This window comes from Nerophis lumbriciformis, linkage group LG35, assembly GCF_033978685.3.
Source record: "Nerophis lumbriciformis linkage group LG35, RoL_Nlum_v2.1, whole genome shotgun sequence".
Classification (NCBI taxonomy): Eukaryota; Metazoa; Chordata; class Actinopteri; order Syngnathiformes; family Syngnathidae; genus Nerophis; species Nerophis lumbriciformis.
Genome location: NC_084582.2, coordinates 22117144 through 22189232, shown reverse-complemented (window position 1 = coordinate 22189232; position 72089 = coordinate 22117144). Strand labels below are relative to the sequence as shown.

The 72089-nt window shown below is 42.6% G+C and overlaps 3 protein-coding genes across 3 annotated transcripts in view; 2 read left to right on the top strand and 1 right to left on the bottom strand.

The window, feature by feature from the left end:
• LOC133575083 (aminopeptidase N-like) overlaps nt 1-9552 on the top strand; it is a 57220-nt gene extending 47668 nt beyond the window's left edge. The window contains exons 19-20 of the mRNA XM_061927544.1: nt 3765-3828; nt 8573-9552. Coding sequence (XP_061783528.1) covers nt 3765-3828; nt 8573-8719 — 211 coding nt within the window. The 3' untranslated portion in view covers nt 8720-9552. The remainder of the gene's footprint in view (nt 1-3764; nt 3829-8572) is intronic.
• Nucleotides 9553-15058: 5506 nt separating this feature from the next.
• arpin (actin related protein 2/3 complex inhibitor) lies at nt 15059-32340 on the bottom strand. Its single transcript, XM_061927942.1, has 6 exons — nt 32203-32340; nt 28610-28685; nt 22197-22329; nt 19097-19303; nt 16447-16610; nt 15059-15330 (listed from the first exon to the last, which is right to left on the bottom strand). Exons 1-6 carry the CDS (start codon nt 32292-32294, stop codon nt 15322-15324), a joined length of 681 nt encoding a protein of 226 aa, XP_061783926.1. The 5' UTR covers nt 32295-32340; the 3' UTR covers nt 15059-15321.
• Nucleotides 32341-57508: 25168 nt separating this feature from the next.
• ldhd (lactate dehydrogenase D) overlaps nt 57509-72089 on the top strand; it is a 44244-nt gene continuing 29663 nt past the window's right edge. Inside the window, exons 1-6 of the mRNA XM_061927840.1 lie at nt 57509-57604; nt 63045-63157; nt 69624-69765; nt 69918-70059; nt 71784-71943; nt 72051-72089. The exon at nt 72051-72089 is cut by the window's right edge and continues 161 nt beyond it. Of these exons, the coding sequence (XP_061783824.1) occupies nt 57530-57604; nt 63045-63157; nt 69624-69765; nt 69918-70059; nt 71784-71943; nt 72051-72089 (671 nt within the window). The 5' untranslated portion in view covers nt 57509-57529. The remainder of the gene's footprint in view (nt 57605-63044; nt 63158-69623; nt 69766-69917; nt 70060-71783; nt 71944-72050) is intronic.

Below are 72089 nucleotides of genomic sequence, written 5' to 3'. Positions count from 1 at the left end.
GTTTCTGGGTGTTGTTGATAAATGGCTTTGGCTTTGCATAGTAGAGTTTTAACTTGCACTTACAGATGTAGCGACCAACTGTAGTTACTGACAGTGGTTTTCTGAAGTGTTCCTGAGCCCATGTGGTGATATCCTTTACACACCGATGTCGCTTTTGGATGCAGTACCGCCTGAGGGATCGAATGTCCGTAATATCATCGCTTACGTGCAGTGATTTCTCCAGAAACTGTTGGACAATTTGCTCACGCAATTTGTTGACAAAGTGGTGACCCTCGCCCCATCCTTGTTTGTGAATGACTGAGCATTTCATGGAAGCTGCTTTAATACCCAATCATGGCACCCACCTGTTCCCAATTAGCCTGTTCACCTGTGGGATGTTCCAAATAAGTGTTTGATGAGCATTCCTCATCTTTTTCAGTCTTTTTTGACTTTGAGTGAGTTCTCCAGATTCTCTGAACATTTTGATGATATAACGGACCGTAGATGGTGAAATCCAAACAAAAAAATGGATTTAAAATAAAAAAAATATCTTTCCAGACAAAAAAAACTTTGGTTCCAAATCCTTTTTTGGTTACAACTCAACTTCAATTTTGTGGTGTGGCCTTCTCTGGACAATATGTTGGAAGCCTTCTTATTGGTCAGTGTGGGATGATGGTGCGACCATATATGAGCTGCCTGCTGACTACTCCCTTAACACATTTTGGGGGTAAATACCAAATACTAGAGGTGGGCGATATTGACCAATAAGAAGGCTTCTAACTAATGTTCAGAGGAGGCCTCACTCACAAGATTGAAGTTGAGCCTTAACCAAAAAATGTATTTGGAGCCAAATAAAAAATATTATTTGAAACCCAAAAAACTATTAACCCCTCCAGAAAATATTTGCAACCTAAATTTTTTTTTTTAAACACTCTTTTTTTTAATTTTTGTCCACTAGTCCTGAGTCATGTGAGTGCGTGGTAACATGAGGAGCGGCTCTAATAGGATAAAAGGTTTTTACCAGGCTGTTGTCGTTCACTGCAGCTTAATTAAACATGCAGCGTGTCATTCAGTCCGAAGTTCATCAAGTTTAATCAGCACTTATCTTTTTTCCTCATAATAAACATCTCAATGTTTGCTGCGTTACCAGGAAGTATGTTTTGTTAGCATAAGGTGCGTTTGTTTTAATCACAAACAGGTAGGTGTGAGCTTGACCCGAAAGAAGCCGCAAGATTTTGAATGTTGTTCAAAGCTGATCTTAATGTTCATGCAATGAATTCATAGAAAATAAACTAGAAAAATATCCATGAAAGTTGTCATCGAAAGTAATTTATGTACAGCTTAAGTTGTTCAACAGTCCGGGGGTCTCCGTTGTCGTATTTTACCCTTCATATTGCGCCACACATTTTCAGTGGGAGACTGGTCTGGACTACAGGCAGGCCAGTCTAGTACCCGCACTCTTTTACTATGAAGCCACGCTGTTGTAACACATTGGCTTGGCATTGTCTTGCTGAAATAAGCAGGGGCGTCCATGATACAATTGCTTGGATGGCAACATATGTATGTATCTTGTATCATCATCACAGATGCTGGCTTTTAAACTTTGCGCCTATAACAATCCGGATGGTTCTTTTCCTCTTTGTTTCGGAGGACACAACACTCACAGTTTCCAAAAACAATTTAAAATTCGGACTCGTCAAACCACAGAACGCTTTTCCGCTTTGCATCAGTCCATTTTAGATGACCTTGGGCCCAGCGAAGCCGGTGGCGTTTCTGGGTGTTGTTGATAAATGGCTTTCGCTTTGCATAGTAGAGTTTTAACTTGCACTTACAGATGTAGCGACCAACTGTAGTTACTGACAGTGGTTTTCTGAAGTGTTCCTGAGCAAATGTGGTGATATCCTTTACACACTGATGTCGCTTTTTGATACAGTACCGCCTGAGGGATGGAAGGTCCGTAATATTATCGCTTACATGTGGTGATATAATTTACACACTGATGTCGCTTTTTGATACAGTACCGCCTGAGGGATGGAAGGTCCGTAATATCATCGCTTACGTGCAGTGATTTCTCCAGAAACTGTTGGACAATTTGCTCATGCAATTTGTTCACAAAGTGGTGACCCTCGCCCCATCCTTGTTTGTAAATGACTAACTGAGCATTTCATGGAAGCTGCTTTCATACCCAATCATGGCACCCAGCTGTTCCCAATTAGCCTGTTCACCTGTGGAATGTTCCAAATAAGTGTTTGATGAGCATTCCTCATCTTTTTCAGTCTTTTTTGCCACTTTTTGCCGCTTTTTTTAAACATGTTTCAAAATTTTAAATGAGATAATATTTGGAAAAAGTTCAATTTTCCAGTTTGAACGTTAAGTATCTTGTCTTTGCAGTCTATTCAATTGAATATAAGTTGAAAAGGATTTGCAAATTCTGTTTTTATTTACTATTTACACAACGTGCCAACTTCACTGGTTTGGGTTTTCTATATGAAGGGTACCAAATTCGCTTCTTTTATCAGTGCGCCTTATAAACCGGTGCGCCTAATGTACGGAACATTTTTGGTCGTGCTTACCGACCTCGAAGCTATTTTATTTGATACATGGTGAAATGTTAAGTGTGACCAGTAGATGGCAGTCACACATAAGAGATACGTGCAGACTGCAATATGACTCAAGTAAACAACACCAACATTTTATATGTTCCATTGAAAATATACAACATTACACACGGCGCTCAAAAATCTATCAAAATGTTTTAGTATAGCTAAACCGGGGGCGGTATAGCTCGGTTGGTAGAGCGGCCGTGTCAGCAACTTGAGGGTTGCAGGTTCGATCCCCGCTTCCGCCATCCTAGTCACTGCCGTTGTGTCCTTGGGCAAGACACTTTTCCCACATGCTCCCAGTGCCACCCACACTGGTTTAAATGTAACTTAGATATTGGGTTTCACTATGTAAAGCGCTTTGAGTCACTAGAGAAAAGCGCTCTATAAATATAATTCACTTCACTAGTACGACTTTGGTAAGCTATGAAGCCGCACCGCTTGATGGATTGTACTGTGCTTCAACATACGAGTATTATTATGGTGTGTTTATAAGGTAAAACATATTATCTGGCATTTTGTTTCGCAATATTATGCAACAGCAACTTTTCTTACCTTCTGGTACCTGCTGATCTGTATTTGGGATCTGCATAAGTCCTGAAAATTTGCGCGCATCCGCCTTTGTAGTCGATAAGCTTTTTCTTTTTCTCTATCTCCTTGTAATGGGACATTCATCCTCCGCTGTTGCCATTTCTAATATAAAGTAGTGTAAAGTTCTTACTTATATCTGTCAGTAAACTCGCCATGAAAGCGCTAAAACATACCGGTGTAGTGAGTTTACATTATTCACCCAAGGAACTATAGTTATTAGAGAGTTCCGGTCAGACGGTTTTTCACGTGACATATATTTCCACATGAACACGCAGAAAATTTTGGAAAATTGGTCAGTTGAGGTCCGGTACCGTATCAGTTCAAATGTGAAAGGTATCCATCCCTACAACTAAGGAATATTTTATCCATTTTCTATTGCTTAGCCCTAAAGGGTCCGCGGGGGAGGTGGTGGTACAAATCGCCACCTCATCGCAGTGAACAACAAATTATTAGTATTTTAATGTTTCTCTGTAGGAGTGCCACCAAATGTTTACTTTGAAACAATTCTTAAGGGTTAATAAAGTTTGACTCAAACTCATATTAGTGCAGATGTTTGAAACATTACCAACATGTTTTCCAACATTTTGTCTTCAGAGACGGAGCCAAGCTGATTGACCGCGTGACCAGGAGGTTCGCCACAGCGTTTGAACTTGAGGAGGTAATCTGTTGTGAGCGGTAAAGTGATGGGCAAAGTCCTGTGTGATTCTTACGATATCACCGGTGTTGGCTTGTAGGAATGAAATATTAACTATGGAACAAAATAATAGATTACAGTGGGATCGCTTTGTTGTCATGGTCGTGGTCGGCAACAATATTAAGGGCCGTCCATCAGTGCAGGACAAATAAAAACAAAACAAGTCAAGTAACAATAGTCATGAGAAAAACAGTCACACAAATTGGGGTTCTAAACCATCACAAATTATTTTTCACAATTTTTTATGTTAGAACATTTTTCATACCTTTTTAATCAAACTTGAATTTACAGTGAGACAGTTAAAGTTAAAGTACCACTGACAGTCACACACACTAGTTGTGGGGAAATTACTCTCTGCATTTGACCCATCCCCTTGTTCCGCCCCCTGGGAGGTGAGGGGAGCAGTGAGCGGCAGCGGTGGCCACGCTCGGGAATCATTTTGGTGATTTAACCTCCAATTCCAACCCTTGAGTGGGGGCCCATTTTTATAGTGACAGTTAAGGGGAACGTTTTTGTGACGGAGCAGGAAGGCACTAGTTAACAATACTTCAAAGCAATATAATAGAGTAGTCCTAGGCAAAATACGGCCCGCAGGCCACATGCGGCCCATTAAGATTTTCAATCCGGCCCACCGGACGTTCTACATACTTTTTTTAGACCTTAAACATCAAAACTGTCGCCGCCATTATGATGTGCAGTGCTGCTTTTAAATGACCGTAAGTCTTGAACTATACAAAGTATTTCAATGGTTGAAATCTGCACTTTTGGGTGTTTTACGAGTTATTACGATAATCTACGTCACAGCAGCTCAGACCAGGAACAAGCCAGAGTGGGCGGGGTTTGTTTTCAGAGCAGCCAGCCAGAAAAGGCTGTGTCAGAAACCGATGCGGAAGCAGATTTTTTACAACAAATGTCTGCATAAAAGTGATAATATATAATATTGTAGGTGTTTATTACACTTTGCATTGTACATATTTTGGATGTGTTTTGCTTGATTGTAAAAGATGTCTATGGAGGAGCTGGTCTGAGTAGTAAAAAAGGAACGATGTTCATATGTTGTTAATATTCAGTGTTTTATCGTTCATAGTTAATATTGTAAATCCCACTTTCTTTATTTTAATGTGCATTTTGGGTGTCCCACTCAGTAAAAAACTGTAAAGTTCCATTCCGTTTTGTTTGAGGCGGTCTGTTTTTCGAATTCTATCGGACATTGTGACTTTTGGTGTTAGTGTTCCTGAAAAAAATGGACCCAAACACACACATCTAAATGTTTACGTATAATTTATACACACATACACCTTGGCCCCCCAGACACATTTTCTTCTCTCAATCTGGCCCCCGAGTCAAAATATCTGCCCAGCTCTGACATAAAAGGTAGACAAATCAAATTGATTGTGACCTTGTCGTGCCTATAGAATGTAAAAACAATGGAACTGACCATGCTGGTATCCGCAAGCTCATTCATTGACTTTTTTAATGCGCTTCTTCACACAAAACTGGGACACTCTGCAGATCGCGGGGCCCGACACAAAGCGAGGGCCGCCCCCGCATACACACGGACCCTCCCTCACATTCAAAGATATTGCACGTATTGCATGGATTTGTCATTTCAAGAGTCAGTATTGCACGGGAAAAGACATATTTGGCAGTGTTATGTTTCAAAATTGCACAGAATTTTTTTAATGGAAGTTGGCAGAATTTAAGCGGTTCACAGCGGAAGGAAAAGTATTTGGTTCTGTTTTGGCGCCACGGCGTGTTGCCTTGTCAAAGACTCCAGTTCTGTTATGAAGTCGTGCCGAGTAGCCTTACCGGATTCTTTCTGCACGCTCTGCCGACTATCCTTATCGGAGTCTTTGGTTTAGTCATGGAGCCTCGCCAAGTCGCTTACCAGAGTCTATGGTTCTGTGGTGATGCCATGTCTAGTAAATGATAAATGATAAATGGGTTATACTTGTATAGCGCTTTTCTACCTTCAAGGTACTCAAAGCGCTTTGACAGTATTTCCACATTTACCCATTCACACACACATTCACACACTGATGGCGGGAGCTGCCATGCAAGGCGCTAACCAGCAGCCATCAGGAGCAAGGGGTGAAGTGTCTTGCCCAAGGACACAACGGACGTGACTAGGATGGTAGAAGGTGGGGATTGAACCCCAGTAACCAGCAACCCTCCGATTGCTGGCACAGCCACTCTACCAACTTCGCCACGCCGTCCCCAAAGTCTTTGGTTCTGCCGAGTAGCCTTCCAGCTGAATAGCAGAGTCTGTAATAAATGGATAAAGCTAGTGATGTGTATTTCTGGTCTTGTCATCCTCGTCCGGGCAGAAGGGCGACACTATCAGTTTTATATTCCTTCTTCCTGTCTCTGTGTGTGTGCTAAGTCAGTGTCTGGAAACAACTGCTTTAAGTCATAACTTAAATGTTGGCATTGAGCTAAACAGGTAGTCTCTTCTCAAGGTTAGGGCTATCACTTTTGCATTCTGAAGTCCCAATTAGGGCCTCTTTTCCTATGAGAAGTGATCCAATCCACCTGCGAATGTCAAACTAAGGGGCCTTATGTGCTCAAACTGAAATACCACTGTTTACTTAAACTTGGTGGTTTGCTTTCTCCAAGATAAATATGAACATTCACTATATGCAAAACATAATATGAGTTCATTAATTCGCTTCACTAGGTTTCTATCTTTTGTGGCGTTTGTAGCAATCTGAAGTCTCACCTTATTCATTTTGAGAAGCGATGGTTTATTGTGTAACGTCCAACAGAACAAAAACTTACAAGTAGCTACAATGCTCATTGGAAAATATATCAGAGTTAACGTGAATTAATCGTAAAATACAGATTTGAACCAACGACCCTGGCTCCACTTTTCGTATGATTCAGTTTTCAACAGATCCTTTGGAATGAACAAGATGAGGCAAATCCTGAAGGAATTGTGTGCGAATGCTCCAATGCTAAAGTTGAACTGAATTTTTTTCAGAATTGTTGAAGTAGAGCACACAGGCTGAATATTTTGAAGTTGGAAGAGTTTGAATCAGATGAAAAATGTGGGAGTTGTGGAACTTTGAAGAATGTCCCATTCATTTCAATGGGAATTTCCCCAAAATTTGGGAATTTAGGGAAAAGCGGGAATTTTTTTTTAAAAATGGTAAAAAACTTGAAAGGTCTGAATGAGTTGAAATGGTTGGTGTTGGAATTTTTCAAATCGGTCGAGAAATGTTGAAGTAATAACATGTTGAATTGAGAAATGGTATTGCGTAATTCCTGGAATTTTGTGAAAACCGGGAAATTTTCCAGTTCAAATAAACAACTTTGTTTTTTGTCCTGATTAAGAGGAATGTTTTGACAGTGGAATGGTTGAAATGCGTTTAAAAATGTGTAAGGAGTAGTCGCCAGAAAAGAGGGTGGAAATAGGGCTTTGGAAAAAGGTATTTTAAATTTCCAGGATGGTGGAATGTGTTGACGGTGGAATGGTTTGGATCGGTTGAAAAATGTGGAAATGGTGGAAGTTTATAAAATGGCCAATTAATTTTGAATGGGAAAGCCAGCGTTTCCTAAATAGGCTGAACAGTTTGAAGTTGGAAAGGTTTGAATCGGGTGAAAAATGTGGGAGGTAGAGTGCGCCAAAATCTGGAGAAGAAGAATAATAATTTCAAGTTGATGGACGGGACCGACTTTGACGGCACATCAAATCCAAACTGGAGCAGTAATTAAAACCCTTTGGTCAACTTTTAATCAGAAGGGTTCAATCTCTCTCCTGTGCTAGTTTGAGGCCGACACGACAAACGCGCTCAGAGGAGATAATGTTTGAAAAAAGGTGACCGGTTTTTACAAAACTTTTGTTTTGAAGGGGAAATTGCAAACTTCCTGTTGATTTTTGCTGGGAGTCGTCAATATATGAAATGTAGGTCTAAGTGAGACCTACATAGAGGTTTTTGTTTCATGTCTCTAAGACATTCCTACTGGAAGTTACAGGCAGTTTTGTCTTTGAGTTTTCTTCCTAGGAGCAGTTATGTCTGTGTTTTCTTCCTAGGGGGCGCTAGAGCGCAATTTTGAGTTTTGGGGTTGGATTTTTTTATTAGCTCGCAATTTTTGCCAGTCCAGTTTGGTGAGTTTTGAAGCATGTTAAGGGGGTCAAATTACAGCTCAAAGAGGCAAAAGTGACTGTTTTTAGTAAACTTTTGTTTTGAAGGGTGAATTGCCAACTTCCTGTTGATTTTTGCTGAAGGATGTCAATGTATGAAATCTAGGTCTAAGTCAGATCTACATAGAGGTTTTTGTTTCATGTCTCTACGACATTCCTACTGGAAGTTACAAGCAGTTTTGTCTGTTTTTTCCTAGGGGGCGCTAGAGCGCAATTTTTTTTTTATTTTTTATTTTTTTTTATTAGATGGCAATTTTGTGTCAAATATGGTGAGTTTTGAAGCATGTTAAGGGGGTCAAATTACAGCTCAATGAGGCGGCGGAATAATAATAATAAAACCTTACAATTACAATAGGGTCTTCTGTCCCAAAGGGACATTGCGGTCCCTAATAATAAAAAATAAATGAATTTTGGAGCATTCACACAATTAGTAAGTAAACCAAGGTAGCTTCGTGTATTAAACCTTGTAAAATGACAATGATGTGAAAAAGAAATGGTGCGTCTAAAAATGGTTCAAATGAAGAAAAGGTCTAACAATTGTACGTGTGTTTGGTGTGTGGACAGTTGGAGAACTTTGCCACCAACTACGATCTGGGTTCTTCTTCCCGGGCGGTGGACCAGGCCATTGAGAGGACCAAAGTCAACATCCAGTGGGTGGCTGACAACAAGGCCACCATAGGGGACTGGTTTCGAAGCAGATCCGACTCATAGACAAACAACTGTGGTTTGACTCCGTCAAACACAAAGTTCTTCTGAATCCAGAATATGGAGAATAATTTCTGGACCGGAAGACGAATCAAATGGCTGAAGCACTTTTTCAAACAGTTTTCTCAAATGATTTCGGAGATGTGGATGAATATCAGGAATTAATGCATTGTTGATGTATTTTTTTGTACTGCAGCTGAAAGACTTTGATGATGCTAGAACAGATTTAAAATAGCCAAAGAACACAATATTTTTAAATTAATCATGTGTTGCTAGCATGTTTTATAAGACAAGAATGTTTGTTGTAGTCCAATTATTTGCGTGTGTAGCTGACATGACGCAGGACAGGATTCGAACCCAGATTATTACCCGGTTCATTCACGTCACGATGGGCAGCACCTGAATCATATTTATGCTTCTTGTTATTTTATCAGGTAATATCTTCACAGATTGATGGAAAAGGTGTACAGTCAGTATGTATTTATTTGCAAAATAAAATAAAATGTTTTTTTTTTTATTCTTTTGGACCTTTTTGCTGCATAGACTCAGCAATCCCACCAAATCTGACCATGCATTAGTGTCAATGTGCTCATTTTCTTTGTATGGTCTAAAACTGTCTCTCTCAACCACCCAAAAAATGTCTGTTTCTCAGCTGTGGTCCGTATGGGACTCAGTTGTAATACACCGTTCACCATTTGTGGCAGTAATAAGCCAGTCAGTTAACTGACAAAAATATAAAATAGGATAGACCAGGGGTGTCAAACGTACGGTGAATTACAGCTTTTATCCGGCCCGCGGGATGAGTTTAAGTATAAAAATGAGCCGAAATTTTAAATGAAATAAACCGCTGTTCTAAATGTGTCCACTGGATGTCGCAATAGCAATTCTTTGTATCTTTGTAGATCAGGGGTCACCAACGCGGTGCCCGCGGGCACCAGGTCGCCCGTAAGGACCAGATGAGTCGCCCGCTGGCCTGTTCTAAGCATAGCTCAAAAAAATTAAAAGTACGGTAATATTAAAAATAAATAGCTCAAATAGTAGCACTTACCAGTGAGCTGCCTCTATTTTTTTTAATTGTATTTATTTACTAGCAAGCTGGTCTCACTTTGCTCGACATTTTTGATTCTAAGAGAGACAAAACTCAAATAGAATTTGAATATCCAAGAAAATATTTTAAAGACTTGGTCTTCACTTGTTTCAATAAATTAATTTTTTTTTTTTACTTTGCTTCTTACAACTTTCAGAAAGACAATTTTAGAGAAAAAATACAACCTTAAAAATGATTTAAACACATATATCTTTTTACCTTTTAAATTCCTTCCTCTTCTTTCCTGACAATTTAAATCAATGTTCAAGTACATTTTTTTTTTATTATTGTAAAGAATAATACATAAATTTTAATTTAATTCTTAATTTTAGCTTCTGTTTTTTCGACGAAGAATATTTGTGAAATATTTCTTCAAACTTATTATGATTAAAAATAAAAAATAAAATATTCTGGCAAATCTAGAAAATCTGTAGAATCAAATTTAAATCTTATTTCAAAGTCTTTTGAATTTCTTTTATAATTTTTGTTCTGGAAAATCTAGAAGAAATAATGATTTGTGTTTGTTAGACAGCACGGTGGAAGAGGGGTTAGTGCATCTGCCTCACAATACGAAGGTCCTGAGTAGTCTTGGGTTCAATCCCGGGCTCGGGATCTTTCTGTGTGGAGTTTGCATGTTCTCCCCGTGACTGCGTGGGTTCCCTCCGGGTACTCCGGCTTCCTCCCACCTCCAAAGACATGCACCTGGGGATAGGTTGATTGGCAACACTAAATTGGCCCTAGTGTGTGAATGTGAGTGTGAATGTTGTCTGTCTATCTGTGTTGGCCCTGCGATGAGGTGGCGACTTGTCCAGGGTGTACCCCGCCTTCCGCCCGATTGTAGCTGAGATAGGCTCCAGCGCCCCCCGCGACCCCAAAAGGGAATAAGCGGTAGAAAATAGATGGATGGATGGATGGATGGTGTTTGTTAGAAATATAGCTTGGTCCAATTTGTTATATATTCTAACAAAGTGCAGATTGGATTTTAACCTAACATGTCATCAAAATTCTAGAATTAATCTTAATCAGGAAAAATTACTAATGATGTTCCATAAATTATTTTTCAAATGTTTTCAAAAAGATTCGGATTTGCTAGTTTTTCTCTTCTTTTTTTCGGTTGAATTTTGAATTTTAAAGAGTCAAAATTGAAGATAAACTATGTTTCAAAATTTAATTTTAATTTTTTTCATGTGTAATTCATGATTTTTAAAAAAATGTTAGTGGCTAGCTAGTTAAAATGGGATATTGTGATTGATTTCACAAGACTGTGCACTTAGAGAAAATATAAAAAATAAAGTGTTGCATATTGATATTTATCTGTTTCTATATATATTTATTGTGAGAAATCATTAAGATGAGCAGTGTTTCCACAAAGATAAATATCATTAATTATTATTAATAACATAGAGTTAAAGGTAAATTGAGCAAATTGGCTATTTCTGGCAATTTATTTAAGTGTGTATCAAACTGGTAGCCCTTCGCATTAATCAGTACCCAAGAAGTAGCTCTTGGTTTCAAAAAGGTTGGTGACCCCTGTTGTAGATGATGCTGCATATGTACAAAATAAACCACATGATGTCAGTGCACCAGTCGAGGAAAATGAGCAAACTACATAAATACCATCCTGTAATTTGATTTTGATACATATTTTTTTTATCTTGATAGATAGAAAATTAACACCAATTAGTTGACTGATGAACATTATCACATCATTTATTCAGAAAATATAAATAAATAAATGATAAATGGGTTGTACTTGTATAGCGCTTTTCTACCTTCAAGGTACTCAAAGCGCTTTGACACTACTTCCACATTTACCCATTCACACACACATTCACACACTGATGGAGGGAGCTGCCATGCAAGGCGCTAACCAGCACCCATCAGGAGCAAGGGTGAAGTGTCTTGCTCAGGACACAACGGACATGACGAGGTTGGTACTAGGTGGGGATTGAACCAGGGACCCTCGGGTCGCGCACGGCCATTCTCCCACTGCGCCACGCCAAGGACAAATAAAGATAGAATACTATAAACCGCAACATGCAAGTGTAAAAAAAAAAACATTATGATTTGTACATTTTCAGAATGTGCTTGTTCTATTTTTAAACAAAGAAAACTGTCATGTCTGTGTGATCATGTTTTGTTTTAGTCATGTTCGGTTTTGTTTTTGGACTTTTTGTGCACTTTTGTTTGTTTTGTCACCATAGCAACCATTAGTTTTCACCTGTCACGTCACGCACCTGTTTCACGTTTTGAGTCACGCACCTGTTTTCACTAATCATGTCTGTAGTATTTAAGTTCATTGTTTTCAGTTTGTCTTTCTGGCGACATCCGCATTTATGCTCTGCACATTCCTGACACTTGGTTTCATGTCCATCGTTCATGCTGCTCCTTTAGTCCATGCCAAGTAAGTTTATGTTTATTAATGCCACAGTTAGTGTTTTTTGTTGTTCATCTGTCAGGACTTGGGCTATGGCGTGGTTTGTTCTCCCGAGGTGCAAATGATTTGGACCAGATATGGCGTGCAGGTGAATACATATTTAATTTTAACACTCAAAAAAAGAATAAACAAAAGGCGCGCACAAGGGCGGAAGTACAAAGCTTGACTATAAACACAAAACTTGCACAAAGGCAGAAACTATGAACAATGAAACAAAACTTCCTGTCACTCTGCTTCACACTCTCCACACACCCTTATGACCCTTGCTGCTCTTTTTCATGCCGTTTTCTCGTCCAAGTAAGTTTTCTTTATTCATGCAAGTTTTGTTTCATTGTTCATGCCAGAGACGGGAGCAGACCCAACAAAGCAACCAAGAGAGCCGACATAGATGGCTTCGCTCACTCCTCCTTTGTACCATCCGTCCTCCCGGTTCAGATTCTGTACATTTTGTCCTTAAAGGAGTGTTGTTTCTGTTTTCAACCATTCCTAAAAAGACATTCCTAAAATGTAGCCTCTAACAATTAACAGGAGTTAGAAACGTTCTGGTCACAGATGCTCCTTTTGTGCCATTTTTTTTTTTTACAACTGAAGGAATGTTAACATGGGGGATTCCAGTCTCACCAATGATGTTGGGTTGATAGTAGTCGATCCACAGCAACCTCAATGCTAACAAGGGGAAATTCCATTCTGTCGTTGGCATGACAGAAGGTTTGTTCTTTTGCACCTCAACAGTTGTTTTTTTGGTACCTGTACCAAACTGTATTGCGATACTTTTCGGTACTTTTCTAAATAAAGGGGGCCACAAAAAATTGCATTTTTGGCTTTATTTTAACAAAAAATCTTAGGGTACATTAAACATATGTTTCTTATTGCAAGTTTGTCCTTAAATAAAATAGTTAACATACTAGACCAGAGTTTTTCAACCACTGTGCCGCGGCACACTAGTGTGCCGTGAGATATTGTCCGGTGTGCCGTGGGAAATTATGCAACTTCACCTAAATGGTCCAAAAGATGTTTTTTGCAAATCAATAATTAAAATCTGCAAATAATGTGCCGTTGCTTAGTGTCTGTGCTGTGTAGAACTCGGTGGGTAACCACGTAATACTCCATGTCAGTAGGTGGCAGCGGGTAGTTAATTGCTTTGTAAAAGTCATAAAGTGTCGGGTGAGACGAGGATGGTTTGTTGTGATCCCAATATGCAGACCACATCGGGAGGCAGTGTGCAGGTAAAAAGGTATGTAATGCTTCAACCAAAAATGAACGAAAGGGAAAGGCAATGGCTATGCAAAACGAAAATAAAACTGAACTGGCTACAAAGTAAACAGAAACAGAACGCTGGACGACAGCAAAAACTTACGCAAAAAATACGTCCGTTCTTGACATGACAATCAACAATGTCCACACAAATAAGGATAGCAACAGTGTAAATAGCCTTGCTTGCTAACACAAAGCAGGTGCGCGGAATAGCGCTCAAAGGAAGACATGAAACTGCTACAGGAAAACACCAACAAAACAGGAAGGGCCACCAAAATAAGAGCGCAAGACAAGAACTAAAGCACTACACACAGGAAAACACTAACAAACTCAAAATAAGGCATGACGACCTGGTGGAGTTTCTTTTCTTTTTTTTTTAACGTTTTCTGCTGGTGGTGTGCCTCCGGATTTTTTAAATGAGAAAAATGTGCCTTGCCTCAAAAAAGGTTGAAAAACACTGTACTAGACAACTTGTCTTTTAGTAGTAAATAAGCAAACAAAGGCTCTTAATTAGTCTGCTGATGTATGCAGTAACATATTGTGTCATTTATCATTCTATTGTTTTGTCAACATTAAGGACAAGCGGTAGAAAATGAATTATTAATCTACTTGTTCATTTACTGTTAATATCTGCTTACTTTCTCTTTTAACATGTTCTATCTACACTTCTGTTAAAATGCAATAATCACTTATTCTTCTGTTGTTTGGATGCTTTACATTAGTTTTGGATGATACCACAAATTTAGGTATCACTCCAATACCAAGTCGTTACAGGATCATACATTGGTCATATCCAAAGTCCTCATGTGTCCAGGGACGTATTTCCTGAGTTTATAACCATAAAATACATTTAAAAAAAACAAAAGAAGATTTTGTGATGCTAAAAAACATTTACGTAATCATAGTAGTATCGACTAGATACGCTCCTGTACTTGGTATCATTACAGTGGATGTTAGGTGTAGATCCACCCATGGCGTTTCTTTATATTGTGATGCGGGTGAGCAGGGATGATACTTGTAAGAAACTTACTTTATTTGTTGCCATGGAGGCGAGGATTAGTGACTTAGAAGTAGCTAAAACACTGCGGATGGACGTTAGCCGCTAACTAGCCATGTCTTAAAGCACCTCTTCTTGAGGGCGTTTCAGTGTTATAACTTCACCTTTATCGTTAGTTTTTAAGCCAAAATGCGTCTGTTCTCCCTTTTCTGTCTACACACTGTGTCTGCTTGTAAGTACTCTGTGATTGTGCGCTGCCGAACATGCTCGTCTGCTCCTAAACCAGCAACGACATGATGTGACGACGACTTGGGGGATCGGTACTTTTTAGAGGCGGTATAGTACCGAATATGATTTATTAGTTTCGCTGTACTATACTAATACCGGTATACCGTACAACCCTACTTCCTTGTGTTGAAAAATAAATAGCTGGGGTTGTGGCACCAGCTTCTGGACTAGATCCAAGTCTATGAGCATGAACTGATGAAGCCTACTTGGATCACCTCTTCCAAGACAAACTGAACAGTCCAGTTGCGATCAATTGAGTGCCCTGAGAATATGAACAGCAAATATTGATAATATTTGATGATTTAATGATTGATAAACATTGATTAAAATATGTTTTCACGGTAGTCAGAAAAACAGAATGTCAACAAATAATCCGGACATAAAAACATGAAATAATCACAAACATGTGGACAGAAAGGACCAAATGAGTACAAAACTATGCCAGCTTTACTGCCGGGACACTTACATCATTAAGTATTGGAGAAGACCCAAGGCCACAAAGTGTATACACGTGGAGATTCTGAAGATGGGAAAAGGCATTTTCTTCAGTCATCCTAAAGGAAAAAGAAACATTTTATTACTATATCCACTTTAATCGCTTAGGAATATCTTGCTATCTGTCAGCATTCTAGCTAGCTATTAGTCGGTTATCAATTGAGCTATATTACTCATGAACAAATGCATGTATTTATTTAAATGTTAGAATAAAAGAAAACACTAACTGCCTTCACACTTTTGGTACTCTGTGCTAGCTTGTTAGATGCTAGTATTTTCAGTAAAGATGTCCGATAATGGCTTTTTTGCCGATATCCGATATTCCGATATTGTCCAACTCATAATTACCGATACCGATATCAACCGATACCGATATATACAGTTGTGGAATTAACACATTATTATGCCTAGTTTTTTTGGGATGCCCCGCTGGATGCATTAAACAATGTAACAATGTTTTCCAAAATAAATCAACTAAAGTTATGGAAAAAAGTGCCAACATGGCACTGCCTTATTTATTATTGAAGTCACAAAGTGCATTATTTTCTCAAACAGCAGCTTGGAATTTGGGACATGCTCTCCCTGAGAGAGCATGAGGAGGTTGGGGGCGTGGGGGGTGTATATCGTAGCGTCCCGGAAGCGTTAGTGCTGCAAGGGGATCTGGGTATTAATTCTGTTGTGTTTATGTTGTGTTACGGTGCGGATGTTCTCCCGAAATGTGTTTGTCATTCTTGTTTGGTGTGGGTTCACAGTGTGGCGCATATTTGTAACAGTGTTAAAGTTGTTTATACGGCCACCCTCAGTGTGACCTGCATGGCTGTTGACCAAGTATGATTTGCATTCACTTGTGTGTGTGAAAAGCCGTAGATATTATGTGACTGGCCCGGCACGCAAAGGAAGTGCCTTTAAGGTTTATTGGCCCTCTGTACTTCTCCCTACGTCCGTGTACCACTCCGTACAGCGGCGTTTTAAAAAGTCATAAATTTTACTTTTTGAAACCGATACTGATCATTTTGAAACCGATACCGATAATTTCCGATATTGCATTTATCGGCCGATAATATCGGCAGTCCGATATGATCGGACATCTCTAGTAGATATAATTTAAAATATCACCGACTGTCGTCTTTTTAGTTGTTATTCTGCACTACATATCGGGTGACATGATATCTCACCCATTCATCCTCCTGGGCTCCTTCTCCTTCCCCTTCAGGTTTCTGGGTGCTGCCTGTTCCAGCTTTATTGGCCATGATCTTGTCCGTCCATGATGCTCCAACCTTTACACTTCCAGCGAAGTTGCACTTGGTCACTGTGCCGCTGTCCACTGTTGCTAAAGAGACTGACAAATACAGACACGTGAAGCAAAAAAGGATCCAAATCTTTCAGCAACTCACAATCTGATTACGATTCTATGGGTGACGATTTGATTCAGAATCGATTCTCGATTTACAGGCAAATAGTAAAGAATTAAAAAAACAAAACAATAAGCTAAAATACACAACTTGATATTGTACTGTATTTTCCGGACCATAGTGCTCACCGGATTATAAGGCGATTTTCGATTTTTTTCATATATATAAGGCGCGCCGGATTATAGGGCGCATTAAAGGAGTCATTATAAAGAGTATATTTTTTTTTCTAAAAGTAAAACACTTCCTTGTGGTCTACATAACATGTGATGGAGGTTATTTGGTCAAAATGTTGCATAGATGATGTTTTACAAATCATCTTCAGGCCGCTTTCTGACAGTCGCTTTAGGATGCGCCATTTTGTGGGCGGTCTTATTTACGTGGCTCACCTTCGGCAGCGTCTTCTCCCCGTCATCTTTGTTGTAGCGGTGTAGCGTGCAAGGACGGGCGTGGAAGAAAAAAGTTAAAGTTAAAGTACCAATGATTGTCACACACACTAGGTGTGGCGAAATTATTCTCTGCATTTGACCCATCGCCCTTGATCACCTCCTGGGAGAAGTGTCAAAAGATGGAGCTAACTGTTTTAATGACATTCAGACTTTACTTAAATCAATAACGGAGCAGCATTTCCTCATCCGCAAACAACAACACAGGAAATGTGTGCCGTGAAAAAACGCCCAAACGGAACTCTCTAATAACTAAAGTTCCTTGGGTGAATAATGCAAACTCACTACACCGGTATGTTTTAGCGCTTTGATGGCGAGTTTACTGACAGATATAAGTAAGAACTTTACACTACATTATATTAGAAATGGCAACAGCGGAGGATGAATGTCCCATAACAAGAAGATAGAGAAAAAGAAGAAGCTTATCGATTACGGCGTCGGCACAATTTTTCAGGATTTATGCAGATCCCAAATACAGATCAGCAGGTACCAGAAGGTAAGAAAAGTCGCTTTTGCATAATATTGCGAAACAAAATGTCAGATAATATGTCTTACCTTATACACACACCATAATAATACTTGTATGTTGAAGCACAGTACAATCCATCAAGCGGTGCGGCTTCATAGCTTACCAAAGTCGTTCTAAAACATTTTGATAGATTTTTGAGAGCCGTGTGTAATGTTCTATATTTCCAATGGAACATATAAAATGTTGTTGTTCTTTACTTGAGTCATATTGCCATCATAACCTACTCAGTGGCCTAGTGGTTAGAGTGTCCGCCCTGAGATCGGTAGGTTGTGAAGTGAAGTGAATTACATTTATATAGCGCTTTTTCTCAAGTGACTCAAAGCGCTTCACATAGTGAAACCCAATATCTAAGTTACATTTAAACCAGTGTGGTGGCACTGAGAGCAAGTGGGTAAAGTGTCTTGCCCAAGGACACAACGGCAGTGACAAGGATGGCGGAAGCGGGGATCGAACCTGGAACCCTCAAGTTGCTGGCACAGCCGCTCTACCAACCGAGCTTGTGAGTTCAAACCCCGGCCGAGTCATACCAAAGACTATAAAAATGGGACCCATTACCTCCCTGCTTGGCACTCAGCATCAAGGGTTGGAATTGGGGGTTAAATCACCAAAAATGATTCCCGGGCGCTGCCCACTGCTCCCCTCACCTCCCAGGGGGTGAACAAGGGTGATGGGTCAAATGCAGAGGACAAATTTCACCACACCTAGTGTGTGTGTGACAATCATTGGTACTTTAACTACTTTAATATTGCAGTCTACACGCATCTCTTATGTTTGACTGCCATCTACTGGTCACACTTATCATTACACCATGTATCAAATAAAATTGCTTCGGGGTCAGTAAGCAAAACCAGAATGATTCCGTACATTAGGCGCACCAGGTTTTAAGGCGCACTGACGAGTTTGGAGAAAAAAACATTTTAAGTGCGCCGTATAGCCCGGAAAATACGGTAATTTAAAAGTGATTGTAAAATTGTAGACAGAAGTAAAAGGTGTGAGGCACAATTCAAACCTTTGGTATCGTTTGTTGTTATTATTGATTATCTTGTTCATCTGAACCCAATGAAATGTTCAACACATGTAGATTTGAGCATATATACATTATTGGAACAATTCTGTATAATGTTTAACATACTTCAGTTAATGTTAATGTTAGTTAATCAGACTTTGTACCCTCCTTTCTGATTGATCACTTTAAACGCTAATTGTCTGCTAGTCAGTGCCAATCTGAAGGAACTGTTTCGGTACAACTGTGTGTGCTTTCTGAAAGCAAACAAGAGTCTGCGCGTGAGTCATGGCTTAGGTTTAGGCACTGCTTTGATACTATACACCTGCTTTGATAAAACATTACCGTAATACAAACCATGTATCGAATACTTTATAAAGCAGGGTTTACCTTAAAATAAACTAGCAGCTGTGTTGGAAAAATGCCTGCAAGACTCACATATGAATGGACTGTTTCCTCTGGTCTTCAGTCGAACATCAGTTTCCATCTCCAGCTCTGTGTTGTCCATGTCAGACTCAGGGTACCAGAAGGCCCATGTCCCACCTGGCCTGTGCTTGTCCGTTATGTTTACCAGCTCGTCCTTTCGTATGATTGCTGACAGCTGCTGCTCAGACAGAACGTCAGACTCCCCCTTAGCTTCCACCTCTGCACAGATACACGTTTGCATCATTCAATATTTTTATTTCAATAAGAATATCATGTAATAAATATTTCCTTTGTGATTGTATTGTTAAATGATTGCTTTTGGTATTAATCACTCATCTACCCTGAAAACAGGCTAGCTAAATAAGCTATTAACCTTTGAATTTTGCAGTTTTTACAATAAAATATTAAGGGCTTTGCCGATTCTTTATTGATATCAAATATCGCTCCAATATCAGCATACTGTCCGATACGATGAGATTGCATAGTAAAACAAGCAGTCTTGCAGCGTGTTTACTTGTGCAAAGCTGGACAGCCAGTTAACATCTAAATGTCCTCCGATAAACACACAGGGTTAGTCTTCTCTTGTACAAACCCTGTTTCCATATGAGTTGGGAAATTGTGTTAGATGTAAATATAAACGGAATACAATGATTTGCAAATCATTTTCAACCCATATTCAGTTGAATATGCTACAAAGACAACATATTTGATGTTCAAACTGATAAACTTTTTTTTTTTTTTGCAAATAATCATTAACTTTAGAATTTGATGCCAGCAACACGTGACAAAGAAGTTGGGAAAGGTGGCAATAAATACTGATAAAGTTGAGGAATGCTCATCAAACACTTATTTGGAACATCCCAAAGGTGTGCAGGCTAATTGGGAACAGGTGGGTGCCATGATTGAGTATAAAAACAGCTTTCCAAAAAATGCTCAGTCTATCACAAGAAAGGATGGGGCGACGTACACCCCTTTGTCCACAACTGCGTGAGCAAATAATCAAACAGTTTAAGAACAACGTTTCTCAAAGTGCAATTGCAAGAAATTTAGGGATTTCAACATCTACGGTCCATAATATCATCAAAAGGTTCAGAGAATCTGGAGAAATCACTCCACGTAAGCGTGGCTGGAAACCAACATTGAATGACCGTGACCTTCGATCCCCCAGACGGCACTGTATCAAAAACCAACATCAATCTCTAAAGGATATCACCACATGGGCTCAGGAACACTTCAGAAAACCACTGTCACTAAATACAGTTCGTCTGTAAGTGCAAGTTAAAGCTTTACTATGCAAAGCGAAAGCCATTTATCAACAACATCCAGAAACGCCGCCGGCTTGTCTGGGCCCAAGATCATCTAAGATGGACTCATGCAAAGTGGAAAAGTGTTCTGTGGTCTGACGAGTCCACATTTCAAATTGTTTTTGGAAATATTCGACATCGTGTCATCCGGACCAAAGGGGAAGCGAACCATCCAGACTGTTATCGACGCAAAGTTCAAAAGCCAGCATGCCCAAGGCATGGGTAACTTACACATTTGTGAAGGCACCATTAATGCTGAAAGGTACATACAGGTTTTGGAACAACATATGCTGCCATCTAAGCGCCGTCTTTTTCATGGACGCCCCTGCTTATTTCAGCAAGACAATGCCAAGCCACATTCAGCATGTGTTACAACAGCGTGGCTTCGTAAAAAAAGAGTGCGGGTACTTTTCTGGCCCGCCTGCAGTCCAGACCTGTCTCTCATCGAAAATGTGTGGTGCATTATGAAGCGTAAAATACGACAGCGGAGACCCCGGACTGTTGAACGACTGAAGCTCTACATAAAACAAGAATGGGAAAGAATTCCACTTTCAAAGCTTCAACAATTAGTTTCCTTAGTTCCCAATCGTTTATTGAGTGTTGTTAAAAGAAAAGGTGATGTAACACAGTGGTGAACATGCCCTTTCCCAACTACTTTGGCACGTGTTGCAGCCATGAAATTCTAAGTTAATTATTATTTGCAAAAAAAAAATTTTGATAATGGGTTTTACTATGTAAAGCACAGTCAGCATCTCTGCTTCAGTAAACAATGATGTCACTGTCAGCGATGTGAGTGACACTTGCGAACTTGTCAGCCACTTCTCCAAGAGACTCCTTTTGAACACTCATCGCACATTAACACTTCAAAAAGCACATATTTTTATTGTTATTTGTTGACCTGCAAAGTATGTTTTTGTGTTGGAGGAGTTTGGTCGGGTGCTGGTTAGCTTGAAGCTAACAGCTACCCTATCTCCATCCTCGAACGATGTCAATACAGCGGCAGATAAAAGTGAAGTTTCCATTGACTCACAAAGACTAAAACAACTCATTTACTGGAGCCATGGCACAGGATGAAGTTAAAAAGGTTGACTTTACCCTCACCTTAGTGTTTACTATGAAGTCTTTCTTTTGACAGCTCCTCGCGGTAAAGTTGTCCGAGTGCAAACTAGGGCAGTATTTGTGATTGATAAAACCTCCGGCGAATCAAAATTTTAAAAATTGTACCGGAAAGTTCATTACTTTGAAGACGACCAATAAAAACGCAATAAACGGGGACGGAAATTTGACCCGGTTTTCTTCTCCAAGTCACGACACTGACATTATTGTCTTTGTGACAGCGCGCTTGCTCCCGCTGTCAGCGCGCAGGTGCGTCCTCGCTCTCCTGGCTAGAGAGAGAAAGAGACGTGAAAAGAGCGCACCGTCGCAATTGACAAAACAAAACACCGGTGGAAAGCGATAATCGATTAAAAAAAACAAGCAAACTGGAGTTTTGACCTGGAGAAGGCAGAGTCGGTAAAAAAACAAAAAACTGCATCACGGGGAAATGCGCGTCCTTTCTGATTTCAATGCGTAAAAAGACACAAAAAGTGCGTTAACGCCAACACTGTACATTATGTCCATTCATACAATATATTATTTAAATTTGTTTTCATGGAAAAAAATGTTTTTGTGTAAAAAAAAAAAACTACATATTTTTAAGGTGTGGCAGCATTTTTAATTACAGGGATAACCATGTCAGGTTAACCATTCATCCTTACATCCTTCCATATGGTGCTGCGAGGAAATAAAGTACAGTACTGCTTACTCACTGTAAGAAGACAACAGGAAGCCTGTGTTGACCTTTTTGCTATCACTGAAGTTAGGCGCAATCTCCTTCCCACTGGCATCAAATTTCCTCTGATGGATGCGTTTCGGTTTGATGTACAGCACATAGTAACGAACCTGCCGAAAGAACACAACAAACATGTGATGAGTTTTCTTTAGTTGTATTTTAGATTCATTTTTGATACATGCCACACAAATAAATGTGGCACTACCTCGCTCATAAACACATAGCTGTGAGTGCAGCCTGTCGTTGCAACTCCGTACAGTAGATGGCATTGTAACTCAGTTTCTTAACACTTCAAACACACCTGGTCTGCCAGAGAAGTGTTTTTCAACCACTGTGCCGTGGCACACTAGTGTACCTTGAGATATTGTCTAATGTGCCGTGGGAGATTATGTAATTTCACCTAATTGGGTTAAAAATATTTTTTGCAAACCAGTAATTATAATCCGCAAATGTGCCGTTGTTGAGTGTCTGTGCTGTCTAGAGCTCGGCAGAGTAACCGTGTAATACTCTTCCATATCAGTAGGTGGCAGCAGGTAGCTAATTGCTTTGTAGATGTCGGGAACATGGTTTGTCGTGATCAAAATATGTGGGAGGCAGTCTGTAGGTAAAAAGGTATCGAACGCATAAACCAAAAATAAACAAAAGGCGAGTGCCGCTAAGAAAAGGCATTGAAGCAAAACGAAACTAAAACTGAACCGGCTACAAAGAAAACAAAAACAGAATGCTGGACGACAGCAAAGACTTACAGCGTGTGGAGCAGACGGCGTCCACAAAGTATATCCGTACATACATGACAATCAACAATGTCCCCACAAAGAAGGATTGCGTCCGCACAACTTAAATAGTCTTTAATTGCAAAAACAAAGCAGCTGCGAGGAATAGCATTCAAGGAAGACATGAAACTGCTACAGGAAAATACCAACGAAAGAGGAAAAGCCACCATAGGAGAACTAAAACACTACACACAGGAAAACAGCTACAAACTCAAAATAAGTCACGGCGTGATGTGACAGTACACCTACATTGAGACAAGAGCTATAGTGATGCTTATGGTTTGAATTCATATCCAACAATTGCGAGAACGACTTTTTATTGTCAATATCGGCTGCTGAGTTTCATTTTTTTATGTTTTCTGCTGGTTGTGTCCCTCAGAATTTTTTCAATTAAAAAAATGTGCCTTGGCTCAGAAATGGTTTAAAAACACTGTGCCAGAGAATTAGAAGACCTAGCCAGACATACTGTATCCAAATAAATAAATGAATAAAAAGTAAAACATTGAAAAGTTTCTATAGCAGGGGCGTCGAGCTTGTTTTGATTAAGGGCCACATTGCAGTTATGGCTGCCCTCAGTGGGCAGCTTGTAACAGTAAATAACATATGAATATGAACGTATAAAGATATGCCTCATTATATAATAACACAATTGCCTAACCATTCTAATTTTTTTTTATGTACACAGTAAAAAAATTCCTTTAGAATTAATGGTAAAAACTTGGTGATGAGATGCCAGACTTTTACCTAAAAATATACGGTGAATTTCACAGCATATTACTATAAATGGAAAAACAGCACCAACATTTTTTCTACAGTAATTCTGGCGACTGAGCTGCAATGTGTGCAATATGGAGGTATGTGGGCTTCAAAACCAACGATAAAGGTGGCGCTTTAAACAAGGAAGCGCCGCGCTTCAAGTTTGCTTTAAAACACGCCTCGCCAAATGTGGCGATTGGTGTTACCACTTTTGCTTCAAACTTAGGTAAACATTTAAATAATAAGTATTCAGATCTAAATAGTGACAGGTTATAATGTCCTGCTGTTTGGCTAGTCAAGGAGCACAGGGAGGTAACACACGTCACAATTATCTATTGCAATTATCTATCAACTGGAAGGAGCAATGGGTCTGCTAAGCTGCGCTTTCCGGTCAGAATTTGAGGCCGCCGATTTGTGACAATTTGGTTGCTTTATTTGTAGTTTTGCAGGACACAACCGGATCTGTTCATCCTTCTATTGCGCAATCTGGGTCACAGCTTGCCTTTTGCTAAACCACTGGTGAGAAGCACTGATGTATATCCATCCATCCATTTTCTACCGCTTATCCCTTTCGCGGTCGCGGGGGGTGCTGGAGCCTATCTCAGCTACAATCGGGCGGAAGGCGGGGTACACCCTGGACAAGTCGCCACCTCATCGCAGGGCCAACACAGATAGACAGACAACATTCACACTATAGTAATTAAAAAATAATATTTTACCATTTGAAAAGGTTGTTTAGTAAATGTTAACGTAAAAGTCTGATAGTATTCAGTACACCGCTGATACATTGTTTACTGCAGAATGAAGTCTGTGATGACAAGCGGCATAATTAATCCCATACTTGCCAACCTTGAGACCTCCGATTTCGGGGGGGGGGGGCTGGCGTGGTCGGGGGGCGTGGTTAAGAGGGGAGGAGTCATATATATATATATATATATATATATAAGAAATACTTAATTTTCAGTGAATTCTATCTATATATATTTTTTTTTTTAATTTTTAATTTTATTATATCCATCCATCCATTTTCTACCGCTTATTCCCTTTTGGGGTCGCGGGGGGCGCTGGAGCCTATCTCAGCTACAATCGGGCGGAAGGCGGGGTACACCCTGGACAAGTCGCCACCTCATTGCAGGGCTATTTTATTATATATATATATATATATATATATAAATAAGAGAAATACTTGAATTTCAGTGTTCATTTATTTACACATATACACACACATAACACTCATCTACTCATTGTTGAGTTAAGGGTTGAATTGTCCATCCTTGTTCTATTCTCTGTCACTATTTTTCTAACCATGCTGAACACCCTCTCTGAGGATGCATTCGGCTTTGTCTCCTTGTTGTGTGCGCAGTAGTGCATTGCACTCTCTAAAAGCCGTAGATGTTATTGTCACATATGCATGTACAGTAGATGGCAGTATTGTCCTGTTTAAGAGTGTCACAACATTGCTGCTTACGGCAGACAAACTGCTTTACAGTAGACGAAAACATGACTGCTGTTGTTGTGTGTTGTTGCCGCGCTGGGAGGACGTTAATGAAACTGCCTAACAATAAACCCACATAAGAAACCAAGAACTCACCCTCGATCATTCTACACTTGTAACGTGATTGGGCAGGCACGGTGTTTATATTGTGGGAAAGCGGACATAAAAACAGGCTGTCAACACGTCACTCAGGTCCGCCTGGATTTCGGGAGATTTTCGGGAGAAAATTTGCCCTGGGAGGTTTTCGGGAGAGGCGCTGAATTTCGGGAGTCTCCCGGAAAATCCGGGAGGGTTGGCAAGTATGATTAATCCTGTCCAATTAGCATTGGAAAAGAAGAAGAAAAAAAGTAGTTTTCTTTGCCCCTGCAAAATGTACCGAAAAAGAAGCAAAACGGTGGCCCTAAAACCAAGGAACGGCCCGTAGCGTGGGGTACCTGTACCGTTGCACCTCTAGTAAACACTATCATAGATATGAACAAAATGACAATTGTCAGCTGTTAGCATATACAGTACAGGCCAAAAGTTAGGACACACCTTCTCATTCAATGTGTTTTCTTTATTTTCTTGACTATTTACATTGTAGATTGTCACTGAAGGCATCAAAACTATGAATGATCACATGTGGAGTTATGTACTTAACAACTTAACAATAACTGAAAACATGTTTTATATTCTAGTTTCTTCAAAATAGCCACCCTATGCTCTGATTACTTTTTTGCACACTCTTGGCATTCTCTTGATGAGCTTCAAGAGGCAGTCACCTGAAATGGTTTACAATTCACAGGTGTGCTTGAAGCTCACGGTGAGAATGCCAAGAGTGTGCAAAGCAGTAATCAAAGGGTGGCTAATTTGAAAAAAAAACAAACTACAATATAAAACATGTTTTCAGTTATTTCACCTTTTTTTTGTTAAGTACATAACTCCACATGTGTGCATTCATAGTTGTGATGCCTTCAGTGACAATCTACAATTTAAATAGTTCTGAAAATAAAGAAAACGCATTGAATGAGGAGAAGGTGTGTCCAAACTTTTGGCTTGTACTGTATTACCTTGCTCAAACATGGCGGAAATGTCTATTACCAGATACTGCAGTAGTGAACAGTAGGGATGCAACGATACTCTGTATGATCCTGCACGGGACAATACGCCTTTAAAAAAAATTAAAAATTGTGATTTTAAATATGATTGGATGATATAAACAAATTAATCGTGATATCTTTTTCTGCCATATCGACCAGCCCTATTGTTAAATGTTAGTGCACCAATCAAAAGAATAGAAGGTTGTTATATTCACTAATGAACCGAATCAAATGACTGGCTCATTAACATTAACAATGGATTTGGGACACTGCAGTGATTTATATTAGCTTGACATTATAGTAAAGACATATTTTACATTTACGTCTCGCTCTGTAAACCAAGGCAGAAAAGGCGGCAACTTTGCACGTGCGCATTTCATTTGCGCATTTCATTTACAGCCTGGAGGAGAGTTGGTTTCCTCTTTGCACTGACATGATGAGCTAGCTAGCTAGTTGTCACAGCGAGACTCACACACACACACGAGGTGAGCAAGTGACTGAGGCTGTGTACAATAAGCAAATCAAATTCAGTGATTTATTTAAGTGTGACAGTAAAGAAACATTTACATTTAAAGTTCTAGTCTAAACTTCCGGCTAGGAACGCGGAAAATCCGACTTCGTAGTACAAATAGAGTGCACCATAAAAGTCCAAATGATTTGCGCATGCGCGAACCGCTGCGATTCCCGCCATGTTAGGATTGGATAGTCGCCAACAAAGTTGCAAAGGTGGCAACACTGTAAATAACACAAAATGTCACATTCAGAAGTAGGGCTGGGCGATATATCGAATATACTCGATATATCGCGGGTTTGTCTCTGTGCAATAAAGAAAATGACAATATGGTGATATTGGAGTATATGTTCTCACGCAGTTGCTTTTAGCTGCGGGCATTACACTACATGCGTTCGTCACTCTATCTTGTCTCACAAAGACATAAACAAGCACACCTTCTTACATACGTCACATACTGTCGCGCGTGCAACGTCATACGCCCTTGCAGAGCAGACAGGTAGCGGCATGGATAACATTAGCTGTGATGCTAGCGGTGCGGTGCGAGTGGTAATAAGAGAGAGAGAGAAGGTGCGAATCTGGTAACAAATGAAGGAAGAATTAATTCCCAAGAAAAACAGCACAGGGTCCATCGTCTGGCGGTGGTTTGGCTTCAAGTGGGAATATGTCGAACAGACAACCGTAATTTGTCAAGTGTGCGGCAAAAGCGTTGCTACAAAAAGTAGCATTACTGCTAATTCAATCAATCAATCAATCAATCAATCTTTATTTATATAGCCCTAAATCACAAGTGTCTCAAAGGGCTGCACAAGCCACAACGACATCCTCGGTACAAAGCCCACATACGGGCAAGGAAAAACTCACCCCAGTGGGACGTCGATGTTTGTAGCATCATTTCAAAAGTCACCCGCTAGAGAGTGAAGAGTGCTTGAAACTCTGCATGTCATCATCTCCGGCCGGTGCCACACCCACAAAATGCCCCAACAACCATTTCCAGATCAACACCGTATGAAAAAAATAGTCAAAAACAGAAGGAGATAACGTCCGCAGTAACCTACCACATAGCGAAGGACATACACTATTTGATTTCCTATTATGCAGCTCATTTTTATTTGACAGTTATTGAAATATCTTGTCTTATCATGCACAAAAACGCACTTTATTTGTTTTATAATATTGTAGTGGCGTTCTGTACAAAAAGTGCACTTTAATTTCGTGTTGTTTTGATATGTCATCTTAGTGACATCATGCACAAAAGTGCACTAATAGCTTGTTTTAAAATGTCTCTGACAATCTTGCACTTTCTGTTTTGAAATGACATGAATGCTTGTGCCACTGCTTAATAACTGTTTAATAATTACAGTTTTGGTCAATTGACTTAGTTGTCATTCACCTCTCTGAATGAAAGTTTAAAATGAGCATATATTAATGCAGTATGAAGAAGAATGTTTTAATGTAGACACATAGAATCATCATACTGCTGTGATTATATGCATCAAGTGTTCATTCAAGGCTAAGGCAAAATATTGAGATATACATCGTTTATCGTGACATGGCCTAAAAATATCGAGATATTAATAAAAGGCCATATTGCCCAGCCCTAATCAGAAGAGACGGTCAGAAAAACACCTTGAAGATGGTCTGCAAAACATAATCTATGCAACATTTTGACCAAAGAACCACCATTACATGTTATGTGGACCACAAGGAAGTGTCGGAAAAATATCATAATATGACCCTTAAAAGTACTGTAATAGACAGTACAACCTAACGTACCTTCTTATTGTTGACATCAGTCAGCGCATGTCTGGAAAGGTCCACAAGTGTTCCTTCAACAAGTACTCCTTGGCCACTGCAGAGACAAAAACAAAGCTTTAAAACCTGTGACCTTTGTGACAACTTCCTTTCATCCATTTTTTTTACTCATTAAAGTCTCAGGTAAGATGAAGTTTTTCCCAGCTTTGAGTGACAAGTGAGGTACACTCAGACTTGTCACAAGCAAATATTCATACCTATGGACAATTAAGAGTAAACAATGAACATAAAATGCATGTGTAGGAGCCAGAATTGGGGATTTTAGGAACAATGTGTTTGTGGGGGCGTGTCTGCTGGGATGAGGGGGTTACTGATTACATGGACAGGGGTGTGACTGTGTTATTCACTAGACAGGAAGTATTTAAGGACGTGCATTCATTCACCTGTGTCAAATCGAGGACATAGAAAACAGGACACAGGCCAAGTTGGATGCCGTATCTTTTGTTTACCGTTTTTCATCCACTTTTATACACGATTCATCTTCAGCCATCAAGCTTTACTTTGTACCATTCATGCTATCTTATTTTTGCAACATGTTAAACACACTTCAAATGTACTGCAGAGTAAGCGCGTAATTCAAATTCGGAACCCGCCTCCGCCTCTCAGCGATCACCAGGAAATGTGCCCGCAACATTAAGTAAACAAAAAAGGCTTACAATAAAATCATCTCAACGATTTCAACAACAACAATCATCAAGAAACCGGACCATCACACCAGGACAACAACCGGAGAAGCAGAGAAGCCACGCAGCTGTGCACAAGCACACCTGTCTCATCAATTTGCTAGATTAAGGAATTGACTGTGGATTCTGTCTTTAAAGAAGAGTTAGGTCACTTTGGTAGTCAGCACTTAATTAGTGCTAACGAGCTGCAGTTGCCGGTAACGCTGATGTTGTCACGAGGCTGCATAGAAGATTATGTAGCGATCACTGCTAATAAACATGAACGCTAAAAAACTTGAACCACCATGCTTAACGTTCATCTGCTCATAGGCGAGCAGCGGAGAACTTAGAAGTGTTAACAGCACAAATAAGCATGTTAAAGGCCTACTGAAATGTGATTTTCTTATTTAAACGGGGATAGCAGGTCCATTCTATGTGTCATACTTGATCATTTCGCGATATTGCCATATTTTTGCTGAAAGGATTTAGTAGAGAACATCGACGATAAAGTTCGCAACTTTTGGTCGCTGATAAAAAAGCCTTGCCTCTACCGGAAGTAGCAGACGAGTAGCGTGACGTCACAGGTTGTGGAGCTCCTCACATCCCCACATTGTTTACAATCATGGCCACCAGCAGCGAGAGGGATTCGGACCGAGAAAGCGACGATTTCCCCATTAATTTGAGCGAGGATAAAAGATTTGTGGATGAGGAAAGTGAGAGTGAAGGACTAGAGGGCAGTGGGAGCGATTCAGATAGGGAAGATGCTGTGAGAGGCGGGTGGGACCTGATATTCAGCTGGGAATGACTAAAACAGTAAATAAACACAAGACATATATATACTCTATTAGCCACAACACAACCAGGCTTATATTTAATATGCCACAAATTAATCCAGCATAACAAACACCTCCCCCCTCTCGTCCATATAACCCGCCAATACAACTCAAACACCTGCACAACACACTCAATCCCACAGCCCAAAGTACTGTTCACCTCCCCAAAGCTCATACAGCACATATATTTCCCCAAATTCCCCAAAGTTACGTACGTGACATGCACATAGCGGCACGCACGTACGGGCAAGCGATCAAATGTTTGGAAGCCACAGCTGCATGCGCACTCACGGTACCGTGGTTGCGTATACAACTCAAAGTCCTCCTGGTAAGAGTCTCTGTTGTCCCAGTTCTCCACAGGCCAATGGTAAAGCTTGACTGTCATCTTTCAGGAATGTAAACAATGAAACACCGGCCGTGTTTGTGTTGCTGAAGTCGGCCGCAATACACCGCTTCCCACCTACAGCTTTCTTCTATGCTGTCTCCATTGTTCATTGAACAAATTGCAAAGGATTCACCAACACAGATGTCCAGAATACTGTGGAAATTTGCGATGAAAACAGACGACTTAATAGCTGGCCACCATGCTGTCCCAAAATGTCCTCCACAATCTGTGACGTCACGTGCCGACGTCATCATACCGAGACGTTTTCAGCAGGATATTTTGCGCAAAATTTAAAATTGCACTTTAGTAATGCCGTATTGGCATGTGTTGCAATGTTAAGATTTCATCATTGATATATAAACTATCAGACTGCGTGGTCGGCAGTAGTGGGTTTCAGTAGGCCTTTAAAGGAGAAACATGCTTTGGAGGCATAAGAGGCAAAGTTACGCTGAAGGAGAAAAAAAATGTACACTCGCCAGTCAGACTGCCTGAACCAAGGCAAAACTCAGTGTTATAAAATCAAAAAGACAATAAGACAATAATTTGGACTCTAATAATCATACGGTGGCTGGTGAACAGAACTGCAATGAAGCTGTTGTGCAGGTTCAGATGGAAGCCAAGAAGATGCTGGAGACGATTCACAGCAGGGATGATGGACTGCACGTGAATAGGACTCTGCTGGGTGCCACAGGAAATGGACCACTAATAGGGAACAGTGGCCAGGCCAATGAATGTCATCCCTAGACTGAAAACTGTACAACCATCATAAATTGGTGTCCGATTCAGCAAGAGCTGTTTTTGGAGGAATTTACTAAACCTACCATTTATTTTCAGCCAGGACCATCAAAACATCATGACCAGAAGTCACTGGATATATCAACATTGGACAAATAACTACATACACATGTTTGCTGTTCACAACCCAACCCTTTTCTCTCTTGGCTCTAAGCAAAGGCGGTCGCATTTCCTTCCCTCTACATGTCTGCCCTGCTTGCCTCTTTGTCTCGTCCTGTTTTGTTTAACTTTCTTGAAGCCTTTTTTGCACTGCTCTCCAAAATCTAAACAATAGAATAGATCAACTTCCCTCTCAACAAAATTGACAAGATCGAAGACACTCTGATGACTTTTTTTTGCCTTTTTGTATTCTTGTTTTTTGGGATATTGGAACACTTTTTGGATGATTAGATTTTTCTCTTAGCAGACTTCTTGGTCATAAAGATGGCCAGGAGAAAATTACTTTTATGTACACATTTGCATGAAGTACTTTTGTTTATTCTGTTTTTGTATATCTCCTACTTTATGTTTATTAACTATTGTGTGTAGATTGTCAATAGTCAGGTCATATAATCCACAATGTGTAATGCATGCAACTTTGAAACATCTTCAACAAACAAGAATAGTTTAGTTATCGCCATTAAACCGTTGTTGATACTCTTTTCACACAAATAAAAAAGGAAATTAGGTCGACGCAAGGTGTCTCTTTTTTCAGGGGCTTGGCAACATATACCCTGTAGTATGTGTAACATTGAGTTTGTTATTTATTACGGTCCTTGAACGCATCCTTTATATTCTTAACAGTGATTCCAGCACTAATGTTGTCGTGTGACTACACTACACTACACAACTTCAAAAATAAGTACGATAATTTATGTAATTTTATAGAGTTGGCCCTACCTTTCATACGAGCAGGTTGACCAGGCCCTGTCAAATGTCTCATTGTGTACTTCTTTGTTTTGCAAACAAGTGTTGTGATATATTCGACTCATATTCCAGATGTCCAAGTTTTCTTTCCGTGTTTTATGGTTAAAAAAAAAACACTTCCGCTTCCTCCTACGTCAGAGGTGCGCTCGATTTTACACCGCGCGCAGATGACATGGTAAACAGTACTGTATGTATGAAATAAGTCTGTTTCTCTGAAAAAAATGAAAATAAACACATTACTACCATATTATCATTTTATTACTTATTAGGGCCCGAGCAACGGCGGTAGTATGTTTGTTCCACAGTGTCACCTACTGGTTGACTGTGAAATTGCAACTGCACAAACGCACTCCACATAAAACACCAATCTATATTTGTTTGGAAAGCTTGGAAAACTTTGTTGTTATTTATTTTTTATTCGTGCTAAAAAGCCTACATGTTATGCTCTATTGCAGGGTTATAGTGACAAAACATCCTTAAATAGCCTACAATGAAATATATTAAATTAAATGCTTTAAAAAAATGGTATTGCACGAGCTGAACGTTTCACAAAATAGTGCCAATATAGTCCTCTTGTGGTAAAAAATGATAACAGTCATAATTTCCTTCCACACAGTCATGTCTTCCTGAATTTTTTTATGGTAGTTTGGGGCAGTGTTTTTCAACCACTGTGCCGTGAGATACAGTCTGGTGTGCCGTGGGAGATTATCTAAATTCACCTATTTGGGTTAAAAATGTTTTTTGCAAACCAGTAATTATAACCTGCAAATGATGTGCTGTTGTTGAGTGTCGGTGCTGTCTAGAGCTCGGCAGAGTAACCGTGTAATACTCTTCCATATCAGTAGGTGACAGCCGATAGCTAATTGCTTTGTAGATTTCGGAAACAGCGGGAGGCAGTGTGCAGGTAAAAAGGTATCAAATGCTTAAACCAAAAATAAACAAAAGGTGAGTGCCCCTAAGAAAAGGCATTGAAGCTTAGGGAAGGCTATGCAGAACGAAACAAAAACTGAACTGGCTAAAAGTAAACAAAAACAGAATGCCGGACGATAGCAAAGACTTACTGTGGAGCAAAGACTTACTGTGGAGCAAAGACGGCGTCCACAATGTACATCCGAACATGGCATGACAATTAACAATGTCCCCACAAAGAAGGATAAAAACAACTGAAATATTCTTGATTGCTAAAACAAAGTAGATGCGGGAAATATCGCTCAAAGGAAGACATGAAACTGCTACAGGAAAACACAGAAGAAAAGAGAAAAAGCCACCAAAATAGGAGCGCAAGACAAGAACTAAAACACTACACACAGGAAAACAGCAAAAAAATGAATATAAGTTACGGCGTGATGTGACAGGTCGTGACCGTACACCTACTTTGAGACAAGAGCTATAGTGATGCATGCTTGGTTATGGTTTAAAGTCCATCCATCCATTCATTTTCTACCGCTTGTCCCTTTCAGAAGTCATATCCAACAATTGCGACAATGATTTTTTACTGTCAATTGAGTTTCGTTTTTTAATGATTTCTGCTGGTGGTGTGCCTCCAGATTTTTTCAACGCAAAAAATGTGCCTTGGCTCAAAAAAAGGTTGAAAAACACTGGTTTGGGGTATTGGGTGGGACGCAACTACATGACTACTGTGGCGTCATTATAGCCCCCTTGTGGTAGAAAACTATGACATTTATAACTTTCTTCCACGTGCTCTTATCTTCCTGAATTTTGGGATAGTGGGTCGGGTTGTTGGGTGGGATGCAAATGCATGACTACTTTGGCGCCTTTATTGCCCCCTTGTGGTGGAAAATCATAACAGTCGTAACTTTCTTCCATATGCTCCGATCTTCCAGGAATGTTTGATGGTGGGTCGCGGTATCAATATCACGCCCCAGTGGTGAAAAATCATAACAGTCATAACTTCCTTTTACATGCTCCCATCTTCCTGATTTTTTTGATGGTAGGTCCTGATGTTGGGTGGGATGCAACTGCATGACTACTGCAGTGCCCTTACACCCTCTTGTGGTGGAGTACTACAAGAACAATAACTTCCTTTCACATGCTAAAATCTTCCTGAAATCTTTGATGGTGGGTAGGGGTGTTTGGTGGGATGCAACTGCATCAATGTTATGGCGCAATATCCCCACCTTGTGGTGGAAAATTATAACAGTCAAAACTTCTTTAAATATGCTCCTATTTTCCAGAATTTTTCGATGGAAGGTCGTGATGTTGGGTGGGACGCAACTGCATTACTACTGCTGCGCCCTTATCACCCAATGGTGGTGGAAACTTATAACAGTCAAAACTTCCTTAAACATGAATGCAACTGCATGACTAATGCTGCGATATTATCGCCCCCTTGTGGTGGGAAATTATAACAGTCATAACTTCCTTATACATGCCCCGATCTTCCTGAAATGTTTGTTGGTGGGTCAGGACATCGAAGAGAGACGTCACTGCAAGACTCATGCGTGCCGACCGACTCACGTGAACCCCACGATGCAACGGCGGCAAGGGCCCGTTCAACACCGCTATTATTATCATTGTATCTTTATGTTTAGCGCATTCTTAGGGTAGCACTTTAGGTTTATACTGTGAAGACGAGGCAGAGGAAAGAGTGTGGCTTAAAACGTCAACTGCACGTTCTTCGTTGAATGAATCCACCACAACTCCTAGTGGCAGCAGTAGGGATTACAACAACAGTGATAGATATCATCGAGCTTTACCAATATGCTCTTTTGGAACAACAACATAAATAGTCAGTCTCTGAACCTGGAAAGGCATCTAATCACCCTACCTGTTCTAGTCTGGTAGTTACAATACAGGTCATACTCACAGGAGGGGTATTATTTGGTGAAGGCTTCTGTGGTGGTGGGTCGACTTGATTCAGGTATCTATAGTGATGGGCAAGCTTCTTGGACAATGTAGTAATCTAAGCTACAAGTTACTCTCGATTAAGTTAAAAAGTTAAAGTTAAAGTACCAATGATTGTCACACACACACTAGGTGTGGCGAAATTATTCTCTGCATTTGACCCATCACCCTTGATCACCCCCTGGGAGGTGAGGGGAGCAGTGGGCAGCAGCGGTGGCTGCGCCCGGGAATCATTTTGGTGATTTAACCCCCAATTCCAACCCTTGATGCTGAGTGCCAAGCAGGGAGGTAATGGGTCCCATTTTTATAGTCTTTGGTATGACTCGGCCGGGATTTGAACTCCCAACCTACCGATCTCAGGACGGACACTCTAACCACTAGGCCACTGAGTAGGTAAAATGTTAAATGTAGCTAAGCTACAGGGGAAGCTCTCGCCGGATAATTGTCGCAAGCTACACTACAAGCTACACTACAAGCTACAAGGCAAAAGTAGCTTGGAACATCAAAGCTACATTTAACGGCATTTATGTCTATGGTCCCACATGTCTAATATCAATGTTAATTTAACTGAGCGTGTACAAATGGGGACACCCTACATCTACCTGTAGGGTTCCCCGCACCCCACTGTACGTATTTATTTAGTTGGCCCACCCCTATAATGTTATTAATTTTCTCTACCAACAGTAAAAAAAACAGCATCTATCTATATCTTGACAAAAAAATGACTTCTGTGTTGTTTGGGAACAGTTGGTAATAGTTATGTGCAGTAAAACCTTTCATGAACTCAATTCACCTTAATGTGTGTTCCTAAATGTGTGTTGGACATCTTAGATGAAGAAAGCAGTTATGATTTCGGTTTACAGAGTAAACAACTAAAAACTAAGGTTTGGGGCATTGTTTTCTCTAAACGCAAACATTTGTCTAAATATGGCCAAGGACACACGTTATTGTGGGTTTCCTGCACGTCATCTTCATCACTAAAGGAAATATCTGGAGGAGAGAATTTCTCTGCCAGTTACGACGATTGGTTCTTTTTGTTTTTTGAGTAGTCAGCTTGAAGCGTCCCTCTGTCTCAGCCTCCTTCGTCGTCATGTGACATGAGTGCGTGACTGTTTTTGATTTCGTTTACAAGCTTCGATGAGCCGCCTTATCTTGCCTGTGATTGGCCAGTCTGATGTCTGCCCCCTCCCCTCCTGTTGCAAGTCTTGTGGTTTCTGTGTCAACATGTGCATATGGGCTCATCGGCTATCAAGTTTTTTCTCGGGCCCAGTCTGTGCCCCCTCCCCCATAGGGGCCCGGACTTAGATCGACTTATTTTTTGCGCATCCTACCAAAGCGTCTACCTTTTTCCCACCTTTTTACGGGGCGCCGTAAGTGGCGACCTATCACCGTTCCTGCTCTGTTCCTGTACAATGTTTGTCTAATCTTGAACGGGTTTGTGGTGAAAATGAATTTCATTGTACTTGTGCAATACATAAAGAGCATACCATACCATATCGCCCTGGTAGAAACGCGCAACACGGTCAGTAGGTTTTGTTTTCGAGCTGAAGATGCAGGATAATAGCATATATATAAATATATATTTATTTATTGTGATTGTTATTGTTAGTTTGTATGTTTAGCACTTAGCAATGCTGCAAATGCTAGTGTCACAAGTAGCAGTAGCAGTCGGCTTCTAAAACTTATTGCTTATCCTCTTTGTGTTCGGGCTCAAAAATAAAAGGTCCTGATCATAATTTTTCCCAAAGTAATCGTTGTTGGCTTTCACAAAGTCTGCTTGATTAGCATTGTTGTTGATAATGAGCGCGACGTCATGCAAAACGTGACTGGCTTCCTCATTATCTCTCAAAATGGCTCAAAAAATTATTTATTCGCATACTTTGGAAGTCCTTTCGTGTCATAAATCCGATATATATGATTATAGCTTCAATATAGGGGCAACTTGTTTTTCCACTCTATTAGTACTTTAAAACTGGATCATGTTTTTTTTACTTTGATCCCAGTTTGGAGAGTTATATACAGTACAATATATCATAATAAAGTACATTCAGTACTATTTACTTTGACACGTAGCACATGGTTGCTGTTGGCATGACCCCAGGATGCAGATAAGAAGGCTTTTTTTGACTAGGGCAATGCAGGCATAAATCAAAAGGAACAGCATAAACGAACCAGTGTCGCAAGAAAGGCAACGCTGACAGTTCCACGGTGAGACCGCTGATCAATAATCAAGAGCAGGGGTGAAGAGCAGTGCTCAGAAACAGCGGTGAAGTCACTGCAAGTAACCGTAACTTTGATTACTATTTTGCTAGCTTCATGCTACAACCTTATGTTTTCTGCTTAGCATGTAAAGCTAGTAGCTAAGTTTGTATTTTGCCTGTGTAAACGGACTAAAAGCCTCCTACTGTCACGGCCAGGGTGCATTGGAATGCGCCCTCATCATTGCGCTCTGCGTTTCACACTGCGGGACACGCCCACGACCGCGGCGCACATCCAGGGACTCGCCGCGCTTGTCTCCGCCCTGCAGCTGCCGCCAGCTGCAATCACTTACCGGCAATCAGCACACCTGCCTGGAATGAAGGAGCTGCCTTCATAAGCCTGGACAACTTGGCATGCCGGCGCCGTAATATAGTCATCTGTACCGTAAGCAACAAGCTTTATGCTATATTCGTGTTTCCTCTCCGTGCCTTGATTTGTCCCTTGTCTTCTCCCGTGTTTCCGCAGTACCCCCCGTCGCCTGGAAAGTGAGCTGTGCGTCTCACTTTTCCCTGGATCTCCCTCTGGACTCTGACTGCCTCCTTCGTTTCTCGACCTCTTGCTCGCCCCTGGATTCTGACGCCTTTCTCTCGCCCCTGATCATCTGCCTGCCCCCTGGACTTCCTCATCCCTCGTTCAACATTTGGTAACGCACACCTCAGTTAAATACTACACATAGTCTTACACCATACACACACTTGGATTTTGCCACACTCCATTTCCTTAGTTCGTATATTTAGTGTTGTTTACTATTATTATATATATTACTATATATAATAAATCATTGAGCATTACTGCCATCTAGTGTCTGTTGCCGTCACCTCCCCTTTAGTCCAAACACAACAGTATATTCCGGCCAATTGATTAGGGACCTGACGGCACAGTTCCTTAGCCCCGCCCCCAGTGACTTTAGCCCCGCCCCCTTTTTTCTTTTTCTTTTTGCCCCTCTCAGGATGTCTTTTTCTTTTACCTCCACCCTGGACAAATTTTCTAGCCCTCCTCAACACTCCTTCAAGGGACTGTTTAACTCCAATATGGGGATGAAGGAATTTACCCGTCGCCTGGACACCCTCCTCCCACCCTTAGTGACAGTCCCTCAGTCAGCTGGTAGCGTCTGGCATCTGCGTTCGGAGGGGGGGGATAGTACTAGTCTCTTCCATTTTAGCACTGGTGGCTGTACTGATGTGGTAGCACAGCTGCACCCAGACAGGCTACCACCTGCCAGACAAATACCCCCTGTCTTCTGTTTTTCCCAGCCGCAGCCACCAGTCCCCTGGCTAGCCTCCGAGCTAGCACCAGCCTCTCGGCTAGCCTCCGAGCTAGCGCCAGCCACTCGGCTAGCCTCCGAGCTAGCGCCAGCCCCCCGGCTAGCCTCCGAGCTAGCGCCAGCCCCCCGGCTAGCGTCCGAGCTAGCGCCAGCCCCCCGGCTAGCATCCGAGCTAGCGCAAGTCCCCCGGCTAGCGTCCGAGCTAGCGCCAGTCCCCCGGCTAGCGTCCGAGCTAGCGCCAGCCCCCCGGCTAGCGTCAGAGCTAGCGCCAGCCCCCCGGCTAGCGTCCGAGCTAGCACCAGCCACCGAGCTAGCCTCCGAGCTAGTACCAGCCACCAAGCTGGCCTCCGAGCTAGCACCAGTCACCAAGCTGGCCCCCGCGTCTCCACCAGCTCCCAGGCTGGCCCCCGCGTCTCCACCAGCTCCCAGGCTGGCCCCCGCGTCTCCACCAGCTCCCAGGCTGGCCCCCGCATCTCCGCGCCTCGGCCAGCAGCGCCGACCTCTGCACCTCGGCCTGCTCCGCCGACCTCTGCGCCTCGGCCAGCAGCATTGGCTTCAGCACCTCGGCCAGCTCCTCAGCTGCCCTCCTCGTCTCCGGCTCCGATGACGTCTGCTGCTTCCACGCCTCCGACGACATCGTTCTCCTTGACTCTGGCTCCGACGACATCGTCCTCCTCGACTCTGGCTCATCCTACTCGTCTTTGGCGGGCCTTTCCACAGCGCTGCCCCCTTGTCTCCTGCATCGTCTCTACCGCGACCTCGGGCTGGCCGGCCGCAAAGGCAGCCAACAGGCGCCCGCACACGGCGCCCTCTGTGGCCAAGGCAGGGACACTTTCTGCGCCAACAGCAACGCCCAAAACATGGATATGTTTCCCGTAGGCTGCTGTGGTTCTGGCTCCACTCGCCGTTCCTTGGTCGTCCACCTCGCAGGCTGCTGCGGCGTTCTACTCGCCGCCGCCACCAGACTCGTCCCCGCTGGATTCGGGGACACTTGGGACGGCGACCCACCTCCAGTTCACCCCTCCACCCTCCCTTGACTTTTGACCTCTGTGTTCTTGTGGTTCCTGCTAGAGGACATCTGGGAGCTGTTCATGAGGAGGGGGATACTGTCACGGCCAGGGTGCATTGGAATGCGCCCTCATCATTGCGCTCTGCGTTTCACACCGCGGGACACGCCCACGACTGCGGCGCACACCCAGGGACGCGCCGCGCGCGTCTCCACCCTGCAGCTGCCGCCAGCTGCAATCACTTACTGGCAATCAGCACACCTGCCTGGAATGAAGGAGCTGCCTTCATAAGCCTGGACATCTTGGCATGCCGGCGCCAGAATATAGTCATCTGTACCGTAAGCAACAAGCTTTATGCTATATTCGTGTTTCCTCTCCGTGCCTTGATTTGTCCCTTGTCTTCTCCCGTGTTCCCGCAGTACCCTCCGTCGCCTGGAAAGTGAGCTGTGCGTCTCACTTTCACTTTTCCATGGATCTCCCTCTGGACTCTGACTGCCTCCTTCGTTTCTCGACCTCTCGCTCGCCCCTGGATTCTGACGCCTTTCTCTCGCCCCTGATCATCTGCCTGCCCCCTGGACTTCCTCATCTCTCGTTCAACATTTGGTAACGCACACCTCAGTTAAATACTACACATGGTCTTACACCATACACACTCTTGGATTTTGCCACACTCCATTTTCTTAGTTCGTATATTTAGTGTTGTTTACTATTATTATATATATTACTATATATAATAAAGCATTGAACATTACTGCCATTTAGTGTCTGTTGCCGTCACCTCCCCTTTAGTCCAAACATAACACCTACCCTAACGCTGCAACTGACGCTAAATGTCCTTTGCATCCTGAAAACACAAACATTTCTCCAGTGCAACCCATTCGAGACAGAAAAATGCTGCCAAATGTGTTTCTCGCAAAGGAAGAAAAGGTGAAGATTTACAAGGAGATGAACGCTACCTCTTAGCCGTAGTATTCCTTGGAGCACGATGCGGATCTCGCTCCCAAAGGTTTGGAAACTTGGAACTCCCTGATATTTAAAATAATGGATGCAGCATAATTACCCTGAAAAGAACGAGGAGATCGCCTCCCTGGAAATGTTTTGCAGTCAGCACTCCGATCAGTCACAGCCCGATGACGTCACACCACCAGCGACCGACATTCTCCAATTTCTGGGGTTGAGGTTGCCAAGGTAGTTAAAAAGCTGTGGCAGGGTTGCAGGTTTGGATGAGATATGCCCAGAATTCTTTAAGGTTCTGGATGCTGTTGGGCTGTCTTGGTTGACATGAGTCTGGCATTGGGAGTGGTGTATTTGGATTGGCAGACCAGGGTACACCACCCTGGTCTGCCAATTCAGTTGCCTCTCTTTAAGAAGGGGAACTGTAAGGTTTGTTCCAAATATCGGAGGATCACATTCCACAGTCTTCTTAGTAAGGCCTATTCAGGTGTACTTGAGAGGAGGCCACACCGGATAGTAGAACCTCAGATTCAGGAGGAGCGGTGTAGTTTTCGTTCTGGTCGTGGAATTGTGGATCAGCTCTATAATCTCTGAAAGGTACTTGAGGGTGCATGGGAGGTTGCCCAACCAGTCTAAATGTACTTTGTGAACTTGGAGAAGGCATATGACTGTGTCCCATAGGAAGTCCTTTGGGAAATGCTCTAGGAATATGGGGTATCGAACCGTCTGATTGTGGTGGTCTGCTCCCTGCATGATCAGTGTCAGAGCTTGGACTTAATTTCTGGCAGTAAGTTGGACCTGTTTCCAGTGAGGTTTGGACTCTGCCAAGCTTGCCCTTTGTCACCGATTCTGTTCATAACTTTTATGGACAGAAGGTAGGCGCAGTCACAGCGTTGAGGGAATCCAGTTTAATGCCTGCAGGATTATTTCTCAGATTTTAGCTGGTGATTTGGTCCTGCGGTCTTCATCTGGACAGGGTCTTCAGCTCTATCTGGATCAGTCACAGCAGAGTGTAAAGCGACTGAGATAAGAATGAGCACCCCAAAGTCGGAGTCTGCAGTGGTGAAGAGAGAGCTGAGCTGTACGGCAAAGCTCTCAATTTAACTGTTGATCTACGTTTCTATACTCACCAATGTTCATGAGCTGTGGGTTGTGAAGTGGTTACAAGCGGCCGAAATTAGTTTCCTCTTTAGGGTGCCGATAGAGTGAGGAGCTCGGAGTAAAGTCGCTGCTCCTCCACATAGAGAGGAGCCAGATGAGGTGGCTCGGCTACCTGGTTAAGATGCCTCCTGGACACCTCCCAACGTGTCCTGGGGAAGACCCACCTACAGTATGTCTCCCAGCTGGCCGAGGATAGGTTGATTGGCAACACTAAATTAGCCCTAGTGTGTGAATGTGAGTGTGAATGTTGTCTGTCTATCTGTGTTGGCCCTGCGATGAGTTGGCGACTTGTCCAGGGTGTACGCCGCCTTCCGCCCATGTGCAGCTGAGATAGGCTCCAGCACCCCCCGCGACCCCAAAAGGGACAAGCGGTAGAAAATAGATGGATGGATGGGTAAAATCAATTTGTGAAATCAAACATCTACAGCAGGGGTGCCCACACTCTTTCTGCAGGCGAGCTACTTTTCAATTGACCAAGTCAAGGGGATCTACCTCATTCATATATATAATTTATATTTATTTATTTATGAAAGATACGTTTTTCTTAACAAGTTAAAGGTGTTTAATGATAATACAAGCATGTTTAACATTTAGATTCCTCTCTTTCATGAAGACAAGAATATAAGTTGGTGTATTACCTGGTTATGATGACTTGCATTGATTGGAATCAGACAGCAGTGCTGATAACGTCCGTACTCAGTGGCTTAGTGGTTAGAGTGTCCGCCCTGAGGTTGTGAGTTCAAACCCCGGCCGAGTCATACTAAAGGCTATAAAAATGGGAGCCATTACCTCCCTGCTTGGCACTCAGCATCAAGGGTTGGAATTGGGGGTTGAATCACCAAAAATGATTCCCGGGCGCGGCACCGCTGCTGCCCAGTGCTCCCCTCATCTCCCAGGGGGTGATCAAAGGGATGGGTCAAATGCAGAGGACAGATTTCACCACACCTAGTGTGTGTGACAATCATTAGTACTTTAACTTTAACTTAACTTAATTTCTGAATGGAGGAGAAAAAAAGTCCTCCTTTCTGTCCAATACCACATGAAAGTGGTTGGTTTTTTGGCATCTTATTTGTCCAACTTCCATACTTGTTTTTATACACTTTACAAGAAATACATTGGCGGTAAACTCGGTAGCTTGCGAGTTTGTGCACGCTAGCTTTTTGAGGCTCTTATTTTGTTAGCGCAGGCAGGATGAAGCAGACTTTTATTGTGCAAACAGGAACTGTGCAGTCGGTCTTTAGAGTTTTGACGGCAGGTACGGCGCGAGAGTCTATTGAAATAAAAAGTGTTTCTCGCCCTCTTGTCGGTTATTTTTTCTTAATAATGATCTGGCAGCAGCCAACGTAATCTCACAAGACCCTTGGGTGCAGTGAAGGTCAATCAAGTGACGAAAGTGACATCACAGTGAAGATTGATGATCGCCAATCTATTTTTTTAATGCCTGCCTGGCGATCGACTGACACACCCTCTGCCTTGCAATCGACGTAATGGGCACCCCTGATCTACATAATATCATATATGAAACAATAGTTCTACTAAATAATTAGTTAGGGACGGCGTGGCGCAGTGGAAGAATGGCCGTGCGCGACCCGAGGGTCCCTGGTTCAATCCCCACCTAGTACCAACCTCGTTGTGTCCTGAGCAAGACACTTCACCCTTGCTCCTGATGGGTGCTGGTTAGCGCCTTGCATGGCAGCTCCCTCCATCAGTGTGTGAATGTGTGTGTGAATGGGCAAATGTGGAAGTAGTGTCAAAGCGCTTTGAGTACCTTGAAGGTAGAAAAGCGCTATACAAGTACAACCCATTTATCATTTATTATTTACTAGTGGACAATTAAATGTATTGCTAGTCCCAGCCATAACTGCATAACAAACTTATTGTAGGATTCTTGAAAACGAGCAGTGAGACTCAATTACAAACTTCATCTTGCAGCCATCAAATCTGCACCTGCATAAACAAATTAGGCTACACGTCCAATGGAAGCAGAGAAGAGCTGGCAAGGTTCTATCCTATTGGCTGTGAGGCAGCGTGTTTCTACACATGGAGAACATTTGAAACAAAAAGACCATTAGGTCTTTGTTGATTTAAGTTGTTTGTTAGTAGACTTTTTCCAGGTAAAAGCAACAGATCTGTATTGGAAACCCATTGTGATTGATTTGACACCAAATGATTCCCAAGGGCGGTCACCGCTGCTGCTCACTGCTCTCCTCACCTCACATGGGGTGGAACATGGGGATGGGTCAAATACAGAGAGTAATTGCCCCACACCTAGTGTGCATGTGTGTGACTATCAGTGGTACTTTAACTTTGCCACAAAGAATTAGGGGGTCAAAACGCCAAAAACACAATTTTCATTGTATTTTAGACACACATGAATACAGTCAATATTTGTGGGCAAATTCATATCAACACATACATTAATGTCTATTAAAAATCATAATCAATAATGTAAGTCAATGGGTACAAATTAAAAGGAGAACATGTTCAAAAATACTTGGCAATATTTCAGCTATTAACTTTTACCTGAACAATATGTTACGGCAAAAGCACGCTCCTTGCTTCCCTCTTCTGCTGGAGCGCTCAGAGGCTCCGCTGTGAGCACCAGACACGCCCCTGCGCTCGTCACGCAGACCGCGCCCACACTCCGCCGCAGCTGGAGACAATCTACTAACAACGCACCTGGCTTTGATGAGGGACAACAGTATAAAGAGCTCCGACGCTGATTCCTCGTCGTCGGAACGTCGCTCTGCTCGCAGTAAGCTTCACGTATCTGACTTCCCTCCATCTCTCGCTTGTTTTTGCCTATTTCCTTGTGCCTCTTTTTCTGATCCCAGTGTTGTCTTTCGTTTCCCCACAGTGCTCGTGTATCAGCCTTGTTGTATCCACCGCTGCCATATTTCCCTCCTGGACTCTGCTTGCCTCCCCGATCATTGACCCAGTTTTGGACTTCCGGATTTCGTTCCCCCCGCTCTCGACCCCGCTTGGATATTGGACTCTCTCTTGGATCACCCCTTTGGACTTGGACGCTTTTCATTCAACACGCACCTCAACAAACCTTACGGTATTCATTTGGTTAAATTCACACACATGGTTTCTCATGCAAGCACATAGTAGCATACACACCCCATTCACTCATCAAGCACACAATAAACCTGTTGAGCTTGATATTCTGTTGTCGTGCCGTCTCCTTCCCCAGTTCAACATAACAGTACGTTCCGACCACAATGGAACCAGACGGCACTCCTAAGTCTTCGCCCGGACCTCTGGATAGGACCTTCCCCAGTACAGACTTGCCCACACTCCAGTCTGTCATCCAACAACACCAGGTCCGTTTTTCCACCCTGGAGGACAAATTGGATGTTTCTTTCGCCAGCCTGTTGTCCAGGATCGACAATCTCAGAACTGGTCAGGTGACACCACCCACACTTGTCATTAGCCCAACCAATACACTCGCCACTGGGGAAGCTACGCCCCTCCGGGAACCTAAGATAGCAAGTCCTAAGAATTTTGAGGGAAATTTTGAAGACTGTCGTGGCTTCTTGATTCAATGCGAGTTCATTTTTTTACACCAACCTTCACGTTATGCTAATGACGGTGCTAAGATCGCCTTTATATTTTCCCTACTCTCAGGACCTGCGCTGAAGTGGGCCACATCTACACTCAGTAAAGAGTCAGGGCTTAACACCAATTATGTTGCTTTCCACAAGGAGTTTTTGGCGGTATTCGACCATCCTGCTGATGGCGGAGACGCCGCTTCCAGACTCCATTCCATTCGACAGGGCCCCCGATCGGTGGCCACTTATACTTTGGAGTTTCGAACCCTGGCTGCAGAGAGTGGATGGGACGATAAGGCACTTCAGAGCGCTTATCGAAAAGGACTTAACGAGACAATTAAGGACGGTTTGTTGCGGGACAGACCTTCAAACTGTCAAGACCTCATTGAGTTAGCCCTATTATTTGACCAAAGAATTATGGAATGTGAGGCGGAGAGGGAGAGCAACTATGGTAGCACCGCATCAGCAAGAATCCCTTGCTATCCCGATCGCTCCCTCACCAGAAGTTCTGACACCGTAAGACCGTTTCCTACCACATCTCAAGAACCCATGCAAATTGGCAGGTCCCAACTAACCTTCGAGGAACGTGAACGGAGGTTTCAACATCGTCTCTGTCTATACTGTCTCTGTCTATACTGTGGCCAGGCGGATCATCAGATACGTGACTGCACTATTCGGTCAAAAGGATCGGGCTCATCAGTCAAGGGGATCCTGGTGAGTCATACTACTGTCCCCACAACTCCCTCTAGGAGGAACCCTAGTATTTTGTTCCCTGCAAACTTGACTTGGAATGCTAGGACAGTATTCATGGACGCCTACCTGGACTCCGGAGCCGACAAAAGCTTCATTGACTTGAGGTACGCCCAAGAGAAGGGTATTCCATTAATACCTTTAAAAGAATTTGTCGCCGCCCAGGCCCTAGATGGCCACCCTTTGGGCCCCATCAAGTACCGCACTCAACCACTGTCTCTTACCCTTTCTGGCAACCACACAGAGCATCAGCTTCTGGGTTTTGGACGCTCCAGTAGCCCCCCTCGTCCTAGGCCGATCTTGGCTCATTCAACATGACCCCCACATCTCTTGGGCAACTGGTAAGATACTGGCTTGGAGTAACCACTGCCATGCTCATTGCCTCAAGTCAGCAGTGGTCCATTCCAAAAATCCGAGGCCAGCGTCATCCCCGGCGGATCTTTCCCGAGTCCCAAGAGTTTACCACGATCTGGCCGCCGTGTTCAGTAAGGAACAAGCCTTGTCTCTTCCACCTCACAGACCTTACGACTGTTCGATCGACCTCATCCCTAATGCAGTTCTCCCTTGCAGTCGATTGTATAACTTGTCTCTCCCTGAAAAACAAGCTATGAAGGATTACATCTCCGAGTCCCTTGCCTCTGGTATCATCAGACCATCCAAGTCACCTGTAGCCGCGGGTTTTTTCTTTGTTAGCAAGAAGGATGGGTCTCTTCGTCCCTGCATCGACTACCGCCAACTGAACTGTATAACAATTAAGAATAAATACCCTCTACCTCTGCTTAATTCATCCTTTGAACCTCTCACCCCCGCCACCATCTTCTCTAAGTTAGATCTTCGTAATGCTTATCATTTGGTCCGCATCCGGGAGGGAGACGAGTGGAAGACAGCATTCAACACTCACCTTGGTCATTTTGAGTATAAAGTTATGCCTTTTGGACAGACTAATGCTCCTGCTGTTTTCCAAGCCCTGGTTAATGACATTCTTAGAGATATGATTGATCGATTTGTAGTAGTTTACCTGGATGATATACTCATTTTTTCCAAGAATCCTCAGGAACACCAGCAACACGTCCATCTCGTCCTACAACGACTACTGGAGAACCGCCTATTCGTCAAAGCAGAAAAGTGTGAGTTTCATTCTTCTGTAGAGTTTCTCGGTTTTGTCATTGAAGAGGGACATATCAAGGCTGACCCCAAGATGGTGAAGGCGGTGGTGGAATGGCCTCAACCCTCTACCCGTACCGAACTACGACATTTTCTGGGATTCGCGGGATTCTACAGACGCTTTATAAAGGACTTCAGTAAGTTGGCCGCACCCCTTCATGCACTCACATCTACCAGCATACCTTTTCAGTGGAACCAAGAAGCAGGTATGGCATTTTGGTGCTTGAAGAGGAGCTTTGTCTCAGCACCCATCCTGGTGTACCCGGATCAAGACTGCCCCTTCATTGTGGAGGTAGACTCATCTGATTCTGGAGTTGGGGCAGTTCTTTCTCAACGCTCCAAGCAGGAAAGCAAGATCCACCCTTGTGCATTTTTTTCAAGACATTTATCCCCTGCAGAGCGTAATTATGATGCTGGAAATCGGGAGTTACTTGCCGTCTACGAGGCATTAAGAGAGTGGAGACATTGGTTGGAGGGTGCAAGACATCAGTTCCAGGTCCTCACGGATCACCGTAATCTTCTACATGTCCGACCTGCCAAAAGGCTCAATGATCGACAGGCCCGATGGTCCCAGTTTTTTGGTCGCTTCAATTATGTTCTCTCTTTTAGACCAGGATCCTGTAACACCAAAGCTGATGCACTCTCTCGCCAGTTCTCAGAAGAAACCACCGATAGTACTCCAGAAGAAACCATTCTTCCTCCCTCCAGGATTATCGGCATGGTCACTTGGAAAGTGGAGGGTCTTGTCCAAGACTCATTGAGAGAGAGACCGGGACCAGGAGGTGGACCTCCCAACAGACTATTCGTCCATCGTGAACTACGTCCTCAAGTTTTGGAGTGAGGGCATTCCAGTGTCTTCTCCTGTCATCCGGGATTCCAACGCACTCTTTCCTTCATCCGCCGGCGGTTCTGGTGGCCATCCATGGCTAAGGATACCCGTGAGTTTATCGCCGCATGCAGTACTTGTGCTAGAAATAAACCCTCCCACAGACCGCCGGCAGGACTGCTGTGTCCTCTCCCCGTCCCCAGTCGCCCACGGTCTCACATATCTATGGATTTCATCACTGGTTTTCCGCCGTCCCAAGGTAATACCGCCATACTCACCTTTATTGACCGATTTTCCAAAGCTGCACATTTTGTTCCCCTTCCCAAACTTCCATCTTCATCTGAAACTGCTGACCTTCTTACCACCCACATTGTTAAACAACATGGCATCCCGGTGGACATTGTCTCGGACCGTGGCCCCCAGTTCACATCCAGGGTGTGGCAGGCCTTCTGCAAGGGAATTGGGGCCACGGTCAGCCTCACTTCTGGTTATCATCCGCAGAGTAATGGTCAGGCAGAGAGGGCGAACCAGAGTGTGGAGACCATGTTGCGCTGCATTTCCGCTCGCCAACCATCCTCATGGAGCAAGTTTCTGCCATGGGTCGAATTTGCCTATAACTCCATGAAGAGTTCAGCTACTGGGTTATCACCATTTGACTGTTCTCTTGGTTACCAGCCCCCTATGTTTCCCCAACAGGAGATTGAAGCGTCTGTGTCTTCCTCACGCAAACATATCAGGAAGTGCCACCAGGTCTGGAAAGCAGCCCGTGCTTCTCTGCTTAGATCTTCCGAAAGAATGTGCAACAGTGCCAACCGGCGACGCATTCCAGCTCCCGTTTACTCTCCAGGCCAACAAGTACTACTACGTACCAAGGACCTTCATCTACAGGTACCATCCCGTAAACTCGCACCCCGCTTTGTAGGACCCTTCACTATTGAGGCTATCATTAACCCTGTTGCAGTCAGATTATCTTTGCCATCTTCAGTTAAACGTCACCCAGTAGTCCATGTTTCCCAGATAAAGCCTGTTTCTAGTTCTCCACTCTTCTTCCCCGACCCCATCCCTCCCCCTCCTAGAATTTTGGACAATGGTGATCCTGTTTCCTCGTCGTCGGAACGTCGCTCTGCTCGCAGTAAGCTTCACGTATCTGACTTCCCTCCAGCTCTCGCTTGTTTTTGCCTATTTCCTTGTGCCTCTTTTTCTGATCCCAGTGTTGTCTTTCGTTTCCCCACAGTGCTCGTGTATCAGCCTTGTTGTATCCACCGCTGCCATATTTCCCTCCTGGATTCTGCTTGCCTCCCCGATCCTTGACCCAGTTTTGGACTTCCGGATTTCGTTCCCCCCGCTCTCGACCCCGCATGGATATTGGACTCTCTCTTGGATCACCCCTTTGGACTTGGACGCTTTTCATTCAACACGCACCTCAACAAATCTTACGGTATTCATTTGGTTAAATTCACACACATAGTTTCTCATGCAAGCAGATAGTAGCATACACACCCCATTCACTCATCAAGCACACAATAAACCTGTTGAGCTTGATATTCTGTTGTCGTGCCGTCTCCTTCCCCAGTTCGACATAACACAATAATGTTTGGTACCAACATGCTTCAAGGGTTAAAGTCCTGCGGCTTCAATTTTACGACAATTGTGTTTGATAAGATGGGACTTATTAGAGAATCTTTCATCACACACATCGCAACTCAACACAATGTGTGTTTTCATGTATTCGGCCACAAAAGCTTTTGTGACAGATTGTATGGGAATATGGTTTTTCCCTCATGCGAATTTTCAAAAGGTGCTTTCTTAGGAAACCTTTACTTCACAGTGGACAGAAAATCCGTTTCTCTCCAGTGTGTATTTTTGTTTGTCTTTTCAACTCATCTTTTGCGCACAAAGCCTTTGCTGCACACCGAGCAGGAAAAAGGTTTCTCTCCTGCATGTCTCGACACATGGACTAAAAGGCTTTGTCTAGTCCAAAAGCTTTTGTTGCACAGTGTGCAGCAATATGGTTTCCCCCCCAAGTGCGTTCTCTTGTGTAATAAAAGGATTGCTTGCCTTTCAAAGCTTTTGTTGCAGATTAAACAGCATTACGGTTTCTTCCCAGTGTGTGTTTCAATGTGTACTAAAAGGATTGTTTTGTCACAAAAGCTTTTGTGGCAGATTGAACAGGAATAAGGTTTTTGCTCAGTGTGTATCTTCATGTGATTATTTGAACTTTGCTTCCTTACCAAACCTGTACCACACACTGAACAGAAAACAGGTTTCTCTCCAGTGTAAATTTGTGTGTCTCATTAAGAGTTCTCTTGCTGATAAAAGTTTTGTCACATTGAGAGCATTGAAGGTGCGTGGTGTTCGCGTGAAAAGTCTTAATAGCATTAGAGACATATTCCTCATCAGTATCATTCTTCTCATCACTTTCACCTCTGACATTACTCTTCACAGGGACACCAATCACTTCCAACTCCTCTAATCTTTTTAAACTCTTTCTCTCATTTTGCAGTTTTGCTCAGTCACGTGATGCCTTGTCCTACCGAATGTTTAGTAAAAAAACAAAACATGCATGATGGTTTTTTTTTTCATTTTTATGACATCTGCCTTAGAATGGAAATTTGGCTACTTAAGCCAATTCTGGCATATTTACAGTGTTGCTTTTGCTGATATGTTTATCGCCATTCAGTCGGGTTACCAGAATTTCAGTAGTCAATACCGATACCTATGAATTTGCACGATTCTCAATATTTTTTGATATCATAACGAAAATATAAAAACAACTGAACCCATATACTTAAAATCAACTAATTTGTTGAAAAGTGTTTGAAAGTGTCAAGTATTTAAGATCACTGTGCTTCAACTTTTGTTTGCACATACTTTAAGTAGCAGTATAAGCTGCCAAGAGTAACTACACATTCCAAAAAAGAAAAGCAGTGTTCTAGAACTTCCCAGTATATCAGAACAACCAATATTTTTCTTATAAATATGCTAATAAATAGCAACAATAGTCAACTATATTACATTCTAAAAAGAACAGCAGCGTTGTGGAACCTTTAAGCATATAAAACAAACAATATTGCAATTAATATTATTTCTATATGGTCGTAGTATTACGTCATGTCATTTGTAATTAAAAGGTAAAGTTAAAGTCCCAACGATTGTCACACACTCACTAGGTGTGGCGAAATGATAAAATAAAAAGGGTAAAAGATCTATTTAAAGACAAATCTTTATGTTTTTATTAGTCTATTAGTATCAAAATGTAATCCTTTTGTAATTGTTTGGATGCAGGCGCAGGTTCCAAAGGTTTTACTGCAGTTCAAGCAAAGGTACAAGGGAGTAGGCAAAAACGTAGTCAAAGGCAAAAAATAGTTCAACAAACAAAGACTAAAGCTAAATGCCACAAACGAACAGGACCGTGTGTTCAGGCTAAAGTCTTTCAAAGTCAAACAATAGGCAGCTGGGCTGAGGAAGGTATATATATATATATATATATATATATATATATATATATATAGATGCTTGGTAACGAGTCACAGGTGAGTGTGGAGTGTGGAATGGTAGAGTCTGATTGGCTGTGAGGCAATCAGCTGATGAGGAGCCAGCTAAGTGTAATTAATAGACTGGAGATGAGGATATCTTGAGTGAGGGAGTGGGCATGGTCCTGACACATTTTTTCATTACGTTATGCATTTTTGCTCAAATTTTACAATTTTGTTGATTTTATTTCTACAATGTGCCATAAAAAAGAGATGTGCAAATGACACCCAGGCCACACTTTTCTTTCCCTGACCTAAGGGAAAAACACTCTCCTCCGGTATTGAGCACTCTTTAACGGATAAACCACAGTAACCTCGGCTATATATATATATATATATATGTATATATATATATATATATATGGCATGGTATGTGTTTATTGTATATATGTTAGAGCTGTCAAACGATTAAAATATTTAATCACGATTAATCGCATTTGTGGAGGGGGGCGTGGTCTGCGCGCGTCCTACGGATTCCGGGCGCTGCGCCCGGGACCGGAGGACCACCCGTTCGTGCTGGGGCAGCAGCTGCGGGACGCGGCGATGCGCTGGCTGCAGCTGGGGGACAGCGACGGCCGGGTGGTGGAGCTGGTCGTCTTGGACCAGTTCCTGGAGGCGATTCCGGCGTGGACGTCGGCCTTGGTCCGCTACCATCGCCCGCGAGACCTGGCAGCTGCGGTGACACTGGCGGAGGACCACCTGGCGGTGCATTGCGAGGCGCGGAGGGAGGAGAGGACCGCGCACATCACGAGCAGAGGCTACGTCGCCAGCCCTTCGGCCCCGGAGAAATAACTTTTTTTTTTCATCTGCCCCACAGGCTCCGGTTCCTGCTGATATTGGGCTTCCCCCGCAGATGGCCCCTCGAACACCTGGGCAGGCGTGCTGGAGGTGCGGGCAGCCTGGTCACCTGCGGCGGGAATGCCCGCTCATGGAAGTGGGGCAAGTGATCCGGGTTGTCGGCCCTCCGGCGCCCTCCCCCGGCCCGGGAGAGACATACTGTGTCCCGGTAAGGGTACAAGGGAGTACACACCGGGCGATTGTGGATTCGGGCTGTGATCCATGATCCACCGGAACCTGGTTCGACCCGGGGCATTGAGGCAGGCAGCACGGGTGAAAATTACATGTGTTCATGAGGATGTGCACGAATACCCCATGGTGCCGGTACAAATTCAATCCAATAAACAAAAACATAGCATCAAGGTTGCTATAAGTGCGCACCTAACGCACCCCTTAATCTTGGGTACCAATTGGGTGGGGTTTGATGAGCTAATGACACAGTGTGCAGGGGTGCGTTCACGACCATCAGGAATATGCGCTGTTCTCAGCGGCGACGCGAGATCATCCGACACTGCCAAGCGGGAGGGGGAACCGGCGGGCCCCCCACTGGCACCCCATGGAAGACTTCCCACTTGAGCAGTCTCGGGATGACACTCTGCGCTCGGCCTGGGACCAAGTGATTTCTATTTATGGTCAGCTGGTGCGCGGGTATTCCCTCACTTTGCTTTAATCAGGGATAGATTATAAAGTGAGTCGTGACACTCAAACAGGAGAGGAAATCACCCAGTTGTTGGTGCCCAAACGCCGTCGGGAAATGGTTTTCCAGGCGGCGCATGTCAACCTCATGGACACATGGGGTATGATAAAACACTCCACCAGTTAATGATCCGTTTCTATTGGCCAGGCATCCGGGCAGACATGCGCCGCTGGTGCGCGGCCTGCCAGCTAGTCAATCCAGCGGTCACCCCCAGGGCGCCTTTGCGCCTGTTACCCCTCATGGATGTCCCGTTTGAACGGATTGGCATGGACCTCGTCAGACCATTCCACCCGAGCACCCGGGGATATCGTTTTGTGTTAGTCCTGGTGGATTACGCAACTGGATATCCCGAAGCAGTGCCGCTGCGGTCCATCTTTGCAAAGAGTGTGGCGCAAGCACTGTCCACCCGAGTCGGAATCCCGAAAGAGATTCTGACTGACCAGAGCACGTTCTTTATGTCACGCACGGTGAAGGAACTATACGGATTATTAGGAATTAAATCTATTCGGACCAGCGTCTACCACCCGCAGACTTACGGGCTGGTGGAGCGGCTGAATAAGACACTAAAATCCATGATCCGTAAGTTTGTGCACTAGGACAAACCTAATTAGGATAAATGGGTGGATCCCCTGCTGTTTGCAGTGCGGGAGCTAGGTACCCCAGTCCTCCACAGGGTTTTCCCCCTTTGAATTGTTATACGGCAGGAAGCCGCGCTGGGTTTTGGACCTCGTTAAGGAAAGCTGGGAGGAAGGTCCAAGCCCCAGCAAAAATGAAATACAATACGTTATGGACCTGAGAGCAAAACTCCGCACGTTGGGTCACTTGTCACGTGAGAATTTGCTCCGGGCCCAGGAACGTCAGCAGCGTCTGTATAACAAGGGGACACAGCTCAGGAAATTTTCACCGGGAGAGAAAGTGCTTCTATTACTCCCGACATCCAGCTCTAAATTACTTGCCAAGTGGCAAGGACCCTTTGTGGTCACACGACGAGTGAATGATGTGGATTACGAGGTCCGGCGTTTGGACCAGGGCGGAGACACCCAAATTTACCATCTCAACCTCCTGAAAGCATGGAAGGAGGCGGAGCCTGTTTCCATGGTGATGGCGGTCCGCCCAGCCTTCCCTCCTCCTCTGTGATAATCAGCTTACACCATCACAGAAAGCAGATGTTGCCAAGCTACAGCAGCGCTTTTCTGATGTGTTCTCCCCCCGCACGAACCTCATCCAACATCACATTGAGACCAGCCTGGGTGTGACGCTGCGGTCTTGGCCCTAAAGGCTGCCCGAACACAAACGCAAAGTGGTTCAGGAAGAATCAAAATCTATGCTGGAGTTAGGGGTAATAGAAGAATCCCGCAGTGCGTGGTGCAGCCCCATCGTTCTGGTAGGGAATAAAGATGGGTCTGTGCGGTTCTGTGTGGATTACCGCAAAGTGAATGAAGTGTCACGTTTTGACGCCTCCCCGATGTCCCGGGTTGACGAGCTCCAGGATCGGCTGGGCACTGCTCGTTTTTTCACGACACTGGATTTGACCAAGGGCTACTGGCAGATTCCCTTGTCGCCAGAGTCTAAGGAAAAAACGGCATTCTCCACTCCGGAAGGATTGTACCATTTTGTGACAAACCTGTTCGGCTTGTTCGGTGCGCCCGCCACATTCCAGCGCCTCGTGGACCGGGTGCTGCGTCCCCACGCTGCGTATGCGGCCGCCTATCTGGATGACGTCATCATCCAGAGTGGCGGCTGGGAAGAAAACATGCAAAGGGTGGGGGCGGTGCTCGAATCACTGAGGCAGGCGGGGCTCACCGCCAACCCGGCAAAGTGTGCGGTGGGCCGGAGAGAGGTACAGTATTTGGGGTATCACTTGGGAGGAGGGCAGGTGCGCCCGCAAGTAGATAAAACAGCGGCAATTGCGGCCTGCCCAACCCCCAAGACGAAAAAGGAGGTGAGGCAGTTTTTGGGGCCGGCAGGTTACTACCGGAGGTTCATTCCCCGGTTTGCCGACCTGACCAGCCCACTAACTGACCTCACCTGAAAGGGTGCTCCAGATCCGGTCCGGTAGAAGGAAGCAGTGCCTGCAGGCGTTCGAGAGGGTGAAAACGTCCCTCTGTGAGGAGCCGGTCCTTCCCGGCCTGAGTCTGGCGGTGGAGGTGTGTGGAGGGGGGCGTGGTCGGCGCGCCTCCTGCGGGAATGGAGTGTGTATGGCCCGGCTTCGAAGCCCAGCTGACAGTTGAGTAGACTGCCCAGCTGGGAATAATTATCTAATCACCTGTCGCCTTTTTCAGCAGGGGCCGCAGCCATCAGGAGGAGGGCGGATGAGAGAGAAGCGCACACACCCGAAGACAGAAAGAGCGAGAGACCACGAGCACATGTGACCGATAAGTCCTGCACCCTGGAGTATATGCCAATAAAAGACTTGTTCAAACCACGCTGGAAATCACTGAGAGTGGCCCATTCTTTCACAAACGTTTGTTGGAACAGTCTCTATGCCTAAGTGCTTGATTTTATACACCTGTGGTCGGGCTAAGTGATTAGGACACCTGATTCTGATCATTTGGATGGCTGGCCAAATAATTTTGGCAATATAGTGTATATATACACACTAGGGTTGTCCCGATACCAATATTTTGGTAGCGGTACCAAAATGTCGTTCGATACTTTTCAATACTTTTCTAAATAAAGGGTACCACACATTTTTTTTATTTTTGCCTTTATTTTACCAAAAAATGTTATGGTACATTAAACATAAGTTTCTTATAGCAATTTTTTCCCTAAATAAAATAGTGAACATACGAGATAACTTTTCTTTTATTAGTAAGTAAGCAAACAAAGGCTTCTAATTTAGTCTGCTGACATATGCGTACAAATGTTTGTGTCCTTTTCCATTCTATTATTTTGTCAAAATTATTAAGGACAAGTGGTAAAAAATTAATTATGAATCTACTTGTTCATTTACTGTTAATATCTGTTTACATTCTCTTTTAACATGTTCTATCTACACTTCTGGTAAAATGTAATAATCACGTATTCTTCTGTTGTTTGACACTTGTGGTTGGACGTTAGCTTCTAGCTAGCTAGCCATGTCTTAAAGCACCTCTTCCTGAGGGCGTTTCAGTGCAGCTTCACCTTTATCTTTAGTTTTTAAGCGTTCTCCCTTTTCTGTCTACACACTGTGTCTGCTTTTAAGTACTCTGTGATTGTGCGCTGCCGAACATGCTCGTCTGCTTGTAAAACCAGCAATGTCACAACTTGACGATGACGCTCCGTCATGCCCGTAAAAAAAAAAGGGGGGACGTGGGGGGACCGGCACTTTTTTGTGGCGGTATAGTACCGAATATGATTCATTAGTATTGCGGTACTATGCTGTACCTGTATACCGTACAACCCTAACATACACATATACATACCTACATCCATCCATACATACACATATACATTGTTGTTGTTGTTATTGTTGTTGTTGTTGTTCTTGTTGTTGTGTCTTTGTCTTATCCCCAGCAATTTCCCCCTCTGTCTTCCTTTTTTCTCTCTTACCATGGCTGTGCTAAACAATAATATAAAGCCATTTAATAGAGTCAAATACAAGGCAACAAGAGAAGTATCCCACACTTTTCTTTTGTAAAGTAAAATATATATATATATATATATATATATATATATATATATATATATATATTGTTTATATTCAAGCACCGTTGTCATACCAGCAGAGATGAGATGGCACATAATTAGTACCCAATGTACCAAATTTAGCCCAATGAGTACCACTACAACATAATTAATGAAGAAAAGTTAGAGTAACTTATAAAAAGCATAGGTTATGTGGTATAAAGGTATATATTTCAAATAGAAAAGTGTATAAATGTGTTTGCTAAATATCTGTCTAACTTAATATTGTATGATTGTTAATCCCACTGTGAATATTAAAATATGACAATTCATTTGCACTGTATCATAGCTGCATGTATGAAGTTTGCATTAAAAAAAACGTGTGAAAATCAGTTAAGTATTGAGAAGGTGATGATGGATTAAATGTGCTGACACTTCATTGATCCTGTCACTAGATGGAGATGTTGACCGGTTTAAGATGGCGGCCCTACGGCTCTTACAGTGCCAATCGACAGGAGCGGTCGATGCGGCATTTCTATGGCACAAGACTGTAGTTACTACGTCATGGGATCTGACGGAGGAGGTATAACAGGAAAAACAAAAACGAGCTTTCAAAATTAAAGAGAAGAGTGCGCAAGAGTGAGGTAAACTAAGACCAAATGATTTGATCGAACATGTTTATTGCACATGATAGTATGTTTATAAATAAAATACATACGATGGACATTTATATAGATGTAGAGCATGTAATTGTGTTTTTTAAATGTCGTGTTTAAATTATTTTGAATAGCTCAACGGAAGTGTCGAACATGTCTAAGAAATCATGTCGCTTGTAGTGGCGGCGAGTAAAAGACTATTTCGTCAATGTCGAAGCTTGAGGACAACAATCCGCAACAGAGTAAGTAGCCTACTTTGTCAGGGTTTTTATTTTTTTCCAAACGTCCTACTTTCCTTTTGGTTTAAAAACTGCACATTAAGTCAGTAATGACTTATAAAGTTGTGTGTATTAATGGCTATAGTAGTTGCCAGTTACTGTGTGATGTAAATGCACTGCCTGACCTTTCTGTGTAGTAGACTTTGCACGTTCTCTCCGTCCTGGGATTGATATTTGAGGTAAGCAGTCCAGGCTGCAGAAAAACATTTAATTAACATTTATAAAAAAACAATTTTTCAGAGAGGCCCATGCTCAAAAATGTATTTACACCGCGGGAGCACGCACGCTTGTTAAAGCTGCACTGCTGGGGCTTCATTTGTCCACAACTGATTATTACGTCAAATACAAACATTACATTAGTGGTAATTGTAACAATATGTGTTTGAAATTATTCAAGCCTTTATTGTGTCCGAAAAAGTAAAGAGTTGGGACATTTCTATGGTACTACTGAGATTGTAAAGGAATTTTGATCCGATGTTGATGAACTGAAACCTTTCTTGTTTAAAGCTACACACAATATTAACTGCTCTTTTATTCATGCACGTAATACTTACTGATAAAGTTTTTGGATATATTCATGAAATCAATGTATTCTTGGTTGCCAAAAAGTGCTTTTAAGTAGAGATGTCCGATAATATCGGACATAATAACGGCCGATAAATGCTTTAAAATGTAATATTGGAAATTATCGGTATCGGTTTCAAAATTATCGGTATCGGTTTCAAAAAGTTACATTCATGACTTTTTAAAACACCGCTGTGTACACAAACGTAGGGAGAAGTACAGAGCGCCAATAAACCTTAAAGGCACTGCCTTTGTGTGCCGGCCCAATCACATAATATCTACGGCTTTTCACACACACAAGTGAATGCAAGCATACTTGGTCAACAGCCATACAGGTCACACTGAGGGTGGCCGTATAAACAACTTTAACACTGTTACAAATAGGCGCCACACTGTGAACCCACACCAAACAAGAATGACAAACACATTTCAGGAGAACATCCGCACCGTAACACAACATAAACACAACAGAACAAATACCCAGAACCCCTTGCAGCACTAACTATTCCGGGACGCTACAATATACACCCCCCGCTAACCCCCCACCCCCCCACCCCAACCCCGCCCACCTCAACCTCCTCATGCTCTCTCAGGGAGAGCATGTCCCAAATTCCAAGCTGCTGTTTTGAGGCATGTTAAAAAAAATAATGCACTTTGTGACTTCAATAATAAATATGGCAGTGCCATGTTGGCACTTTTTTCCATAACTTGAGTTGATTTATTCTGGTAAACCTTGTTACATTGTTTAATGCATCCAGCGGGGCATCACAACAAAATTAGGCATAATAATGTGTTAATTCCACGACTGTATATATCGGTTGATATCGGTAATTAAGAGTTGGACAATATCGGAATATTGGATATCGGCAAAAAAGCTATTATCGGACATCTCTAATATTAACTGCTTTTTTGTTCATGCACATACTAATAAAGTTTTTGCATGTATTCATGAAATCAATGTATTCTTGGTTGCCAAAAAGTGCTTTTAAGTATAATTTTGATATTGACACATTTCATCTATGCATACATTACTAGAATATATATTTTGAATCACTAAGTTGTTGTTTGCGGTTGATTTCAACTTTACAAATCTTTTTTTTGGTTGCAAATCTTTTTTCTTTTCTTTTTTTTGGTTAGGACACAACTGTTATTTTGTGGGCGCTTTGCCTCCTCTGAACAATATGTCAAACATTTTTGTTGGTCAGTATCGCCCACCTCTAGTCTTTGGAGCGGTTGTGGTCAACAGTCATCAGAGACTGACCGATAAAAAGGCGTTTTACAAGTTATTCAAAAGAGGCCCCGCCCACATGCTTTAGCTTAAGTCATAACCAAGAAAAAAGATTTGCAAGCAAAAATTTGTAACCAAAAAAGATTTGCAATTAGGGATGTCCGATAATGGCTTTTTGCAAATATCCGATATTCCGATATTGTCCAACTCTTTAATTACCGATACCGATATCAACCGATACGGTTATCAACTGATGTATAAAGTCGTGGAATTAACACATTATTATGCCTAATTTGGACAACCAGGTATGGTGAAGATAAGGTACTTTTAAATATTTTTTATAAAATAAGATAAATAAATTAAAAACATTTTCTTGAATAAAAAAGAAATTAAAACAATATAAAAACAGTTACATTGAAACTAGTAATTAATGAAAATTAGTAAAATTAACTGTTAAAGGTTAGTACTATTAGTGGACCAGCAGCACGCACAATTTTTTTTGATTGATTGAAACTTTTATTAGTAGATTGCACAGTGAAGTACATATTCCGTACAATTGACCATTAAATGGTAACACCCGAATAAGTTTTCCAACTTGTTTAAGTCGGGGTCCACAATCATGTGTGCTTACGGACTGTATCCCTTGCAGACTGTATTGATATATATTGATATATAATGTAGGAACCAGAATATTAATAACAGAAAGAAACAACCCTTTTGTGTGAATGAGTGTGAATGGGGGAGGAAGGTTTTTTGGGTTGGTGCACTAATTGTAAGTGTATCTTGTGTTTTTTATGTTGATTTAATAAAAAAATAAATACAAAAAACCGATACCGATAATAAAAAAAACCCGATACCGATAATTTCCGATATTGCATTTTAACGCATTTATTTTCAATAAAAAATGTATTTGCAACCCATGAAAAGATTTGCAACAAAAAGAGTCTGTGTTAGTCTTTCAAAGCCACTATGTGCGTCTTTGCACTACTTGATGGCATTGTTGGCTCATCTTTCTCCCTCTCTCTCTGCAACCAAACCGATGTTCACGCATTGATGAATTGGTCTGTTCTCCACCAATAAAAAAGTGCTGTCAAGTTTACTTTCACTTTAAAGCGGCTTTCTCTCTGCACAAAAAGTGCTTACAAAAAAGACATAATGTGAAAACAATGACAAAATCATGCTAAAAAATATTTTTCATAAATCTGATTTTAATTCACCAATTTTCACCTTTTAAAGACGATGCAGTTATGCAGTACGCTGTTTGAAGTCTGCGCTTTTCACGTGAATTGAAATGAGCATCTGCGTCATTGCGCTACGCTAACTATTATGCTGCGTCTGCATTTTCCTCGTCTACAACGTCAAATCAATCAAGCTTTATTGCAGACTCCAACGTCCAAGTAGACATACAATCATATACAGTACATAAAACAAACAAAATACAGTATAAGGCATTATCACATACTATTAAAAACAGTGCTTGTGCATATTCAGTTAAAAAGGCATCTAATAAATTAATAACAGCAGCGATAAAAAAAATAAAATATATATATATATATATATATATATATATATATATATATATATATATATATATATATATATATATATATATACTTTGAAAATGCGTCTACACATTCTATAAAAGGCACAGATACCAGTGTTTCCATATATACGATTGGTACCTAACAGAACTACATCTAGGATTGGTTATCTGTATAATAAGATCATTGTTGGACCCCTGCAGTCTACATATACATTTAAACATTAGTTTTCTCCAGGTTGCCTGTAAGGTGTTTATCCCTAAATCACAAAAAAGCTTGCTGGCACTACTACCCCTGGGCTTTCTGAGCAGGATTTTAAGAGTCATGATATGCAACCTGGGGTTTGCACAAACTCTTTTTTTTTAACCTCACCCAGAGTGGTGCTGTGTACATAGGGGTTAGAAACAAGTAAACAAGTACACCTTCGCTTCATCAGAACAGTAGTGACATTTTCTCACTAGCATATTGGCTTGGATATACAGCATTATTCTCTGTCTAAGCAAGTCAGCATCATCCTCCATCTTGTCATTGATTACCGTATTTTCCGCACTATAAGGCGCACCGGATTATTAGCCGCACCTTCAATGAATTACATATTTCATAACTTTGTCCACCAATAAGCCGCCCCGGATTATAAGCCGCGCCTACGCTGCGCTAAAGGGAATGTCAAAAAAACAGTCAGATAGTTCAGTCAAACTTTAATAATATATTGAAAACCAGCGTTCTAACAACTCTGTCCCAAAATGTACGCAAATGTGCAATCACAAACATAGTAAAATTCAAAATGGTGTAGAGCAATAGCAACATAATGTTGCTCGAACGTTAATGTCACAACACACAAAATAAACATAGCGCTCACCTTCTGAAGTTATTCTTCATTCGTAAATCCTTCGAATTCTTCGTCTTCGGTGTCCGAATTGAAAAGTTGCGCAAGCGTGGGATCCAAAATGGCCGGTTCCGTCTCGTCGAAGTCATCGGAGTCAGTGTCGCTGTTGTTGTCCAGTAGTTCTGTGAATCCTGCCTTCCGGAAAGCTCGGACCACAGTTGTGACCGAAATATCTGCCCAGGCATTTACGATCCACTGGCAAATGTTGGCGTATGTCGTCCGGCGCTGTCTGCCCGTCTTAGTGAAGGTGTGTTCGCCTTCGGAGCTGTGTGAAAAAAGCCACCCGGCCTCTTCGCGTAAACTTCCCTTAACCACTCGCTCATCTTTTCTTCATCCATCCATCCCTTCGAGTTAGCTTTTATGATGACGCCGGCTGGAAAGGTCTCTTTTGGCAAGGTCTTCCTTTTGAATATCACCATGGGTGGAAGTTAGCATGGCAAGCTAGAACCACAGTGAAGGATGACTTCTCATTCCCTGTGGTGCGAATATTCACCGTACGTGCTCCCGTTCCACAGTGCGGTTCACAGGAATATCAGTTGCTGTGAAATACGGTAGTAATCCGTGTGCGGATGGAGAGATTGCGTCTTTTTATGAACCGGATCCTTGTCGCTTAGTAGGAGCCATTTTGTGGTCTTTACAGATGTAAACAGGAAATGAAACGTACGGTGATATCCGCGCGTTTTTTCTTCTTCTTCCGGGGGCGGGTGGTTGCTTACAGTAGAAGAAGAAGCGCTTCCTGTTCTATGGGGGCGGGTGCTTTCCTTGGCGGTTGCTTGCGTAGAAGAAGAAGCGCTTCCTGTTCTACCGGGAAAAAAGATGGCGGCTGTTTACCGAAGTTGCGAGATCGAAACTTTATGAAAATGAATCGTAATAAAGCGCACCGGGTTATAAGGCGCACTGTCAGCTTTTGAGCAAATTTGTGGTTTTTAGGTGCGCCTTATAGTGCGGAAAATACGGTATGTGGCCTAAGTATTTGACATTGTTGCACACAGACAGGGTTTGACCAGACAAGTAGAAACCTGGGAAATTAAGATGTTGATCTTCCAGAGACTCCTAAGAGACAAGAAACGGAGATGGATTTGATTGGAAACAAGGACTTTTTGACACTGCTGCTCTGTACGCTAAGTTTTAAGATAAAAAACACCATTAACTTTTGAATGTGGGTGTGCTTGTGTGTCTGCACAGAGTGCTGCTGTGGACAGTGCACTTCCTGCATTCAGATCAATATGCGGAGAGGATGGCGTCTCTCTGGGAGCTGCTGTCCGAGAACAACACGGAAAAGATGAATCCGTACACAGGTAACTGTCACACTCACTTATCTAGGACGAATGGCACAGTTGGAGATGTGATGGTCCGGGCTTCCACAGTAGCGGCAGAGGCAAGTTCGTTCTTGATGTAATGATTTAATCCCTTGCGAAAAATGCTGCATGAAGCAGCGTCGCCAAATCCGCTCTCTGCAGCGGGGATACGGAAGTCTATAGGCTATGCATCCACAGAGAGTTGGCCCTGCTTAAAGTCCAACAGCTTCTCTGTCTTTTCCGGGGTGATCAAAGTGAGAGACTTCTTACCAACCATCATGGCCCAAGTGGCGGCTTTTTCAGATAGCATGCTCATGATAAAAGCTATTTTAGCCTGGTCAGAGGAAAAGGAACCAGGCTGCTGGTCAAAAACTAATGAGCACTGATGAAGGAACTGTTCACAGTAGGGCTGGGCGGTATATCGAATATACTCGATATATCGTGGGTTTGTCTCTGTGCGATGTAAAAAATGACTATCTCGTGAGTATTCGAGTATACGTTCTCACGCAGTTGCTTTTAGCTGCGGGCATTACACTACAGGCTTTTCTCACTCTTTCTTGTCTCTCCTTCTCACAGAGATAAAACAAGCGCACCTTGTTACATACGTCACATACTGTCGTGCGTGCAACGTCGTACGCCCTCGCCGAGTAGAGAGGTAGCGGCATGGTAAGGTTTGCGGTGGCAGGTGGTGCAAGTGGAGCGGTGCGAGTGATAATATGAGAGAGCAAAGGTGCGAATCTGGTAACAAATGGAGGAAGAATGTCATGTCTGTGTGATCATGTTTTGTTTTAGTCATGTTCGGTTTTGTTTTTGGACTTTTTGTGCACTTTTGTTTGTTTTGTCACCATAGCAACCATTAGTTTTCACCTGTCACGTCACGCACCTGTTTCAGGTTTTGAGTCATGCACCTGTTTTCACTAATCATGTCTGTAGTATTTAAGTTAATTGTTTTCAGTTTGTCTTTCTGGCGACATCCGCATTCATACCCCTGACACACTCTCCACACACCCTTATGACCCTTGCCGCGCTTTTTCATGCCGTTTTCTCGTCCAAGTAAGTTTTCTTTATTCATGCCATAGTTTGCAAGTTTTGTTTCATTGTTCATAGTTTCTGCCGTTGTGCAAGTTTTGTGTTTATAGTCAAGTTTTGTACTTCCGCCCTTGTGCGCGCCTTTTGTTTGCTTCTTTTTTTGTAGTTATAGTGTTAAAATAAATCATGTACTCCCCTTCACGCCACATCTGGTCCAAATCTTTTGCACCTCGAGAGAACAAACCACGCCACTGTCCCAGTCGTGACAAAGAAGAATTAATTCCCAAGAAAAACAGCATGGGGTCCATCGTCTGGCGGTGGTTTGGCTTCAAGCGGGAAGATGTTGAACAGACAACCATAATATGTAAAGTATGCGGCAAAAGCGTTGCTACCAAAAGTAACAGCACTACTAATTTGTACTATCATTTGAAAAGTCACCCGCTAGAGAATGAAGAGTGCTTGAAACTGCATGTCAACATCTCCGTCCGGTGCCACACCCAACAAAATGCCGAAGCAACCAGCACTGACCCAATTGAGCCTGACGTCTTCCATTTCCACATCAACACTGGATAAAAAAAATAGTCAACAACATAAGGAGATAACGTCCGCAGTAACCTACCACATAGCGAAGGACATACACTATTTGATTTCCTATTATGCAGCTCATTTTTATGTGACAGTTTTTGAAATATCTTGTGTGCACAAAAGTGCACTTTATTTGTTTTAAAATATTGTAGTGGCGTTCTGTACAAAAAAGTGCACTTTAATTTAGTGTTGTTTTGATATGTCATCTTAGTGACATCATGCACAAAAGTGCACTCATAGCTTGTTTTAAAATGTCTCTGACAATCTTGCACTTTCTGTTTTGAAATGACATGAATGTTTGTGCCACTGCTTAATACCAGTTTAATAAATACAGTTTTGGTAAATTGACTAAGTTGTGATTTCCCTCTCTGCATGAAAGTTTAAAATGAGCATATATTAATGCAGTATGAAGAAGAATGTTTTAATGTAGACACATAGAATCATCATACTGGTGTGATAATATGCATCAACTGTTAGTTCAAGGCTAAGGCAAAATATCGAGATATATATCGTGTATCGTGACATGGCCTAAAAATATCGAGATATTAATAAAAGGCCATATCGCCCAGCTCTAGTTCACAGCAACCAGACTCATCACTGAAACGGGAAGGGTGAGGAATAATGGGCTCCCCAGGACTGGGAGGGATAGCCGCTGGTGAAGATGGGAGGTCTATGTCCTTACCTCACATGTGGTCCCCTGTCTACTGTATGTCTGCTTTTAGACAGCTTGTACTGAAAACACATTTCCTTGTACTTTTAAGTTCAATGACAATAAAGTTTAATTCCCTTCCAGTCCCAGCAGAGAGGAGACGCTCACCCACTCAGTGCAAAGCTGCCGCTGTTTCTGCCTTGGTTGAGATGTAAATGTTTTATCACTGTCACTCTTCAAATTAAAAAGAGTATCGTTCATGTCAATGAGCTAATCAATACATTTGGTTCGATTGTGAATATCACAACACTCCAGTCTTTTAATCAAATTTGATACTCTAACATTTCAAAATGTAGAACAATGAAAAATACAACTAAACTAAGAATAAACAGAAGAAAATTAATTTACACTTGTAATCATAATTATGTTATAACTATGTTATTCCTCGACCACAGCATTCATTGTGATCAATTATGAGGCAATGATGTCATCTGGCAACTTCTAGCAATTTTTATGACAGCCAATAGCAACTTTCCTTACTGAGGAGTTGACAACACTGGAAGATGAAGACAGATCAGAAAAGATTGAGGACAGTGAGGACGGAGATGTAGAAGAGATACAAATTGAGAACACAGAGACAGAGGATGACAGAAGAGCCAGCAGAGAAAACAGTGGAGATGATTTTCATTGCTAATTTCTGCATAATTAAGACTTTAGGAGGCCACACTGCATGGAGAGGTCCTGGAGGTGAGGAAGTCAGTCTTTAGGTATAAATCAACATTGAAACCGGCCAAATCGGTGTGAAAGACCAAATTCTTTTCAAACGCATCATGCTTGTCGTTTTCTGAAACTTGTCAGTCCTGCCGCAAACGTATGCGCCAGCACTTGCATATTTAGCTAAAAACGTTATCGTTGAAATTAAGACAGGCGAATAAAATTGAAAAGAGGACAAGCAAAGCATCTCGCGGCATCTTTAAAGTGAACAACTACCAATTTTCCGGACTATAAGGCGCACTTAAAATCCTTTTTTTACCCTCAAAACTCGACAGTACGCCTTATAACCCGGTGCGCCTAATGTAAGGAATAAGTTTGGTTGAGCTTACCCACCTCGAAGCTATCCACCCCCACCAAGGACTGTTTTCACTGCTGGACTCTAGAGAGAGGTTCCGCAGCCTCCGTAGCAGAACCTCCAGGTTCTGTAACAGCTTCTTCCCTCAGGCCGTAAGACTCTTGAACGCATCATAATAATCCCCTCAATTCCCCCCAAAAATGGATTAACTCGCTGGAATATAAAGACAATATAACATATATCCATAAACCTGGATGCATATGCAAAAGTGCAATATATTTATCTGTACACTAATCTATTTATTTATATCTGCACCTTATTGCTCTTTTAACCTGCACTACAAGGAGCTAATGCAACGAAATGTTGTTCTTATCTGTACTGTAAAGTTCAAATTTGAATGACAAAAAAAAGGAAGTCCAAGTCTAAAAGCAATTTTTTTTTACCCTCTGGTACCTGCTAAACTGTATTTCGGATCTGCATAAATCCTGAAAAATTGTGCACTTTGGGGGTTTGTTTTAGTCACCATGGTTACTTATGATCTTCACCTGCCTTGTACGCGCACCTGTTGCTCATCAGAGACTCTATTTAAGCCTGCCTTTTCCGGTCACTCGTCGTGGCTTCATTGTTTGCATTTGCAACAGTTACGTTGGCATTCTGGTTTTCGAGCTCATGATTCCTGTGCTAAAGTTACCTTAGCTTCTAGTATTCCTGTGCTAAGTAAGTTTTTGCTTTAGCTTCTCATGCAAACGGCACGCTTTCCTTTTGTTTCGTTCCTGTCTGTTGTAATGTGTATGCCATCCATCCATCCATCTTCTTCCGCTTATCCGAGGTCGGGTCGCGGGGGCAGCAGCCTAAGCAGGGAAGCCCAGACTTCCCTCTCCCCAGCCACTTCGTCCAGCTCCTCCCGGGGGATCCCGAGGCGTTCCCAGGCCAGCCGGGAGACATAGTCATCCCAACGTGATCTGGGTCTTCCTCGTGGCCTCCTACCGGTCGGACGTGCCCTAAACAACTCCCTAGGGAGGCGCTCGGGTGGCATCCCGACTAGATGCCCGAACCACCTCATCTGGCTCCTCTCGATGTGGAGGAGCAGTGGCTTTACTTTGAGCTCTCCCCGGATGACAGAGCTTCTCACCCTATCTCTAAGGGAGAGCCCCGCCACCCGGCGGAGGAAACTCATTTCGGCCGCTTGTACCCGTGATCTTGTCCTTTCGGTCATAACCCAAAGCTCATGACCATAGGTGAGGATGGGAACGTAGATCGACCGGTAAATTGAGAGCTTTGCCTTCCGGCTCAGCTCCTTCTTCACCACAACGGATCGATACAGCGTCCGCATTACTGAAGACGCCGCATCGATCCGCCTGTCGATCTCACGATCCACTCTTCCCTCACTCGTGAACAAGACTCCGAGGTACTTGAACTCCTCCACTTGGGGCAAGATCTCCTCCCCAACCCGGAGATGGCACTCCACCCTTTTCCGGGCGAGAACCATGGACTCGGACTTGGAGGTGCTGATTCTCATCCCAGTCGCTTCACACTCAGCTGCGAACCGATCCAGTGAGAGCTGAAGATCCTGGCTAGATGAAGCCATCAGGACCACATCATCTGCAAAAAGCAGAGACCTAATCCTGCAGCCACCAAACCGAATCCCCTCAACGCCTTGACTGCGCCTAGAAATTCTGTCCATAAAAGTTATGAACAGAATCGGTGACAAAGGGCAGCCTTGGCGGAGTCCAACCCTCACCGGAAACGTGTCCGACTTACTTATGCGAACCAAGCTCTGACACTGATCATACAGGGAGCGGACCGCCACAATCAGACAGTCCGAAACCCCATATCCTCTGAGCACTCCCCACAGGACTTCCCGAGGGACACGGTCGAATGCCTTCTCCAAGTCCACAAAGCACATGTAGACTGGTTGGGCAAACTCCCATGCACCCTCAAGGACCCTGCCGAGAGTATAGAGCTGGTCCACAGTTCCACGACCAGGACGAAAACCACACTGTTCCTCCTGAATCCGAGGTTCGACTATCCGGCGTAGCCTCCTCTCCAGTACACCTGAATAGACCTTACCGGGAAGGCTGAGGAGTGTGATCCCACGATAGTTAGAACACACCCTCCGGTTCCCCTTTTTAAAGAGAGGAACCACCACCCCGGTCTGCCAATCCAAAGGTACTGCCCCCGATGTCCACGCGATGCTGCAGAGTCTTGTCAACCAAGACAGCCCCACAGCATCCAGAGCCTTAAGGAACTCCGGGCGGATCTCATCCACCCCCGGGGCCTTGCCACCGAGGAGCTTTTTAACTACCTCAGCAACCTCAGCCCCAGAAATAGGAGAGCCCACCACAGATTCCCCAGGCACTGCTTCCTCATAGGAAGACGTGTTGGTGGGATTGAGGAGGTCTTCGAAGTATTCCCTCCACCGATCCACAACTTCCGCAGTCGAGGTCAGCAGAACACCATCCGCACCATACACGGTGTTGGTAGTGCACTGCTTCCCCTTCCTGAGGCGGCGGATGGTGGTCCAGAATCGCTTCGAAGCCGTCCGGAAGTCATTTTCCATGTAATGTGTATGATTTATGAGAAATAAATCATCTCCTACCTGCACACTTTCGTCCGGAGCCGTCAGTTTTGCGTTCCGGGAATGAACCGCAGCACGCTGCACCCCACCGTGACAAATTACTGAGCTACGTGACGTCATTTCTTGAGATGTCTCACGGGGCATTTCTTGATTCGTTCCCAGGGATTCGAATAAAGAACCAACTCTTTTTCTTTACTATAGTGGTCTCGATAACGGGTACCGGTTCTCAAAAAGGGATTCGAGTCCGAGGACTCGGTTCTTTTCTTATCGAACAACCGGGAAAACCGGGTTCGAGCATCATCCCTAGTCGCAATGCAATTTTTCTTTGAAAATACAGCCATCGTTTTCGAAACCAATGGTTATTAGCACTAATGGCAGACATTGAAAAGGTAATGGGGTTGACTTGTATTATCAATAAAAGAGGGATTTTATTAAAAATCTTATTTTTAATTGTGCACATATATCTGCTCTTTAACCAAACAAAAATATGTTTTATCCGATTAATGGAAGTTGAATATTGGATAGCTGCAGCCCTTACTGTACCGTATGTGCCCAGATGCCGTCCACCGGATGTGGTGGTTTTTCCGCGCTGTGTGGAGGAAGTCAGCGCCCTCGCCAAAGTCTGTCATAGCAAACACCTTCCCATCATCCCGTTTGGTACTGGAACTGGCCTGGAGGGAGGGGTCGGAGCACTGAAGGTAAGAGAGACCAAAACACCTAACTGTGGCATGATTGGAATAATAATAACAATGTAGTCAATATCACTGACCTTTGAAGCTGTGGCACCTCAGAATGACCACAGATGAATCATTGGTATGTTAACTGTTTGCCTGGTTCCTCCACCCTTAAGGGTGGTGTATGCTTCAGCCTAAGGAACATGGAGCAGATTCTGGATCTCCACCAGGAGGATTTTGATGTGACGGTTGAGCCTGGTGTGACCCGAAAGACTCTCAATGCAAACTTACGAGACACAGGACTGTGGTTTCCTGTTGGTCAGTTCAACTGTTACCATATTAAATGTTACATATCTCCACATGGCAAAAATGTCATTTGTTTGTGTTACGGCCCTAGGATTTGTGTGGCTCTAAGCAAGATTTTGTGTGTGGCCCCATTTTGGCCTTTAATACTTATATTTATTATTATTAAACTCCTTATGTTTACATGTATTACAAAACTAATTAATGATCATTGATATTTTTATTACTACACTCAAAATATAATCCATTTATTATCACACTCAAAATGTTATCTGTTTTACTACTCCACTTAAATATTTATGTATTACTACACTCCAAATGTAATTTGTTTTTATTACCATTTATTTATTTATTTATTACTACACTCAAAATATAATCCATTTATTATCACACTCAAAATGTTATCTGTTTTACTACTCCACTTAAATATTTATGTATTACTACACTCCAAATGTAATTTGTTTTTATTACAATTTATTTATTTATTTATTACTACACTCAAAATGTAATCATTTTATTACTACACTTAAAACATAATCTCACTCAAAATGTAATCTGTTTTTATTACTGCACTTGAAATGGAATATATTTTTAAATTACTATACTCAAAACGTAATCTATTTTTTTATTACTATATTAGTAAACTCAAAATGTAACCTATGTTTATATTAGTACATTCAAAATGTAATCGTTTTTTATCTCTCACACACACACACACACACACACACACACACACACACACACACACACACGCACGCGCTTGCAACACGCATGCACACACAAACACATATACACGCACACCCACACTATGTCTCACATAAACATACTCTCACACGTGCTTACCACTTCTGAGGTTCCCAAAACAAACCTACTACCGGTATAAATGACATGTGTGTCGGAGGGATGCCTATTCAGCTCCATCCATTCATCCCAGATAGTGTATTTATGATATTTATTGTAATAATTATGATAGTTTATTTACATGATGTATGTGTCTGTTTTGGTTGGTCCCTTGTACGCCACAATATTGATCGGTCACATAATTAGGGGTGTTGACACCCATTTGGAGATTTCTGTGGAAGATTTGTTGGTTGTAGTTGTTGTAAAATGTAATCTGTTCTGATATTGCGGTATAGCTCGGTTGGTAGAGTGGCCGTGCCAGCAACTTGAGGGTTCCAGGTTCGATCCCCGCTTCCGCCATCCTAGTCACTGCCGTTGTGTCCTTGGGCAAGACACTTTACCCACCTGCTCCCAGTGCCACCCACACTGGTTTAAATGTAACGTAGATATTGGGTTTCACTATGTAAAAGCGCTTTGAGTCACTAGAGAAAAGCGCTATATAAATATAATTCACTTCACTACTACACTCAACGGAAATATACACAATCTAAAATGTTTTCTACATACACAAAAAGTCTATTTCTTTCAAATATTGTTGACAAATGTGTGTCAGTGAGCACTTTTACTTTGATGATATAATTCTCCAAAAAGTATAAGCGTGGATACTGTTTGGAAACTCCATTCCACGGAATGATACGTGTTCAAACGACCGTGCAACGTTTGGCCGTACAATGAAAAAAACATAAACCACGGAATGATACAAGAAGTGTAGCTCAGTGCCTTAATGTGCGTTTTATAAGGATACATTTTCAAAGTGGTTCAAACTAGAGATTACTTTGCTGTTGCTTTCCATTAGATTGTAAAAATTTTCCGTCAGTTAAATCACAATTTCCTCTTAGACCCTGGAGCTGACGCTTCGCTGTGTGGGATGGCAGCATCTAGCGCATCCGGTACCAATGCAGTGCGATATGGAACCATGAGAGAAAACGTTATGAACTTGGAGGTTGTACTTGCTGACGGGACTATGATACACACGGCTGGCAAGGGCCGACGTCCCAGGTAAGATTTATTGTCTACTGAATTTCAGTTAATTTGATGTTTGAGTTGTGTCCATCAGCAAACATTAGATAATCAGAGTTTTCATTACTTTATAAAAAAAACTATAGGAAGACTTCAGCGGGCTACAACTTGACAAACCTGTTTGT

Excerpts from the sequence above, each read along its gene's own strand:
- arpin (XM_061927942.1), bottom strand. The coding sequence starts at position 32,294 with ATGAGTCGAATATATCACAACACTTGTTTGCAAAACAAAGAAGTACAC. Across the intron at positions 22,330-28,609 it reads CTGATGTCAACAATAAGAAG|GTTCGTTACTATGTGCTGTA; the intron begins GTACGTTAGGTT and ends TTCTTTCGGCAG. Across the intron at positions 16,611-19,096 it reads AGGAAACAGTCCATTCATAT|TCTCTTTAGCAACAGTGGAC; the intron begins GTGAGTCTTGCA and ends TGTATTTGTCAG.